This window comes from Sapajus apella, unplaced genomic scaffold, assembly GCF_009761245.1.
Source record: "Sapajus apella isolate SASKATOON/1434 unplaced genomic scaffold, GSC_monkey_1.0 scaffold47, whole genome shotgun sequence".
Classification (NCBI taxonomy): Eukaryota; Metazoa; Chordata; class Mammalia; order Primates; family Cebidae; genus Sapajus; species Sapajus apella.
In genome coordinates, this window is record NW_022436987.1 from 14148571 (window position 1) to 14220659 (window position 72089).

Consider the following 72089-nt stretch of genomic DNA (forward strand, 5'->3'; position numbering starts at 1 on the left):
AAGCAAGCATCAAGTGGATAATTAAAAAAATGTCTACTTAGGTCCCACAATCTGGCAGATGGAATATACTCAAGAAGATGGAGTTTTTGTCAATGGAAAACAGGAAGCATAATGATGAGGCGGAAAAAACTGTGACAACTGGAGCAATCTGGGTTTCAATCCCGGCCTCAGAAAGTCCTGGCTTGTTAGTCTTGGGAAAATTTTGTGACTTCAATAAACTGGTTTAGATACTATAAAATGAGGATAGCAATAGTTTCTACCTTGTAGGGTTATATTAGGTTAGATAACATGAGTAAAGTACTTAGCACAACACCTGGTGTATTTCATTGGTGCTGACTGAAAGTGAGCTCTTTTTTGTCTCTCAGCTTCTGCTAAGCATTTTGTCATTGAGGTTTTAGTGGGTCTACTTTGGGACTACCATTTCTTGTTCATAGAAATCTGAGAAAAGTCATACTTTAGAGTAGACTTGGATTCCAATTCCAGCCTGTCACTCCTTGAGTGACAGGCATGACTGGGTGTCACATCTTATCCTTGGGCCTCAGTTTGCTCTTAGGCTGGTGTGAGATTCATCGACTTCTTGGACTATCTAGCCTTTTGCAGACATTCGGTATCTAGGTTAATTTTGGGGATGAGGGGATCCTTCTGCATGGAAGGTAGGGGAAAGGTCCAGGCTCTAAAGTGTCTTCCTCCCCGGATGCCATCCATAGTCCTGAGGTCATCACATGAAGCCCAGGGAGCCAGCTTCCTCTTCCAACTGAGAGAGAGCAAGGCAGCTTGAAAACAGAGCGTGAGATGCGTACGCTCTCTTTTCTTGTAGCCATCAATCACTGGCAGGGCCTGCCATAGGACAGCAAAGAGAGAAATGGCAAATAAGCAGTTTGCATTAGTAGAACAACATGAAGCCCTTTGCCTACGGTAATTGAAAAAAATCTAATTTCTGCTTGTGTCCCTGGAGTATCTTCCCATTTGGATTCCTATAGAGTCTCCAAATCTTGTCAACACAACTGGGGTGGTGGAAGGAATTTGCCTGCTGGAGCTGGGTTGAGAGGAGAATTCCTAGGCTCCCATAACGATGCCCAAATATCATAGATCTCAACTAGATTGGGGGATAAGGTAGAGGGGATGGAGAGGAGGTGAGGACAGTGGCTCTGGATGGCAGGGGATGAGTTGGAGGGGGAGATGGACTAGCAAATGCTAAGGCTCTGTGATGCAGGTGCAGGTATACACTGTCACTTTAACCTCGCTTGAACAGCACACACAAGTGAGTGCTATTGTTCCCACTTTACAGATAGGAAAGTAAAGGCTCAGAGAAGTTAGGTAACTTTCTCACTAGTCTAACAGCTAGAAGTAGTAGACCAAGTCTTAAGCCAGCTCTGTGTAACTCAAAAGCCTGTGCCCTTTTCTATCACATAACCTTATTAGACATCAATATTCCACTGATCTAATTTCTACCATATTATTACCACCTTATGTGTCTTTAAATTGACTTTTTAAATTGAGCTTTGTCACAAGGATATTATCAATGAGACCCTGGGTCTTGATGAGCAACTTCTTTTTCTTCTTTTTAGGCGGAGTCTCACTCTGTCGCCAGGCTGGAGTGCAGTGGCAATATCTTGGCTCACTGCAACCTTCGCCTCTGGGGTTCAAGCAATTATCTGGCCTCAGCTTCCTGAGTAGCTGGGATTACAGGCATGTGCCATCATGCCCAGCTAATTTATATATTTTTAGTAGAGATGGGGTTTCATCATGTTGGCCAGGATGGTCTTGATCTCCTGACCTCGTGATCTACCTGCCTCGGCCTCCCAAAGTATTAGGATTACAGGTGTGAGCCACCACACCCAGCAGAGCTACTTATTTTTTTAATGCCCATTGAAATAAAACCATGGTCATTAAATTTTTTAAGAGTTCATCAATGTACCACCTGAAATAATGTTGTATGCCACGAGGGGTACATAGATCTGTTTGGAAAACACTTCCCTGTATCATAAATAATAATATAATAGCAATATATAACATCTTTAATTATTGGTCATTTGCCATCTGCCAAGTACCATGCAAAGCATCATAGCGAGAAGAACACAGGTTCTGTAAATACCTGGGTTTGCAATTCAAATCTACCATTTCTTGGACATGTGACTCTGAGAAACTTAGTTATCTTCTCTGTGCCTTAGTTTCTTCATCTATAACATAGGATAATAGTATTATTATCATTTAGAGCCATTTTGAGAATCAAACATGTTAATAACACTTAGAAACATGCCTGGCACCTACTAAGTGCTATGTCAGTACTAGCTATTATTTGTTTTTTTTTTTTCATTTGTTTATTTTATTGCATTTTAGGTTTTGGGGTACATGTGAAGAACATGCAAGATTGTTGCATAGGTACACACATGGCAGTGTGATTTGCTGCCCTCCTCCCTATCACCTACATCTGGCATCTCTCCCCTTACTCTCTCTCCCCAACTCCCCACCCCCTACCGTCCCTCCCCTATTTCCCCCCAACTGACCCCAGTGTGTAGTGCTCCCCTCCCTGTGTCCATGTGTTATCATTGTTCAACACCCGCCTATGAGTGAGAACATGCGGTGTTTGATCTTCTGCTCTTCTGTCAGTTTGCTGAGAATGATGGTTTCCAGGTTCATCCATGTCCCTACAAAGGACACAAACTCATCGTTTTTTATTTGTTTATCAATTCATTCATTTGATCATCCAGTCATTCAACAATTAGTTGTTTGAACATATTTTGTATATCAGACACTGTTCTATTATCTTTGAAACAATCTGATGATGAAAGTATTATTATTATCATCCTCATTTTACAGGTGAGAAAACTTAGGTTGCATAATTTTCCCCAACATCTCCCAGCTAATACATGATGAAACTAAAATTCAAACCCAGGTATGTCTGAAGCTCTGCTACTGTGATTTGTTTCTAGCCCAGAATACTTCTGATACCAAATGTGGGTTGTTCTTCTCCTACACCAACCAATTCTCTGACTGTGTGTCCTACAATTCAATTCAATTCAATTCTGACACTATGTAGCCGGAATTAGCATCAGATCCCACAGGTTAAGGGCTCAGTCCCACAAGACTGCCCCAACTTCAGATGCCAATTGCAAGTCTAGGCCACCTGTACCTTTCACTGACTAACTATAAATCAGAAAGTTCCCAAGACCTTCACTTCAGGTTTGTTGATTTGCTAGAATAGCTCACAGAACTCAGGAAAATGGTTTGTTTATTATTACCAGCATATAAAGGATACAACTCGGAAAATGGCAACTAAAGAGATGCATAGGGCAAGGCGTGTGGGAAGGGGCACTGAGCTTCCAGGTCTCCCCAGGGTCTCCGCCCTCCCAGCACTTCCCTGTGTTCTTCAACCTGGAGTTATCTGAATCTCATGGTTTATGATTTTTATGCAGTTTCGCAATACTGGCATGATTAACTCAATCTTCAGCCCCTCTCCCCTCCCTGGAGGGTGGGGCTGAAAGTTCCAACCCTAATCATATGGTTCCTCTGGCAGTCAGCCCCCAACCTGAACCTTTCCAGAAGCCCACCAAGGAGTTATCTCCTTAACATAAACTCAGGTATGCTTGAAAAGTGCTTGTTATGAATAACAAAAGGTGCTCCTTTCACTCCTATCACTCAGGAAATTCCAAGGCTTTCAGAAGCTGTGTGCCAGGAATCAGTGATGAGGACGACACATACATTTCTTATTATATTGCAATATCACAGAAGCCATAGCTGGTTCTCTTATCTGCTCTGCCATTGCTAACCACCCCAGGAAAGGAAGCTCTCCTTTCTGACAGACAGATGCTTGCTTATTTATTTCCCAGACATGTGGCCAGACTTCCTCTTGAACCAACTGATCCTTGCCTGGTGTTCTGAAAGCAACCAGTGTCACCCCATCTGTCTCTGTCTTCCAATTTTGATCCTAGTCATATGTCAATGGGTCTTCAGCTCCCACTAGCCTGTTCTGGAATCTTTTTGTCTGCTGAAATGTCTACCCAGAGCCCCTGCACATAGTGGGTCATCACCGTGTGTTGCAGCACAGGACTGCATGAGCGATACAGTGACCTGGGGCAGACAGATGCCAGGGTAACAGTACAACAGCCGCATTCACACACGAACATCTAGTTCTGCAAATCTAAGGAGTGAAGGGTCTCTTTTCCACTGTATAAAATAGGGATTTGCTTTACAGAATATGTCATCATGGAATTCTTTTAGTTAGAGAACTTTACAAAAAACTGTCACCTCCTGTTACTTTTCACAGATTTGTTTACTATGCAAAGCCAGGTTTACTCACACATCAATATTTTGGTTTTTGTTTGTTCACCTTCTATAGGAAGATCTCTTGGAAAAATTTTATTAAGGGCACCCGAGCTTCCTTTTGAGGGCAAGAAATTCACCTCCCTCTTTTGGAAAGAATGAGCTAGAAATGATCCTCTACAAAGCTCTTTTCCATATATGCATACAGCCCAAGTTTCACAGATACAGATGATAGGGTCCAGAGAAGACAATGGCTTGTGTCTGGACAAATCTCAGTAAGACTGGCTTTCCTAGTGGAAACAGAGATGAAATCTGTCCACCTTCACCTGATTCTTTCCAGTTTTCTCCACCTGTCTACCCCTAGTCACGATTCAACATTCATCTCACCTCTCTATCCATTTGAAACCTTCTCTCTATCACTTTTCTCTTATTCTTTCTTTTCTCATTCCTTTCAGCTCTTTCTCTGTTTTCCCACCTAATACATCATTTCACTGAATCACCTGTGGGTTAAGAGCATGCACTGTAGTCAAAATGATGAAAGTTCTGGTTCAGTGGCCTTCAGAAAGTCACTTCACCTCTGTGTGCCTCAGCTTCCTTCTTTGTTAAATGGGGAAATCAACAGCTGTTATAACCTGGGCTTGGCATGAAGATCAAATGAGAATATACAAGCACTTAGCAAGGATCCACTAGACAGTGAATATTTGGTAAAAGCTGACCAGAAGCAGGGTTGGTGCTAATTACAATACTTTTGTTTCCAATCAGACTCTAAGATGCTAGAGGGCAGAGATTGAATCTCAGACTGGTTTTCCACCCTTCAGAGTCATAGCATAAATACTCAATGTATTTAAAGACACTTTATTATGTTTTCCCTTCTGTCTGCTTTATTAGAATTGAATTTAAATACACTTGGTGTTTTTCTGATATTAAGATCCATTTTATAGAGTGCATATGTCAGTGATTAAATAGTTTGTGGATAAGTATTTATCTTCCTAGAGAAATAAGCATCCAGACAATGCCTTGTGCTTTTAAGACTCCTGCTCTTGGCCAACTCGCTGAATGAGTGAAAGCCCAAAGGGAGGGCCACCTTTGCTCATTTAGTAAGAGGTGAAAGCAGGCCTGATTCTTGAAGGAGCCAGGGAGGAGGAATTAGAAATAGCTCAGAGAATGGGGAAGTCTTGTGCGAGATGTCAGTAACCCAAATTATCTCTCATTTCAGCAGCCACTAAAAAGAGCCCCACCTGGCCCCTTCCCCTGGAGGGGTGACCTCTCCCCTGAGCCAGCATGATGGGCCCAGCTGGGGTGAGGAGTGAGCAGTCATTAGGGGTCAGGTTACCAGTGAGCATGACGTCAGGGTGGCTCCTGGCTCCTAAGAGCCCCATGCTGGTCAGAGAGAAGAGGCAGCGGCTGTACCCAAAGACTGTGCCCCTCTGTGGAGCCCTGCTAGGCCTGGAGCTCTGGGTGGATGGCAGGAGAGTATAGATGGCTTCTTCTCACCTATAGGAGAGCCAGGGCTGCTATTCCTGCTTGGTTCTTCTAGCTGCGTTGTCATTCTGTAGCTTTCTTTGGCAGGCCATTTTGCAGAGGAGGGGTACCAGGAGCCCCTGGGCGAGCAAGAATGTGGGTGGATGAGTTGAGGAAAGGCTTTAGATCCTTCGATGGATCTGCCAGAGCTGTAAGTGGTAGATGGGATGCGAGAGGAATTCTGGGAAGAGCTGGATCTGGAATTAAACAGACCCCAGATAAAATCCTAGATCCAACCCTTACAGTGGAACCATATGTAAATCACCTCTCTCTGAGCCTCAGCTTTCTCATCTGTAAAGTGAGGAGAACAGCACTTTTCAGGGATGTTTTTTCTGTTTAGGAGAGAACACCAAGGCTGTCTGAGAGACACTGCGAGAACACTGAGAATGTGCATAGTGAGAGCTGGACACACGGCAGCCACTTGCTGTCCCCTCCCTGGCCTCCCACTCCCAAGTATTAAGGGAGATAGCTAGCCTAGAATATACTGGCTGCAGTTTAAGAGCTGCTAGGGTGTTCTAATCAGCGTCATCTCTTCACCTTTTGTTTAGTGACTGTTGAGAGCAGTTTTTTTTTTTTTTCTTCTGAGATGGAGTCTTGCTCTGTTGCCCAGGCTTGAGTGCAGTGGTGTGATCTAGGCTCACTGCAACCTCCGCCTCCCGGGTTCAAGCGATTCTCCTGGCTTAGCTTCCTGAGAGGGTGGGATTACAAGTGCCTGCCACCACACCCAGCTAATTTTTGTAATTTTAGTAGAGATGGGGTTTCATCATGTTGGCCAGGCTGGTCTCAAACTCCTGGCCTCATGATCCGCTTGCCTCAGCCTCCCAAAGTGCTGATATTACAGGCATGAGTCATGGTGCCTGGCCGAAAGCAGCTTTCGTATCTGATGAATTCTCTTTGGTATTTGGGTCATTAATCCAGAGTCATAATTATGCAGACAAGGACACTGAGGCCCAGAATCATTATGACGAGGGTGGGAGAACCAGCACCAGGTTCTTGATCCAGGTCATACAGTGCCATTTGTAATGTCATGGCCTCTCAATGTTCTCACAGCCTCTGAGCATTTTGACTCATGGCTTGTATTTCTCATTCTGCCAAGAACAACCATTGTACTGATTATGCTGACCTATTTGTCCACCTTGGAAGATCCAGATTGGAGTTGCCTCTTCTGAGAAGCCTTCTCTGCCTCCTGCCTCCCCACTGGGCTGGGAGCCTTGCCTTTAACTACCTAGGCCCCTCAGGCTGACTTCTGTAGTGGCGCTTCTCACATTGTATTGAGGAAAACTGTTTCCCTCTCAGTTTTCCCTACTTGACAATGAGCTTTTCAAGGATTCAAGCCAAGTCTTACTCATTTTCATATTTCCAGTTTTATGTCTGGCACACTGTAGGTACTCCAAGGAGTATTCATCCAAACAATGAATAAGTGAATGAGCAAATACCAAGAGTATATGGTGGTGAGTTTTCTAGAGAGCTTCCACAGGCTCTCTAGATCCCCCCACCCATCTGTTCTCAGAGTCATCTCTGCCTTCCATGGGGACGATCTCCTTGCCAGTGGCCCAGAGTTCAGCTATTCCTTGCCTAAGCTGTATATCCATTTTTGTAGGCCCTAAGGACTAGAAAGCCTCCTAAGTGAGGTCCAGAGAAGCCCAATATTCGGAGTCTATATTTAAGACAGCTCTTGCAGCTTTCTCATGGCTCTGTCCGTGGCTGACATCCTCACAAGGACTGAGTTCCCAGAAGATGCATTAATGGAGACCTCATTATATTACACCCCAGAGCTAGTATAAATAACTCTTATGTGCATTCATTCATTCACTCACATATTCATTCAATGTGTTCCTCCTTCCATTAGGACACATAATCACAAAGTGACTGTCTACAGCTTTATCACTCACATGGCTCCTGTGTCATTCAGCACAGCAAATTAGATTTTCCCAAAGGCCAGATTTGGGGGTCAGAAGGGCAGGCTCATGGAGCATTGACAAGTACTCTGATGTTAGCTTTCAAATATGTAGTAGAATCCTGAAATAATGTGTCTCTCCCACTCCTTCTGCCTCATATATATGCACCCTTAATGTCCAGTAACAGGTTCAGAAACACAACTGCTGTTTTTTCCTCTCCCCAGTCAAGGCCAGTCAGCCAGACCAAGAGGCCCTGCAGGATTGAAGTCCTTTGAATAGTGGCTACATTGTTTGCTTTTGGGTAGAAACAAACAAGCAAGCTTCCCCCTGGCTTCCCTATTAGTCTCTAGGTGATGTGAAGAAAACTGATAGGATGTTAAAGAGGCCAAGCTTTCTCCCATCTACTGCAGCAGGACTGTATAATAAGAAACCGGACCTGAGGTGTGTGTGGCCTTGGAAGAGCCATTTCACTACTGCTAACCTCAGTTTTCTCATCTGTATGGTGAAGCTAGTAATCTCAGCCCTTTACCCCTTATAAGGTTGTTGTGAGGATTACATGAGGTCATATTTGTGAAAGAAAAAAAAAAAACAACTAACAGTGAATATTCGTTGGTACTTATTATATATCAGGAACTGTTACAGTTTATATTTTCTAACTAAAGGACCTGAGGCTAAGGGAAGTATAAAAGTCTAAGTCACACAGCAAATAAGTGATAGAGCTTATACTTGTTGTCTGTTTGATTCCAAAGCCTAAGTAAGCTTTTAATCATGATACCATATGTTTCCAGATTTTAGTTGTGCAACTTTGGACAAGCTACCTCCCTCTCAGGTCTTCAGTGGTGCCATCTGAAAATGAGAGATGGCTCAGATTAACATTCAAGTCCCTTTTAACTCCAAATTCCTGGTTATATGTTAACAAAGTATACAGACACATACCATAACTCTTTCTTCCTCCAAGTCTGGTCTTCTTTGAGCATGAGATGACTTGACTATTTGCAGGCTCTAGCTGAGAAAGTGTGCTGGAGAAGCAAGCAGATTGTAACGCACATCTAAATAGCAGAGCTGAGCTTCCTAAGTGGGAAATGGATGTTGTAATACAAAGGCAGTTAGCAGGGTCCTTGGAGGTTTCAGCAGGATGTAATTATGGTTCTTTAAAAAGAGGCTTGCATATGTTTTTGAGCAAACTTAACAGATGCCCGGATGTCATGTCTATATTCTTTAGGGAGTCTAAGATGACTAATTTTCTATAGCAACTTTGCATAGCACATTGAAACAACCCATTGCAAATCAATTCCTAGGGTGCAACTTAATGAAAGCTTTTATTGATGATTCAGATTAATAATATAAAAACCTTTATAAAATGACCACAACTTCATTTCTGCCTGGTCTGTTCCATGTGTGATAAACAAGATAGATAGCTCTCTCCATAGTTATCACTTAATGTGATTTCTTTTAAAAAGAAATCCTTAAAAAAAATTAAAAAAAATAAAAAGAAATCCTTAACCAGGCCTGTTCATGAGGGTTTTAATGTTGTGTGGTTCATTTCTGGTGCAATATCCTTTGCAAACTTTTGTGACTTCCTTAGAGATTTTCTTTGAGCTAGGTGCCCTAGGGAATCTTCTAGATGGTTCACTAACATTTTATTGTAGAATTAAATGCACATTGATTCCACAGAATCAATGCTCAGTTAAGGCAATCTGGGGGCCATTTCCTTACCCCAGCATACTCTATCTGAAAAAGCCTCTTGGAAACCCATGTCCCCCTGAGATCGTTGAGAATATTGAGCAGGTGCATCAGGAAACCAAAAAATAACAAGTCTAGCTTCCTTTGGTAGGCAACTTGACATCTCTTTTCTTGCTAGAGCTTTAACCAGTCTGATAAATTTCCAATCAAATCTTTTGAATTAAGTGGCTCTAACACCTGGTACAGGCTTCTGGGTTCACTTCTCTGTATCAGCTGCCTTGGAGCTAAGAACTTTTCCTCTTAATAATAAACAGTTGAAGATGGTTGAACACAGAAGTCTTGCATGTGTCTGGTTTGGGCAGAATATCAGCCTTTCAGTTGCCTCCAACTATTCATAACCCTCCATAATTTCATAGCCATCGATTTCCCCTTCTCCCTGACACACTCTTTCATTGGCCTGTTGCCCACATCCTGTAATTGTGCCAGTCACCCCTGTGACTTTTCTTTTGCTGAGCTCAATTAATAATGTACTCAACACATTTCCCTGTTGCATCAAATTCCAATTTGGCCTGAATGGGTGAAAGAATGGCTAATGAGGAAATGGTTACATCTTTCTTGTTGGACAAGGCTTTACATTGAGCTGATCTTGGGAGATGGGGAGAGAGGAAGCTGCATTGTAGTATTTGCTCAGCAAGTTTTTCTCCAATTCCACAGCACAGCCTGGTTCTAATTACCTAGGTCCATCTATTGTGCAGGTGAGAGGGGGTCATCTGATATAGAGGACTCCGTACATCAACTGTGCAGGTGAGGAGTGTGTCATCTGATATAGAAGACTCCGAGCATCAAAGGCCTCATATGACACAGTTTTTGGCACGTTTGCGCACTCCTCAAATGTTTCTGCTAAGTATTTTAGACCATGTGGAGAACAATTGCAACATGGAATGGAATGTTTATTTAGGAAAGAAGGAAGCAAGGAGAATGAACTGTCCTCCCTTTCCTCTGATACTTTCTTTGTGTCCTAAAATGGCCTAGGAATGTGCTCAGTCAGGGAAGGACTGGCCGAGCCTGGATTGTGTAACCGTAGAGGATAGCATGGTGCCTGCGCTTGCAGACTCCCCACCGTGCACAGATATATCATTTGCAGTTGCTTTGAAGGCCAGCTTTGTTGACAGCTAATGCTAAGGGGACATGCACCAGGAGATATGGCTTCCAAGCTTGTGTAACAGCAGCTGGCTGGGCTCTCCAATTCTGAATTTTGGGAGGATTCCATGGCTCCATGGGAAGAGGGTGTTTTCTTGATCATTTGCTCCTGAGCTGCCTGTGGCCTCATATTTGGAATGTCAGAGGTGGAGGTTCTTTTAAGACCTTCCAGTCCAACTCCTATTTTTCAGACAGAGAAGCTAGGGTCTCTAATGTCATGCAGCAAGTTAGCCTCTGTAATCATTGCTTTTGCTGGAAAAGGATTGCAGAAAAGTGAAACAGCCAAAATAACCAAGCTTTATTGAGAATTTACTCTGTGCCACACCCAATGTTAAGAATTTTACATGTGTTATTTCATTTAATCTTCAGGAAAATTCTGGAAGATAGATACTGTTTATTATCTTGATTTTCTCTGCGGGGGAATGCCATTTGGAGAGAATAAGTGTGGAGGAGCCTGCACTCGAATCTTTACCGTTGGGGGTCAGAGTCTGCATTCTGAATCACCAGGTTCTTCCTGTCCTCAGGTGATTCTAGTTTAATCCTCCCTCTTTTACAGGTTTTTAACTCTAACCCAAAAAAGGGAAGCAACTTGCCTGAGACCCTTCAAATAGTGGAAAATATTGTTACGGTTATTGAAAGTTGCTAACATTTATTGAGTACTTAGCGCTTACCAGGGATTGTGCTGTGTGCTTCTCATTCATTTGTTTGTTACCACAGCTCTAGAAGAATGTAGGTAGTGCTAGGTGAAGTAAGTGAGGGCTAGGGAGCTGAAAAATAACGTATGCCATATTTTACAGTTACTAAGTCAGGATTCAAGTCCAAAATTTGACTTCCCTAATTCTGCTCTGCCAGGCCACCATCTTGGAATCAACTATACTTACCTTTTTCTGCATCACATTTTTTCTTTTTTTGAGATGGAGTCTTGCTGTGTCACCCAGGCTGGAGTGCAATGGCATGATCTCGGTTCACTGCAACCTCCGCCTCCCAGTTTCAAGCAAATTCTCCTGCCTCAGCCTCCCGAGTAGCTGGGATTACAGGTGGCCACCACCATGCCCGACTTATTTTTGTATTTTTTAGTAGAGACAGGGTTTCACCATGTTGGCCAGGCTGGTCTTGAACTCCCATCTCAGGTGATCCACTCACCTCGGCCTCCCAAAGTGCTGGGATTACAGGTGTGAGCCACATGCACCCGGCCTATTTTTCTGTATCACATTTAATCCTCATACTAACCCTGTTGGTAAGGAATTGGAAAACCTGGATATAATTCTAGTTTTGCTATTAAAGGCATCATGTTTCTCTTGAGGCAAATCACTTCCTCCCTGAATGCCTCAGTTTCCGCATTTGTAGAAGTGGGGTATCATCCTTTTACACCACAGCATCTTGTGAGACAGTGAATGTGCACTTGATTCCCTAGCTGAAAAGTGCTGAATAGGGATTCTTCTGACTCCTTCAATCAGGTTCCTTTATCCTTTGAAACCTGGGAGCTTTCTCCGCTACCCCATCCACTGGGCTCACGCCTGGAGGGTCTGCATTTGTTGTGAGTTAGATGACAGCTGGGCTTGCTTTTTCTTCAGATGGAGCTTAGCCTGGGTATTAAAAGGCTGTCAGTAAGACTGCTTTTCTAACTGGCGTGGAGTAACAACAGAGCTGGGCTGGCAGTCCTTCCTCTAGATGTCTTGGGGTGCTTGCAGAGGGGAGCAGTGGGGTCTCCAACACTGAGTCCCCATCCCTTTGTGCTTGAAGGATAGCACATAGAAAAAATTGGACCCAAACAGACAGGCTGACCCCTGCACCACAATCCTACCTTACTTCATGTGACTGTGGAGGGAGCAATCCTGAGAGGCTTTGGTAATAAGTAAAGCTGAGAAACAGCTGCGGAAACCAGGTTTCGGGACCCCCTGGCCCCATCAGCACTGCACTCTAATTATCTCATAGCATTTTGCCACTTGGGCTGTTGGAGTTTCTAGGAAAAATTCATTTTAATCTTAACCGGTATTACTGTATTTCTTTTTATCCAGATGGGAGAATATTGTTTCTTTCTTCAGTCTTTACTGATTTCTCATTTTTAAATCCTGCAGAGCTTTATTCTCCTAGAAACCTATGGGAGGCAACTAACATTTTTGGGAGTCGACTCGTGGACACTTTTACAGGCATCATCCCATACCATTCCCACAGAAGCAGTTCATCTTTCCATGTGATGCTCACACTCTCTTGCTTTTTCTCCCAGGTTAATGAGGTCTCCTCTGCTGGCTCCTCCTCCAAATGTTAAGTGCCCTGGGCTCAGAACTTAGTCCTTTCTTCTGTTCTCTGGGATTTTGTAGATGATCTGATTTAGGCTTTTGGCCTTACCTTCCACCTCTAGACTGATAACTCCCCAATTTATGACTCCAGATCCAACTATTCACCTGTGCTCCAGACTCATGTCCCCGTCCCCCCTGCCCCCCACCTGGAAGTCTGAGAGGCACTCCAAGGTCTGGCCTTTGCCTGCCTCTCCCCTACCCTCTCTTCTCTTTCATTCTCCCTTTGGCCACAATGGCCTTCTTGCTGCTCCTTGAATCTACCAACAATTCCCACCTCAAGGTCTTTGCACCAGTTTTTCTCTCTGGCTGGAAAACAGTTCCCCTAATATTCTTGTGGCTATATCACTCTTCATTCGGGCCACCTCCTCAGAAAGACCTCCTCTGATCACATCATCCAAACTAGTCCCTCCTGCAGGACCCCATCCCCCACTCACTAGCCTCTTATCCTCCCTGTTTTTTTTTTTTTTTTCATAGCACTTGTCCTACCTAAAATGATATTCCATGCTTATTATGTACCTGTTCACTGATTGTCTGTCTCCTTAGACATAAAATTCACAAGGCAAAAGCATTATCTTCCTGATTGCTGCTATAGCCCTGAACCTAGAATGTGGCTGCATGTGGCTTGGGGTCAATGAATATTTGTTACATGTTGAATGAAAGAAAATATGACAGGTAGGTATCACCTCCCCAGTTTTATACATGAGTCAGTGGAGGCTGAAAGACATAATATACCCCACATCACCTGCTTTCCCCCCCTCAGAAAAGGTGTAATAGTTTTAGTCAAAATAACCTGTATGAAAACAAGGCATTGAGTTATTTTTGTTTTTTATTTTTTGAGATAGAGTCTTGCTCTGTCGCCCAGGCTGGAGTGCAGTGGCACGATCTTGGCTAACTGCAACCTCTGCCTCCCGGTTCAAGCGATTCTCTTGCCTCAGCCTCCCAAGTAGCTGGGACTACAAGCATGTGCCACCACACCCAGCTTGTAGTATTTTTTGTACTTTTAGTAGAGACAGGATTTCACTGTGTTAGCCAGGATGGTGTCGATCTCTTCACCTAGTGATCTGCTCTCCTTGGCCTATCAAAGTTCTGGGATTACAGGAGTGAGCCATTGCGCCCAGCTGAGTTACTTTTATAATAATTTATAACTTAAAAATAACAGTAGATCTTTCTTAATTGTCCAAATAGCAAAACTCAGTATTTTATAGCAATTATATCAATGTTATCATGACCATAATTTACCACATGTGTCACCAGCCTGGTTTTCTTTTTCCTCAAAACACATGCTTTTCTGACTTCACACATAACCTTGCTTTCTTATTGTTCATTATATATAAATAAACTTGGTACCCATACTTCTTTGTCAGCCCTAGCAGATCATTTATCGAGGAATCTGAATGCCTGACATACGCAAAGAGAATTTTTCCAAAAAGGTTTTTTAAAAAATCAGCTATTAAAGGAGTCCCCATGTAACTGTCCTCACTGAAGGATGATTTGTCATAGTGCCAGGCACTTGGTCGTAGGGTGAGCTAACAGTTAGTTGACTGGATGGTCACATGGCACCATGGTGTATTCTCTGGTAACACATATGACACATAGTTGAGAGGTCCTCAATCACACATAATTGAGAGGTCCCCAATTTTTAGCAGAAACCAATTGTTTTGATCCTTCGTGTTTCAATTATGCAAGTATATTTTACATATCCTTTAAAAAATCTGCACAACAGGTAGAAACACCAAGATAACTCAACCATGATTTGATGAGCTAGATCAACTCTTCTTTTTTGTTGTGTTAAGAAACCATCTGTCCTTTTGATTTTAGGAAGCCTTAACTGGAAATATCATGAATTCAGGACAGTTCAGCATGTGAACATTCAGCGTATATAACCTTCTCCCACATTGTTCTCCAACTGTTTGGCCCACCTGGCAATTTGACTCCCATTGTATTACTCAATGCCTCTCCTAGGCTTTTCCTTCTCTTTGGATTGGAGACGGTCTCTGTCTTTCCCTATCAAGACCTTGCCCTACCCCCTTTCTGATTCTCAATGTTTTAGGTACACAGAAACGGATTTTGATTGTGGCTGTCCCTTCTGATTGGATGCTGCCTCTGACAAGATGTTCCCACTTGGCTAGCCCAGCTTCCCAGACAAGACATGGACTCTGATGTCCTTCTCTCTAGCCACACTGGAAGCTCCTTCTGGACAAGAATGATCTTATAATTCAGTGTTCTTTTCAAATTCTAGCCCAAGACTAATTACAATTAGTAAATACTTATTTGTCCAACTTCTTGGCTTGTGGCAGTCAATTGTTCTTTCGAGGATCCCCTTAGCTTTGACTAAATTTGACTTATTTTTCACTCTCATAAATCTGGGTAAAAATCCTTTCTTCCATGAGGTTATGGTGGATGACCTCTGCAGAAGCACTGTTTCCCTGCTGCAGTCACTCAGAAGCAGGTGTGTTTAAATTTATTCCAGAAGAGAGCTGGGCACAGACCAGGAAACAAGAGACGAGTCAGTGAGAGCAGGCACCGTGTTGGTGCTCCCTTGTCCTCCATTCTACCAATATTCTTTGGGGGCCTATTCTTTTCCTAGTGCTTGAATTTCAATATCTACCTCCTCCCCTATGAACCCAGCTCTTACTCTACGTCAGTCTAAATTTACTGGTCTCCTAGCCGCTCCTTCCTATTAAATTAGATATTAGAGAGATCCATCAAGCCAGTGCTGCTCGAGGGTACAGTTTACAGTTCCTGTGCCTAAACTGCTAGATGCTGTGGCTTGGATAGACCTAAATTTATCTACAGAATTACATGAAACCCTCTTGTTTTCACTTGTGCAGGTGCTCAGGTCCTGTCACACTACCTAATAAAACACTAAACTTCCCTGGAAGGTCTCAGCGAAATAATCCCATGTTATTATCACTTGGCATTCCTACAGCTCTGTATTTTTTATATTTTTGTGGTGATGGTGGGGGTGTGTTTACGATCATTTTATTAGCCTTTCCTCACAAGATTTGTTTTTTATTAAAAACACAAATATCATTATAAATATCTTGGTAGAGAGGTTGAAAAGGGATTTTGAAAGAGACTAGGCAAAACGATTAAATATCTATAGGCTTAAACTGTTGCTTAAATAAACTCTCACAATATGGCCATGAACTTTTTTCTTAAAGGTAGCCTTCGTTAATTATCTTTCCAATGGGAAGCTACAGCCAAGTCCTTAAAAGCCAGATATGTTGCAAGGAAAAGACAAATTTATGGAGGTGATATTAAGAAAAAGCTTGTGTTTAAAAAGTCTTGTTTTCTGTAGTTATTTGGGGCTCAACATTTTTCTTATTTGTGCATTTCTGGTTATCTGGATCTTGTTAAGGCAACATTAAAGTAGATTAAAAAAAAAAAAACTTGCTGGTGGAGCATCCTAATTGGCAAATACAGATAATATGTGCATGACATTTGGGAGTTCACAAAGCACCATTATAATTATAATCACATTTAAATCTCATGACAACTTTGAGACAGGTACACTTTGAAATCCCTACCACAGCCAGGCACAGTGGCTGACGCCTGTAATCCCAGGACTTTGGGAGGCAGAGGTGGGTGAATCACGAGGTCAGGAGTTCAAGACCAGCCTGGCGAATATGGTGAAAACCTGTCTTTACTAAAAATACAAAAATTAGCCAGGTGTGTAGTATCAGCTACTCGGGAGGCTGAGGCAGGAGAATCACTTCAACCCGGGAGGTGGAGGTTTCAGTGAGCCAAGATCATGCCACTACACCCCAGCCTGGGCGACAGAGTGAAACTCCATCTCAAAAAAAAAAAAAAAAAAAAAGAAACCCCTACCACACAGGAGAAGACAAGGGCTCAGGGGGTATGAGGGACTCACCTGCTGTTATACTGCTAGTGAATATTGATTGGAGCCTAGACTTGAACCCAGGCTCTCTTACTATAATCACACACTATTTCCCAAAGAAACAGGCTTGTTCATTCATTCAATCAACTGTCTGTCTATATCCATCCAACTAAAACTGTTTACGGAAGATCTGCTATATACCAGATACTGTCTAGAACTCTCAGCTTGGTAGGGAAGACAGCAAGTGAAAGGATAATAATAGTAAGCTGTGACAAGTACTTAGACATTAGCATTGGGACTCTGGAAAAGCAAAGAAGGGACACTTAGCCTAAGGCTGAGGGAAAGCTCAAGGTCAGGAAAGGCTTCCTGGAGGAAGCAGTGCTGAAGCCAAGTCTTGATGTATATGGTATTTAACAAGTGTGTTTTTCCCCGGGTTATACAAGTTTCCTAGGCACCACTTCTCGGCCAAGATTATGTCACTCTTAGTTGAGCTCAGTTGTCAAGAAAGTAGTGGGGCAGAGCTAGCTAAAGAGGGAAAGGCATTGCCAGTGAAGGAACTTGAAGTGGTAAGGTGGCCCAGAGAAGACTATAAAACATGGTATGGGGAAAGTGCCCCGGACAAGCCTCAGGAGACCTGGTTCTGGACCTAGCAATCTCTGTCCTTTTTCTCGGCCTTGTTTTCTCATCAGCAATATGAAAGGGTTAGATCTTTAAAAAGTTAAAAGGGTAGATTGCATTGCCCCAAGGAAGCAGCAAGAATAGGGCAAATAGGAATGTTGTCAGGGAGCAGGAAGGGGTGCTGTCTATGTCTTCTTGAAGCTTCACACCTGAGCACTTGCTATGGGGGCTGCCCATGCCTTCTCGTAGCCTCTGCACTAGCTCTTTCTTCTGCCTGGAAAGCCTTTGATCATCTTGTCCATCTGCTAGCCTCTATCTCGTACCCTGCTCTGTTCCTGTTCCCAGGCAGATTCAGGGGGCCTTCTCAGCTCCTGCAGAGCCCCAGGGCTACAGCATGTTTATATGGATAAATATGCTGTAGTTTGGATATTTGCATGCCTCTCTCTCCAATTGGCCATGGGCTCCTTGGGGGAGGGACTGCAACTTCTTATTTCCAGGTTCCCAGCATGCAGCACTGTGCTGAGCATGACACATATGTGAATATATGAGGGAGGATTGTGGACTTGGCTTGATCATAGGTCTTAGAGTTGGAGGAGATTTCCAAAAGATGACTTGGGTATTCAGAATAAAATATGTTCGTGACCATTTTACAGACAAGACTCTCAAGGCCCTGGGAGGTTAGAATATGTACTGGGAAGGATAAGCCAGGTCTCCTGCTTCCCAGGGAAATGGTTCTGCCATTCCATGAAAATTCCCAGGAATCTGATTTCATTTCATTCCTTTAGGAAAACAGAGGGGTCTTTTTGTTGGAGTAAGCTACAGGAGAGGAGAGTGGGGTGTAGCGGCTCAATTCGACTCTGGGAGCGATATGAAGTGTGAGAAAGTTCATTTGGGTTACAGCCTTTTGAATAGATTAAGGAGGTGAGGCTGGGAGGAGGCAGGTGGAAGATCAGAAGAGACAGCATTTGACAAGGCGGAGCTGTCCGGGGTCTGAACAAACAGCTCCTCTCCGGAGAGACAGGAGCAGGGCTTCTCCGAGGCATGTATGAGACAAGCTCCATGTGCAGTGAAGTGATGCGTACCGCAAACACATTTCTCCCATCAGCTTCGGCTGTCACAGCCCCGGCCCCCCTGCACTTGTCATTTGTCTTCTGGCTTCCAAGTTGCAGTGGACTCTTTCAGGCAAGCGGAAAACAAGGACTGGGCTTTTGAGGGGTGCCCGCTTCATTCTCACGTCCAATTTTCATCACCGTGGGGTATTGCTTTGGTTTTCTTTATTACCCCCTTCCCCTGTGTTTATTCCTTGGCGACATGCCCCTGGCTCGGTGGGGCCTATGATGCATCCTCCTGATGAGAGTCACCTTATCGGCTGCCTGGCAGACGTGGGGAGGTGGCACAGGGTGCACGCACTGAATCGCTGATAGACGCCACTCGCGGAATCAGCGCGCACCTTTAATAAAGAGCGGCGCCTGACTATTTGTGGTGATAGGGCCGGTCGTGATAAAAGCATCTCCTTCAGATTGGCTTTTGAAATGGCAGATGGAGGGCTGGGTGGGGGTGGGGTAGGGAGTTGCTCATGGAGGAGATGCTCCCTGTCGTGAAACTGACTTTGTGTCTGCCAGCGCTCTAGGTGTCAAATCGAGGACAGGCTTGGTGCCATCTTTGATTGTCTCCTCTGAAAGAATAGTTGATCAGCACACACATCCCAGTGCGGCTGAGGGGGTGCAGCAGCTTCTGAGGTGCCATCGTCCACAAGCAGGTCATGCACTGGCACCCCACCTCTGAGGCCAGGGGCTTTGTTGTTTTCTTCTGTCCCACCCAGACTCAGGGCTGGGCATGTGGAGAAATTAAATGTGTCTGGAGGCCCGAGGCCTGAGTTTAAGCCCTGGCTTCATCCCTCATTCCCTGTGTGGTTTTGGGCAAATTACTCAACCTCTCTTGAATCTCTTCCCCACTGTGTGCAGGGGCAGGGCAGAGAAAAAGTTTCCTGGAAAGGCTGCTGCCAAAGCTGAGTCTTGAAGGAGGAGGAGGAGGAGGACTGTCCGGGCTGGTGGTGAGGTGAGGAGGTCGGAAACTTGCAGTGTGGATCAGGGTCAGACAGACTGGATGGGGCTCGAGCAGGGAGCACAGACACCGAGGCCCTGGTGACTAGGTGTGGGGCCACTGAGGAAATTAATAAGGTGGAAAAGCCGAAGAGGTCAGAGAGAGAACTATTAATATTTAGAGAATAAGAGCAAGCCTGTTGGGAGCAAAGGGGTGGTTGAGAGGGATCCTGTGAAACAATGACAGTGGTAGGGACAATTTCAAGTGAAATTCAGAAGATATTTACATCCGTACATCACACTTGCTTCACTGGAAAATGTCCATCTTCTTTTCATTTCCTAGTTATGCTCTGAAGCAGACTCCTGAGTGGCTGCTATGGAGGAAGGGGCAGAGAAATGGGAGGAGGAGAGAAAGTGACAGCCTCCTTAGATGACTGATACGTGCTGGGCTTGGCCACATCGATGCCCTGACTCTTCCCTCCTCCGGCATCTTCTGGTCCTGTTATGTCTCTAGTGAGCTGACCAGAGCTTCATGTGGGCTTCTTCCAGGTCTGCCTCTGTTTCATGTCAGACTGCTTGCTTTCCTTGGCATTCCTCTGAGACTTCCTCACATTCTCCTTTTTACTGCTTTGCTGTCTTCAGGCAGAACCCAGCCATGCAATTCTCTGCTCACCTGCCAACAGTGTCTTTCCAGGAAGCATTTCTACTCCCGCCAGCACCAGTAATCTGATGACCTCTTCCAAATCACCAAAAAACATTCCAAAAAAAAAAAAAAGATTTAATTAACATCTTGGTTAGCTTTAGTGTCTATAGTTATAGACATATATAGTAAAGTTATATAATTAATATCATTTACTACTATAGTTGCAAAAGGGATAAATGCTGCCATGGTGGTTTTGACCTTCCAGACTCCTGCACAGCACATCCCTTTCATCTAATCCTCTTCATCCCCTTGTTGTTGCCATGTTATTTGCAATTAACCATGTAAGTGGAATCTTTTTATGCAAAGAAATAAAACTAACAGCATATATCTTCTCTCCACTCTGGCAACAGTCTTGTCAGCCTTAATGAGATCTGAATACAACACAGTGATGTTGATACCTGTGGCAAGTAGAAAAGTTTCTTTTTAAAGTTTCCTTTCTTGTTAAAGAATAAGTTTGCTAATAACTCATTGTTAAGCCCTATCCTGTGTAGCTGTTAAACATGCCGTGCATACAGGCACGTATGGTAGTACATTCTACTAGTGGTTCTAAATGGGTTGTAATGGTAGTACATTCTATGTCCTTGTACTTTAATCAAGATCTGTGCTGGATGTGCTCACAGGCATGTCACAGCTCTCCATTGCTTTTACCTGTTTAGAAAGTTTTAAGTTGTTAGCCAATCAGGTTTTAGTTAAGATTGTGAAGTCTGGCTCCAGCCAACGGAGATCAGACACAGTAGTAAGGATGACTCCAAATGCGTAAGGGATAAATTTGTGTGTTTTCCTTTGTTCATTGTACTCTTGTGGCAAGATGGCTAGCAAGAGTAGTACCCTTTCTACAGTCCAGGAAGTAAAAATTGCATTGCTGAAAGATCCTTTGTCTCAATGCTAATTTCTCTTTGTGGCACTGAGCATCTATTTCCAACACTCTCCATCAAGCTTGCTACAGTGGAATTCTCACCATATTGAATTTCCTTAGGTCTAATGCTGTTCCTTCGCAGTAGATATTTCATCCCTATGGTTCTGAAAGTCTGGAAGACACTAGCTAGAAATTGTGCTGATCTGGGAAAATCATGGCATGCTTGAACTATCTCTGGAATTTTCATGTCCTGTGATCTAATGGGCTGCTCAGGAAGTGGAGTGCTTCTGAGTAGGTTACCATGAGGTGTGTGGGTGTGCAGAAGGAAAGAGCTCCCATCTCTGGGGATCTTCCATGACATCCTCTATGACAGCAGGCCAATGGGAAGTGGCAGAACCTTTAATTTCATGAAAAAACATTGGAGGTCAATGTGCTCTGAGGCATTATGAATCATCCCATGGTGTGATGTGGAGGAGGATACACCCCCTGTCTGGATGGCGGAATCAGTGGAGTAGATTTTCTGCATAAATTATAAATACAAATCCAATCATGCTGCTTCACTGCTATGGTCTTTCACTAACTCTTTGCCACCTTTGCAACATGCCCAAGCTCTTTAGCAGAACAAAGAACCACTTGTGTAGAGTGGCCAACTGTCCTGCTTTGCTTGGGATTTAGGGGTTTCCTGGGACATGGGACTCTCAGTGCTAAAACCAGGGAAGTCTGGACAAACTGGTGTGAGTCGTCCACCCTATAACCATGACCTAGGTCCTCAACCACCCCACTGCAGCCCCACCTCCTTCCCCACTCTGAACAACAAACACTAGTGGTTCTAAATGGGTTGTTATGGTTTCCTCTGTTTCTTGCCTCTTTGCCTATACCTGTGCTCTCTCTACTGATTCTCCTCATCCTTGATGTTCAGCGGGGCTCATCCAGGAAAACTTCACTCACCACCCCCACTCCCGCCCCGAGTTGGAGGAGTTTCTCTCCTCTGGTCCCCTACTATCACAGCTATCACTCTCCACCTTCACTGTCAATTCCTTGTCTCTCAACCCACTGGACTTGGAGCTTTGTGAAGGCAGGACTATGATTTATTAGACTTGGTATTTCTGAACCCTAGCACAGTAACTGGACATAGATGTTCATTAAACATTTAATTTAAGGATTTATTTAATTTCATACATATTTAAGTGAATGAAGTTGTAGATTGTAAAATATAGTCCAGGTGCTGGTTGCTGGTGAACTTTCAAAACATGGGTGCCTGTGTTCTATCTGCAAGCATGTGGAGCAGTTTATGAAACGTGGGGAAACCCTGACTCTTTCCAGAGATGGGACAGGAGGTGTGTCAGCTCAGGACCACCAAGATTGCTGCCCAGGGAGGAGGGCATGGACAGTGAGGAGGGTTATTTGATGAAGGTTGTGACAAGCTAGGGCTCTGAAACAAGCTGGTGTCCTGGGAGCTGGGATGGGGAGAGAAACAGGTCAACACTGGGTATAAGTGAACCAAATAGAAATAATATCAGGGCAAATGTGGTCATTTGGTTTTTTGGTGCCAAAGAGATATTCTTAACCAAGATGCCTTCACAAATGGAGGCTGGAGCCAGAGAAAGAGAGGTGGGAGATACACGAAAGCAACCAGGACCCAGAACTAATGAGGTTCCTTTTAGAGGGGTCCTTCCTGGGTTTCTGAGGGCAAGAGGGCCTGTGAAAGCACCAGACAGGACCTGGGAAAAATCAAGGCAGCTCTGGACAGTGTGTCCTATGCCATCCTGCTGGGTGGTGGCCAGAGCTATTCTGCAGGCTGCTCAATGGGGCCATCACCACCTGGCCCCCAGGTGGGCATGCTGCTGGAAAGAGAAGTCCCCTGGGCTTCCAGGGGCTGCCTTGTGTGCTGGAATCTCTGTCTGCAGGATGAATATTTCAGGAAGGCAGCTGGGAAAGGCAGTGCCTTTTTAATCTAAGCTGAATGGCGCCTGAGGGGGAAGGGCGCAGTGTCCTCGGGAGTGGAATAATGTGCTACAATACCATGTTCCCTGTGTACAATGGGACAGGAGGTAAGCGTGGGAGACAGCTTTGGCTATAGAATTCTTTTTCTCTCGGCCCATGCTGAATGAGAGCCCAGAATTCTTGCCAGTGACCTTCGACAGCAGCACAGGGTGAGGCAATTGTGCCGACTGGCAAACCTTGATGAATTGGAACTTGTCAGGGAGTCAAGCCGCGTCTGCCGTTCATGGAGCAGCTCGCTCCAGCCAGATGCTCCGGCAGCCCACTTACAGGCTGTGCTTTCCACACGCGACTTTGCTTCGTGGCAACAACGGCTCTGTGGGAAGTAATTATCTCCCCCACTTTGTAGAGGAGGAAACTGCTGCCCAAAGTCTAATGACTTAAAAGCACTTAGCACAGTACCTGGCACATCATCCCAACACTAGTAGCTGAAACTTAGATAAGGTTTGCTCTGTGTCAGACATTGTTCCAAGTGCTTTTACAGGTAGAGCCCATTTCATCCTTGTAACCACCTAATATAGTTCCATTATTCACCCCATTTTATAGGTAAAGATGCTGAGGTACAGAGATTAAGTGGCTTGCCCAAGATCGCATAGCTAGTACATGGCAGAGATAGAATTTGAACCTAGGTAATCTGACTCCAAAGTTTGAGAGCTTGATCATTTACTATGCACTTTGTATATAGACAGTACTCAATAACTGCTAGCTGCTGTTACTTGTATTACCTCCAAAGGCATATAGCTTGTGAGGCCAGAGCTGGGATTGGATACAGGATGTCTGACTCCAGGGTATCTGCATTGAATTTCTACATTAGGCTGATCGAGGGATTTGTGGATTTTTCTTGTTAACTGAGGCTTAGGAAGAAATCCCATTTGCCTTCAGCCCTGTGACAGACACTGCTACAGTGCACCGGCGTCTGTATTCTCTCTGTCCTGGCTCACAGCCCCACCACATGTCCCTGCTTTCTTTGTAGTTAACTGTGGCCATGCCAATGAATTCTAGCCAACAAAATATGAACAGAAGAGATGTCCACCACTTCCAGGCTTGCCCCCTCCTCCCAAATAACCTCATGATCACAGAGGACTTAAAAGAGAGACATAAGGTGGAAGAAGACTGAGTACTTGAATAGCTACATGGAGCAAAGCCCCTCAATTTTTCCCCAGCATTAAACTATGATGCAAGCAAAAGATCATTTTTATTGGATTAAGGCAGTAAGTTATTTATATTGTTATAGCAGTCAGTTTCTCCCACCCCTGCTCCCAACAATATAGACCCTTTTTAAAAAGCCCTTGAGAAATGCCTTAGTCTGCATCTCTACCACAGTAAACAGAAGCTGAGAGAATCAAGTTTTGAAACAGCACAGACTTTGGCATCACACACAATGGAGTCCTGGTCCCAGGTTACAATTTCATAGCTGTGTGCCTCAAACCCTCTGAACTCCATGGGCCGCCTATGTGAAATAAGGGTAATACTACCCTTGCCAAGTTATTGCAAGGGATCAGAAGTAATTTAGCCAAAGCCCCTAGCACAGTGCCTGCTGTATACTTGCTCAATAAGTGTTCAAGCTTTTTCCTTTCAATGAAAGAGTAGTTGGAAAATACGCATCAAAACCTAAATGTTTTTGCATTCCTCTTAACCCAGCAATTCTACTTCCAGAAATTTAGTCTAAGAAAATAATCTAGGATGCTCAAAGATTTAGCTATTAAAATGTTTATCCTCATGTTGTACTTAAGTGAAAAGTTGGAAACAAGGTAAATTTTCGGCAATAGGAGATTAGTTAAAGAAACCATAGTGCATCTATTCAATTGAGAAATGTTCAGCCATTAAATATTATGTAACAGAAGACTGTGCAACAGCATGAAAAAAATATTCCGAGTTGAATATCAAAGTAGAAGAAGCAGATTACATAACAATGTATATTTCATGAACCCATTTTTTAAAAAAGAGACAAAAACATATATATATGCAGAAAGAAGAGACTAAAATGAGACATCTTAAAATATAAAATGTTTATCTCTAGGGAGTGGTGTTTGTGTATTTTTCTTCTTTGCTTATTGGTAGTTCCACATTTTCTATAGTAAACAGATATTACTTGGAGAAAGAGAATAAAATGAGTAATAAAAAGTTGTTTCTTGGCCTTGCCTGCATTAGCTGTGACCTTGAAGATCCTTTATCGTCTTTATCATTGTGCAGATGTTGACTTGGACAGCGTGAGAGGCAAAGACAAATATGCGTTGACTCAGGGTATCTGTGGAACTACCTAGGATAGGGTGGGATTGCTGTCATTTGTGGCTTAATTGGGTGCTGGTTGTTGGATTTTTAGTATTATGGCTATTATTTGCGTGGACTCATGTGCACATAGATCTTTCTACTCCTCGCCTTCCTTGCAAAAGTGCTGCTTCAAGAGTGAATCCTGTCCTGGATAGAACCATGTATCCTGCGACACTCTCCAGGTGCCCAGTGAATATGAGCTTCTCCGGACAGACCGAGGACCACAAGATGAAAACTGGAAACTCTTAGCCTTCAAACAACAGGGCGTCTGGTATGGAAGTGTTCAGTGCAGCCTTCTCTGGCTGATACGGTTGCCATGGACCTCCTTATCCCTGAACTGGGACCCTAATGGAGGTGTATGAGCTTGTCTCTAAGCTTGTCAAAGATGTGCTTTTGCAAGAATGAATGAATCACAGACTGAAAGAATACGTTTACAATGCATGCATCTGACAAAGGATTCACATCCAGAATATATAAAGATTTCCTGGAAATGCACAATAAAAAGAACTCAAAAAATGGCAAAAGTCTTGGACAAGCACTTCACTAAAAATATGAGAATGACCATTAAACACACAAAAAGGAGTTTCACATCATTGGTAATATGGAAAATGCAATTTCAAACCACTATAAGATGCCATTTTATACTCATTAGAATGGGTAAACTAAAAGAGTTCAACAATTCCTATAATTGGTAAGGATTTGGAGCAAATGGGATCTCAGTTCAGTGCTATTGTAAAATCATTTTAAATTCCTGTTTATGTTAAACTCTGTTCAAAATGATATAATGTGATTAAATAGTTTTGGATAAATATTTTTATTCATTCATGCACTTATCCAACAGTTATATATTTAGAGTTCATGATAAGTAAAGCAAAGTTAATGCCTTCAAGAACCATAAACACAGTTTACAAAATGAAGCCTTCTGAAGTGAGCAGCCATATAGCTAGTGCTATTTATCATATTTTCTTGATTCTCAGACATATGTATTATCTTACAAAAAATTTCAAAATATACCTGACAACTGGAAAAAATGTTTTTGCATCAAGGATTGAAGTCTTGAGGCGCCTGTCTGTCATTTTTTTTCACAACTTAGACCTGGCTTCATCAAGAAAGAGATTATTTTTAACCTCTTGCCTTTGCCTCTGCATTTAAGTTCTTTGAAAGGAAGTGCATATTAATGCACATGGTAATAATGATCTCATTCTGTCTATAAACTGTTTTTTTCTCTCAACTGTTTTTTCAATATAGTTCCATTTTGACCCCTAATGTAAAAACAATTTTCTTAAATTAATGCAGTCTTAAATTGTATGTTGACATGACTTTGTTTACTTGCCCAAAAGTATGAATGCAAAGTAAAGATAAATGCATTTAACAAATATTTTTTTTGTGCCCAGCAGAACCAGACACAGAAGGAATAGCTCTGATGTGAAAAACTGATATCATTTTGTAATAGAGGGGTTCTGGGTTTGAAGTCAGAGAACTGGATTGTGCTGTTGCTCTGTGATATCTTATGTGATCTTGGGCACATCCCTTTAATTTTCTAAGACTCTGTTTTTTCCTTGGTGGAATAGGTATGATACCACCTAGCTCATATGGTTGATTTAAATGGATCAGGTATAAACATCCTGGCATGTAATAGGTGCTCAGTGAATGCCTGTTGAATCGGAATCTCAATGGAGATATACAGTGCACTCCAACAGATTCTCAGAGACACCAAGAGACAGTGGGGAGCCTGCATTATCAAGTTCAAGTTTGGACAGGTACAGCTTTCTTTTTTTTTTTTTTTTTTTTTTTTGAGACAGAGTTTCACTCCTGTTGCTCAAGCTGGAGTGCAGTGGCATGATCTCAGCTCACAGCAACCTCTACCTCCAGGTTTCAAGTGATTCTCCTGCCTCAGCCTCCTGAGTAGCTGGGATTACAGGCATGCACCACCACGCCTGGCTAATTTTGTATCTTTAGTAGAGACGGGGTTTCTCCATGTTGGTCAGGCTGATCTTGAACTCCCAACCTCAGGTGATCCTCTCGCCTCGGCCTCCCAAAGTGCTGGGATTACAGGTGTGAGCCACTGAGCCCGGCCTGGACAGAAACAGCTTTTAGCGTAACTTCTACCCAAGGATTTTTCAGTTTTCACTGAGCCATAGAATAATATCAGGAAATGTGTCAATAACTTTGACCTTGGTTTGGTAGAGAGAAAATGTGAGTTGACAAAACTAAGGTGAGCTTTTGAAGCAAGCCCCAAAACAGGCCCCTTATCTCCATGACTCAAAAAGACAACAGTTAAAGGCTTAAAAATAGTGGGAGCACAGACATGATGTTCAGAAACCATTTCCTGGAAAAGAATCAGGCATGGGAGGGGCTCAGGGTAAAAATAGGGGGAGGTGACACCCACTTAGTGGTAGGATAGTGGGGTCTTTCTTTGGGGTAAAGTACAGGCAAAGGCATGGGATGGCTGCTGGGAGCTGCTTATTAAAGCTACACAGGTGGTTACTGCTGTATCCAGGACAAGAGCTCATATTTCATCCTCCTCCAAGTATCCTTTTTTGTTCCATTTCAAAATTTTCTTTGATAATGTTATTTTCTTGGTCTCTCGTTTACTAAGTGTGCTCTCACACACACACACTCACACTCACACACACTCTCTATATACACATACACAAGACAGTTGTGTCACATTAATCATTTAAAATTTTCTGTATCCTGCTGGGTAGGTTTTAAGCACCTGTGATCCCAGTCAGGTGCTCAGGGAGCATGGTGGTGGGAGGAGGAGAAGTGGTGGAAGGACATCGCAGAGCTTTCTCTCTCTGAGGTTAGAGGATAACAGCTCTAAAGAAAAAGAGGTGGTTAGGGTGGAACAGCATTTCGAGGAGAAAGGGCTGCATAAGGACTGAAAACATGGAAGTTTCAGACACTGCCTGTGGTTCAGGCTGCTGGAGCATGGGCTGGAAGGTGGGTGGTGCAGGAGAGAGGCTGCTGAGTCTCACCACCCATTTCCTCCAGGGCACATTTTCTTTTCCTTCCCAGTTTTGCCAACCAGGTGGAACGGAAAAGTATTTTCTTCCTCAAGCAAACAGACAGGAAGTGATTGAGTAGCTGGTGGGTATTGAGTGAGGCTGCCGGGTTGTGGGCAGCACTGGAGACTTGACCCAAGGAGTCCCAGAGACTGGAAATAGAGAACTGGAGCCATTTTAATGCCAGTGAAGATGGTTAAAACTGGTTCAAGGGAACAACTCTGGAGTCATTTGTTTTCTTTAAGTCTTCCTCTTTGCTGTAATTTGATTTCAATAGAGTTCTTTGATTTTCAGCCTAATTTAAAAGTAGCATTTACAGAAAAGAAAAGCTTAGTGAGGAGAAAAACATTGCAAATGTGTGGTTCCCTTCTGTAAATCTTTGACATGATGCACCCACTTGTTATCTCATGCATCTCCACTCTCAGTGAGCTGACCTCCAGCCATGGCATTACCTGTGAGCATGTTAGAAATGGGAGTCCCAGGATCCTCCCCACGACCTCCAGAATTAGAATGTGCATAATTAACAAGATGCTCAGGTGATTTGAATGCACATGCTACGACAATCATAGAAAGTGTAACTAATTTCCTAGGAGGCGAAATCTTGAAAACTCCAAGAAAGAAACGTGAGACTTTGGGATGGAAGGAACAGGGTTAAGGGGTTTAAGAAACAATGTGCAAATCTTCATATGTTTTAGAATACTTGATGAAACAGTGGATTATACAATGCATATTGAAGTTTCTCATGATAATGGACATTTGTGATTCTCCTTGCAAACCCATCGCTCATCTCTGAAAAAACTTTGCAAGAGCCGGCCTGTCCCAGCTGTTCCCAGTCCCAGAAAGAGACTCAGATGTCTTGGGTCCTGTTTCCTCACAGTGTAGCCTCATTGGAGATGTTTAAAATTTGCCTGCTGATTCTCTTTCTTATTCTAAAGATTTTAATTGCTAGGAATTAAAAACACCCATGTAATACATATTCCATCTGAGAATCTGTTTTTCTAAACTTCCTGTACTGTAATCTTCACAGAAAGATTGAACTAGAAGAAGAATGGGGATTTGGGCTGGGAGGAAGTCTGAGAAGAAGTGTTATGGTGGTAGATTTTGGTGGATTTGGAGAAGGTGCTAGACTGCTGAATGCTGCTTTCCTAGAGATTTGCGAAATAAATGTTAGCAGTGTAGATGCACTGGACAAGATAATATCTGTGAAATCTTATCATTCTGTTGCAGGTATCACCCCTACAATTCACAGTAGCCATAGCTTATTGAATACCTACTGTAGCCATAGTTTATTGACACAGTAGCCATAGTTTATTGTAATTGGATTATTATCTATAATCTCTGCAACAACCCCATCAGGCAGATGGAGTTCTCCCCATTTACAGATGAGTAAGCTGAGGTTCAAAAAGGTTAAGTACCTATCCAAGGCCACAGCACTAGCTGTGAAGCCAGAATTTAAATCTAGACTCTTTTAACTTCAGAGTTAATGATCTCCCTACTGTGTCCTCAATAGTCCACTATAATAAGCCAGGCTCATTTTTGGCATAACATTCTGGGTTTTTTGTGTGTGTGTGTCTGTGTTTTTTTTTTTTTTTTTTTTTTTTTTTTATCCAGCCTCCTCTCTCCGGCTATGCTTTGTGATCCAGCTCACAGCTGTCCCCATATCAATACTCCTTTCCCTGATGCTACCACTGATGGAAACAAAACTCATAAACTTGTCTCTCTGTGAACCACTGGAGGGTGAGCAGTGACTGGCTTGCTGTCCATCCTGTCTGCCAGCAGTCAATCTGCCAACACTGGATAAATAGCTACTATGCACAAGGCAGGGCTCTAGGGTACAGGGAGGTAGAAGCCTTTGAGATAGGGACTTTAGTCTTATGAAGCCAAGCAAATAAATACATGTACCGCTTACCTATGCATGCTAAGTTGCATATTGGAAGCACAGTGCACTTTCCCAATGTATCTTATATTTCAGAGGCTGCTGTAATATACCAGAAAGAGCACAGAATGTGAACTCAAAATGCCTGCCTTATTCTCCGACCCACCAGATTTGTGATGCTGAGCAGATCTTTTTTCTTCTTTGAGTCTCAGGATCCTTATCTGATCCTGAGATCAGATGATAGGATGTTATCCCATCCATGGAAGGGATAACACTATCCCTTCCATGAAGGTCAAGGACGGTCATCACACAACAACTCACAAGGGTTAAATGCCATAATTTGTATGAATGGCCAGTGCAATGTATGGCACACAGTAGGTGCTTTAAAAATGTTTGTAGAACTGTGAGTCTTTGGTGCTTTACTATTTTAAATCTTGCTTTTCCCAGACATCTCATCTGTGTTCCTGTGGCTGGCCTAGGCCTCTTAAATTTCCCTGAAATTGTACCGTACAGCCCATATTGCTCAGCTCTGCACAGTGAAGGACTGGCCAGGTTCCTGCATCACTTCTCAGCTGTTAGCTGGTCAGGCCAGGAAAACTGTGGCCTCAGTTTGGAGGCAGAATCCCTCTGCCCTCTATTCGGTGGCCCAGACTGCTCTGTGACCTTAGCTATGTGATATTTTTGTTCTTTGGCTAGAGTTTTGCAATCTGCCCCATTTGTGCAAACATTCCAGGAAGCAATTGTTTGTATAGGCTCATAAATTTGTGGATGGTTTACATATGAAGCCCGATTGCATGATAATCTTCAGGGCTTAGTGTCCATTCCAGGGTCTTCGCCATGGTCATTGCTTTATTTTGGGCCCAGCTGTGTGGGAGCTGGTGGACTGATGGTGTCATGATTCTGTTCTGGTCTTCTTGGACTTGTTTTCCATGCCCTGTCTGTGGCCTTTCATGACGGATGGTCCTGGGCCCACAGTTTTCTATTTCTCAAGTCTTTTCAAGCACAGATCCTCATACCCTTGCCTCAGCTTTTGAATCCAAGTGGATGACTCCCAGATCTGCCCTGGAAGCCTAGTCCTGCTTCCTTGCCAGAAAAATAATAATAAATATGAATTTGTTTATTTTTCAAACATTCATTGAGCTCCTACTATGTGCTAGCCCTGGGGATTCAGGGAAATTCAGGCTGAACAAGATAGACAAAAACCCTGGAAAGGAGCAATAAATCATAAAATTTCAGTTGGGGTGAATGAAACACCAAACCAAATGGTCAGGGAATAGGACGATTGGGCTAATGGATTGTCTCATAATAGGACTAATGAGAAACCCCTCTGGTTTTCCTGCTATGAGGAAAGTAAAGTAGGGTAAGTGCTGAAGGGGAGGGAAGGGAAATGGTCAAGGAAGGCTTCTCTTGGGACATGACCTCTCAGCAGACCCTATATACTGAGAAAGAGCTGGATCAGTGGAAGAGGGAGCCAAATGTACCCAGAGGCCCTGAGATGGGAGTGGGCTTGATGAGTGTTAGGAATGGCTACTACTTATTACTCAATAACTACATGCCAGGCACTGTGCCTAGTTCTTCAATGCAATATCTAATTCATCCTATGAGGTCAGTGATAACACTATCCCTTCCAATTACTCAAGAGGTAGGAGCTACTCTAATTCATTCCTATCTTAAGAATGAAGAAGCAGAGAGGCAGAAAGGATAAAAAATTTGCCCACAGGTATCCCAGGCCAAGTAAATGATGGGCCCAGCATTTCTTGGGAGTCACCGTACCCCAAGGCTTTTATTCTCTGGTGATCATTGCTCACACTGCTTCCTGCTGCCCTGGTCTCTCAGTTTGACTAAACGTCACCCCTGGTCTTCACTATCACTCACCTCCAAGGAGGCACCCCTTCCCCATCAGAGGCCCTCTGAGCTGCCTCTGGCCTGTCGCCTTGCTTCACCCTTAGCTTCCAGTCAGTTCTTTCTTAGTGTGTCACCTCTGTTTCTTCCCAGCTGCTGTTTCACCTGTTCCCAAAGCCCACAGCCTGGTTTCTACAATCTGCCCATACACCTTTGCCGGAAGAATTGTCCTCTTATATAACTTCCTCATTGCCCTTGAGTTAAATCCCCAGTGGGTTTTGATGTTCTGAATTTCAAAGGAGATCAAGTATTTTAAACCTTATCAATGACACTGAGAATAATGTCCCCTTACATTGGGGGAGGATCCTGGAGTGCTCAAGACATTTACTGTTAATATGTCCCTGTAAGTAGCAGGAACAGTGGGGTATGATTTTAAATTTGGATGTTGCTAACGGTACTGGTGTAAGAAAGCAATAGGTCTTTTAATGCCTTTCAGTCTGGTATGGGGCAGTAGGGGAGAAACAGGAACTGGGAGAAATGAGTTTTATACTGTGTGTTGTAACAAACACTGGAGTTAAAGCTCAACTGGCTGTGACTTTTCTTTTTGAGTTTATTCTTCTGCAGTGTGTCCAGAATAGGGACTGACAAATACTTAGGACAATGCCATGCACATAGAAGATTCTCATGTTCATTTCCTCCCTGCATCTCCACTCAGCAGCTCAACCCGCAGTGATTAACCAGCTCTCCTGAATGTCTTTATTTTAATGTGACCATCCCTGAGAAAATTATACTTAAGTGACGGTAAAAAATAAATAATGATTACAAATCATAGTAAAGGAGAGAATACATCAAGCTCCTGGCTAGAAGGCCTAGAGAATGGAGATTTTGGATTAGTGGTTTCTAGGAGGTGAGGATTGATCAGACTCTCGTTTTACTTTGATGTTGGAGAGTCAGACTTGGAAAGCAGTATGGAATAGTGGGTATGGGCATACACTTTGCCAGCTGTGTTCAAGTCCTGACTGTGCTCATTGCAAGCTGTGTGAGGCAAGTGACTTAATCCAAGTCTCGATTTTCTCCTCTGTAAAATGGATAGAATAACAGTTTGTTCCAGGCATTTATTGCTCTATAATTGCTCTATAACAAACTACTCCAACACAATGACTTAACACAGTGACATTTATTTTGCTCAGGAATCTACAATTTGAGCAGGGCTCAGGAGGGTAGTTTTTTTTTTTTTTTTTCCTGCTTTTTGCCCCATTTAACATCAAATGGGGTGACTTGAAGCTGGAATTATCTGAAGGTTCTCTTACACTCATACCTGATGGTTGATCTGGTGGTCAGGTGGGTAGATGTGGCCTGTCTGCGTGGCCTGCTTTCTTTGCAATGTGTTTGCTGGATCCAAGAGAGCATCTTGAGAGCACGAGCAAGCCAGGCAGAAAATGTACTGCCTTTTGTGACCTAGCCTCAGAAGTCACTCATCACTTCTCCAGCATTCTGTTCATTGGAAGAGAATCTGGAAGGCTGGCCCACACAAATGGGAGTGTTATTAGACCCTTGATGGGAAGGGTGGTAAATAATTTGCAGCCATGCTTAAAACTACCACACAATTTCTACCTGGTCAGGGCTGTAGTGAGGGTCAAGTGTGACCTTGCAACAAATCCAGGCACAGTGCTGGACACACAGTTACAAGAACAGCCTTAGGAAGTATGTTATCTTTCTCATTTAGAAGTGAGGTGACTGAGGCTCTAAGGTGATATGTGACTTGCTCAGATTCTCAGTGAGTGCCGGAGCGAGGATTTGAACTTGTTTATGGGCCTCCCTACGGCTCTTCTAGAGGCTAGCAAGCAGTACGTCACTCAGCGTTGCTGGTGCGTTGTTCCCTGGTGGAATATGCTGTGCCACTGGTCACAGGCAGAGATCTGTGAATTGGGTGATCTAACCTCTGCAGCCTAAAGTCATACTGTCCATCCCTCTTTTCTCTCTGAAAGCGGGCTTGTGGGTTGATTACCTGGGAACTGTAATATTTTGCTTTGCACTGCCCACCCTGCCATGGGAATGACACAGTAAGGCCATCAGTTTCATTCTTCTCGTGTTGTTGGCAAGAAGGCCTCTGATAAGGTGCCAGACAGGCCTGTATGCCATTGTGCCCAGTGCCTCCCGCACCTTGGGAGGCTTCTAAAATCTGCTGTCTTGCTCTGGAAGCATCTGACCTCTACTTCAGCAGTTAAGTAAATTGGGCTAATCTGTAGCTTTAAAACACTTCCATCCCATTCCACTTGCTGCATTCCACTGATTTAGAGGGGAAGCTGTGGATCCCTTTGTCTGTTTACAAGGCTTATAAAATAGGAGCTTTATCTGTACTTTGAAATTATATGTGACAATAAAATATATATATATATTTGGAAACAAACAAACCTTGACAAAGCATGTTTTAATTTTGCAACAGAAATCGTATCAGCTGTCAAATTAAAATTTATTCCTCCTCCTTGAATGAAAAGTAACCTTTGTAGACTAAAGTCTCGGGAAGAAGACAATGTAATTGGACATATGTCTAGGCTTTTTAATTTGGATTTTCTTCTTTTTTCTCTCTCCTCTGTGCCTGGTTATTTTTCTTTCCCAGTAGTAATTTGCTTGCCTTAAATTTGAAATGTACTGACTGCAGAGCCTTTTGGTTCCATATTATTACTTCTGTTCTAAAAAGATTTTTTATAATTTAATTTTTTTTTTTTTTTTTTTTTTAAGGTCAAATCTCACTTCTAAAAGTGTGAAACTCATGTAGACTGTTGTATCAGAAAATTCTCTTTCCATTTGGAAACTGTGAACCTGGAGCATTTTTAGAGACAGCAGTGTTGAAGACCTGCCTTACTTGGGGGAGGGAATGAAGTGAAAAGTCAAAGGAAACATCATAGGTCTCTTCTGGAAACTCAGCTCTGAACCATTCAGCACAGTTTCATTCCCATGGATCACATCATAGCCAGGAAAGTCACTGAGTCTCCATAGCATCCTGGGTACTTTGCCCAATGGTGCCTCATGATTTTACTGTTTGGGGATAACTTTGGGTCCTGGGAAAGAGGGTATTTCCCAGTTTCTTTCTATTTCTCTTTAAGGTATAGATAGTACTTTCATAATAGGAAAAAAAAACCCTTTGATTTAAAAAGGAAAAGCACAACTCCAAAAGAGTTTCTAGGGTTGTTGGGCATTTATTCACTCATTTGTTTCTTTAGTCAATATTTTCTGGACACTTACTATATTCCAGGCATATCCATGCTAGACTCTCGGGTGCATAGTGGTCAATGTAAGGAGCCAAGACTCTGGGTGCACTGTGGTCAGTGTAAGGAGCCATGGCTCCTGTCTTCTTAAAGCTTAGAGTCTTGTTGGAGTGACAGTAGTGATAGGGCCTCACAGACATGGAACATCCAAAAAGGGACATGGTGACATGTCCAGTGGGGAAGGAAAATCCTAGGCAGGAAGGTGAGATAAAGCTTCCCTGAGCTGAAATCTGCAGGCAGAGTAGGAGTTGATGACTGAAACAGGAGGGAAGAGCATCTCAGGCAGAGGAAACAGTGTGGGCAAAAGCCCAGTGAGGTGGGGAGTGGTGGCATGAGGGCCTGAAAGAGGCTCAAATGTGGTTGGGATTGAGGCCTCATCATACCACACAGGGCTGTAGTGCATGTTTAGGAAGGATGTCCTTATCAGAATGAACCAAGGAAGGGCTGAATGCAACCTGCAGTGTGTGTGGTTGACCAGTACGTAATCTCATAAAGCCCAAAATGCAAGAAGCCTCTGAGCTGCTAAGCCTTGCTCACCAGAGGCAGGCCTTTTTCAATCTGTGCAATGGGAACATGAGCAGTTCTAATGACCTTCCATGTGTGGACAGCTTTTGGTTCACACAGTATCTTGAAATCTTCTGGTGCTGCACTTTGGGACCAATGTGGAAGGGTGAGGCCGTGTTCCTGTGGACTTACCTGTGAGCATGTGCCCATATGTGCATGCCTGTGCATGTGTGAGTCCAGGGCTACCCCTGGGTGAGTGCATGCATGCTGTGCGTGGGAGTGTGCATTCACATTCCTGTTCATTGGCATGAAGACATTTGTGGCAGGGAGAGAATACCCCTCAGTTGGGCGCACACATCTGCTACCCTGGATAGCTCTTGTCCCTCTGTACCCCTCTGTTTGTTCAGTGCACATTTTGAAGTCCTCTTCTGTGCAGAGTGCTTGGGATGTAGAGACGACTCTTGTTTCTGACAATACTGCCCCAGCCAAAGCCTAGTCTGTGGAGAATGCCCAGACAGGATTGAGGCCACAACTCTGCACGGCAGTGCCTGTAGCTTGTCTTTGTTCAGAAGCAGGTGCATCTGCCCAGGTCCTGATCAAGGAGACATCACCTCTTCAGAAGTCTGAGCCATGCAGGCGGATGTCAGACCTTCCCACCACTGTCCTCAGGGTAGAGGAAGTCCTTGGAGTGGACAGCAGCCAAGCCACTGAACTTGCTACTGGTTTCTCAGTGTCATTTGGGAGCAGACCAACCACACTGATCGCTGTGGGATTTATTTCAGCCACTGACCCTCTTCCCGCTTCTTTTCCTCATGGTCTCTGTTCCTTTTCCCCTTCTCCTCTGCCCTTTTACCCACTGAGTCCCTTTACTAGGGCTATGGGTAGATATTTTCTTTCAATTATGAGAGGTTCTCTCTGATTACCAGAGCTATCTAAAAATGGACAGGATGCTATTCCTATAGCAGAACAGAGTCTCTGTCCCAGCCTTGCACTTCCTTACAGTGTATGATCTAGGAGAGTTTTGAGTGACCTCAGGCACGACTTGGGGATTTGCTCATCTATACGTGGGTGATATGCCTACCTCCTGGGATCTTGTGAACATTCAGTGGGATAATGCATGTGAAGTACCTGGAGCCCTGCCCAATATGTCCCAATAAATCCCTAATAAATGATGATGGTTATTGTGAATAAGCAGTCTCAGCAGCTAAGAAAATACAGAGGAGAGAGAGTGTCTTCAAATCAGCAGAACAACTGGCATTTAGTAAGCACCTGCTACTACTGCTGCTGCTGCTGCTGCTGCTACTACTACTACTACTGTTACTACTGCTACTACTACTACTACTACTGTTACTACTGTTACTACTACTACTACTACTACTGCCACTACTACTACTACTACTACTGTTACTATTACACTGGCTAGCATTTGAGCACTTTGTAGCCAGCAGCCATCTATACTATTATCTGAGATCGCATGGCAAGGAAGTACGGAGGCAGGATTCAAACCCAAGCAGGGGCCCAATGTGGAATGTGAGACCAGGACTCAGCCAGTGGCATCTGTCTTAGGTTGGTGTTTAAAGTGTTACTAACATGCAACCCCTGAGGGTGTCTACACAGTGTGCATTTTCTGTGAAGAGGTACCACATTATTCAGAATGCGCTGTCTGTGTCCTTCTGCTCTTGCCTGGGGCTTTCCTGTGGCCACACTGTGAGATCCATGAAGTCAGTTGCACCTCTGGAATGACGCATGTGTTCTTTCTGTGTCCTGGTACCTCACCAGGTGGGGAGGTCTCCATGTTATGCTGGTTCTCGGGCTCTGCTCTCTGCCAGTGCATCTCTTCTCAGGTGTTCACTGATGAAGGGAACTTGGTGGATATTGTAGGAGTGGCCTGTGGGCCTCCAGTTCGTGTTTAGAGTGGGATCCAGATATTTGTGTGGCAGTAGATACTGTGGAATTTGATGTTTATTTAAACTCTATCAGAGCTCTCTAGTAATGTAGAATTTTCAGTTTCCAAAAGAATCCAAAAATACATGCTACCAGGCAAGCCATCCTTCATGACTGTTGCATTTGGACGTAGATATGGTGGATTCCCTTAAAGTGAGGCTCATGTGTATTCACTGGAAGCCACTTCCTGTTTTATGGGGACCACTGAGGAGTGAGGGTATAGTGGATGTATCTCTCCCTTGCAGTTCCCTGCGGCTCCAGCCCTGGAGGAAGCTTGTAAGGGACAGGTGACCCTGACCCTGTTCTTCAGGCACCATTGATAGAACCAGGGGTGGTTGGCATGGCCAGAAGAAAACCCAGAGAGCTATGGGCACTATTCTTAGATGATTGGAGGTCCCTATAAAAAGAGAGAACTGAGAGTTTAGGGCTGTCAAAAGGGTTAAACTAGGGCTATGGGTAGACATTTTCCTTCAATTATGAGTTTGTCTCTGATCACTAGAACTATCAAACAGTGGACAAGATGCTACTAGAGGTAATCTCTCTCAGTTTTGGAGGGACATGAATCAGGACTGAGTGACCACTTAGCAGAGCTACTGTACTGGATTCTCTGGGGAGTGTGTGTGTGTGTGTGTGTGTGTGTGTGTGTGTGTGTGTGTAGGGTGTACTGTCCTCATGTCTGCCTCCTGAAAGGGAGCTGTAAATACCTCCTGTAGCTTATCCTGTGGTTACCTCTGATATATGTGTTTATGGATAATCTGGGTAAGGGAGGGGATACATCATCTTTACATTTTATTATTTTTTGCATGTATATTTAATTTGAATTTGTCACAACAATGAAGTATTGGTTTTATAATAAAAAAATAGATTAAAACTGCTCCTTGAATAAAAATGGCCCTCTAAATTATGTCACAGAGAAAAGATCAGTGCTTAAGAGACATGGAGTCAAACTTCAGCTTAGCTGCTCTCTTGCCACATGGCTGGGTGAGGTACATCTCCACTCGGGGCCTGAGTTTTCCCGTCTGTGAACCGGGAGGACTGAACTGTATGTGCTAAGCATGAACCCATTCAGCCCTGAGACTGGCTGTGCTGCAGTGGGGGAGGGGAAAGGAGAAAAGGAGAAAGGGCAGCAGCAGTGCCTCTATGTGATGGGGATAGGGATGATAGCTGGGATCACTGTACTCCAGAAGCCGTGATGCCAAGAGAGCTGGCTTTTGGAGAAACAGGCCTGGGAGATGGCACTGCTGGCTTCCCCTGTGTATTAGGCCATTCTTGCATTACTATGAAGAGATGCCTGAGACAGTAATGTGTAAGAAAAGAGGTTTAATCGACTCACGATACTGCAGGCTGTATAGCAAGCATAACTGGCATCGGCTTCTGGGGAGGCCTCTGGAAGCTGACAATCATGGCGGAAGCCAGAGTGAGAGCTTGAATGTTACATGGCAAAAGCAGGAGCAAGAGAGAGAGAGAGCAAGGCGCCACACAGTTTTAAACCCTCAGATCTTGGAGAACGTACTCACTATTGCTAGGAGAGCAACCAGGGGATGGTGTGAATGCATTCGTGAGCAATCAACCTCCTTGACCCAATCACCTCCCACCAGGTCCTACCTCCAATACTGGGGATTACATTTCAACATGAGATTTGGGCAGGGACACAGATCTGCGTGACATCGCCTGGCATCAGCCAGTCTCTGTCCCTTCAAACATAGCTGGCTTTCCCACATACCATGCTTCTGCCACTACAGAGAACCTATAACATCAGCCCCACTTACACTCTGCCTTGTTGGTCCACCAAGTCCCTGCTGTGTTCCGCTCACCCCCTTTGCTCTTATGAACTACTGATCCCTGCCTTCCTTCTCCAACCTTCTGGGTGTCCTTCCCTAATTTCCTGAATCTCAGTTTCCCTTCTGACTCTCAGTTCTTGCTCAGCCTCTTAATTATGACTTGACCCATCATTTGGGATTAAGAAGCATTTCTGTGAGTCTCCTGCTCCCAAGCAGCAGCCTGCCCTGCTGGGGATCCAGGCCCCTCCATCCCCCTACAGACGCACTCACAGCTGGTGGGTGCACAGCATTTTTGGACGCAGCCTCAGCTCCTGGCAAACACCTTTCCTGAACTCAGGGTCACTGTTGCTTAAGTCGCAGCTGGAGGCTGGCTTCAGAGCACATTGATTTTTCCCAGGGCTTTAATAACCCTGAGCTTCAGTTTGCCTATTGGCTCTTTTGTAATGCATCAGCCTCATAAAATGGTCACTTTCGGTTAAAAGATCTTATTACTGCAAAAAGAGATGTTGAATCACACTTTCAAGGTCACTGGTGAAATGCGATCTTTGAGACTTGTTGGCCCTGTTCCAGGGCACGAGAAAGTGGATATTAAGAAGATAAATTAGAAGTCAAAACACAGTCCTGTTTTCCCCTGTGTCTTAGGCTGAGTGTCTATGATGAATTTTGCAAGAAAAAAATCAGAACTCCCTCTCCTCACACTGCACTCCCTGCCACCTTCAGAATTCAGATTCTAACCTGGAGAGTCAGCAGCTCTTTATTTCAGCTCTGACACTACTAGTATGCTAATCTCCCTGGGCAGTAATGCAGTCGGCTTCCTTCTCTCCTACAAGTCTGAGATTAGATTTGCCCCTTAGCCCTCATATTTCGCAATTCTGTGCAGCTCAGCAAATCTTTACTGATCAGTTTGCTCGGTACAGGCCCAGTGTAGGCGGACGGGGGACACTGAGAAACAGGACAAGGTTCCTGCCATCAGAGCCCACAAAGCTACAGTGTTGGGGTGTTGGGTAGAGGGGTCAGAGCCCCCTCATGCCCTCAGTACTGCAGGGTTAAGATGGCAAGCCCTGTGCTAAGCACTTTATGTTCATTATCTCATTGATACTCAACTGTAGTTGCTATGATCAACTTCATTTATCGTGAGAAAACTGAGGCTTCGAGAGGTTAAAATGCCCAGGGCCAGTGGTGAGGCTGAGACTGAAACCAGTTCTGCCTGACTCTGAAGTCAGCCAGCCCTTTACCACGTATAGGGTGCTGCCTGTCCTGGCACCCAGGTTGTTGGTGGGTTCTCTGATGGATGGCTTTAGGAGTGCTGAAGAGAAGCCCCTTACCCCGCCTGGGGTCAAATGGGCTTCAGGAATAGATTGGAAGTGATGATGCTTCAGCTAGGTCTGAAAGACTGAGCAGGAGTCATTCACAGTTAAAGACAGGTGGGAGGAGACTATGAGAATATGGGAAAGAATGCAGAGGTAACAGCAGTTACTGTAAAGAGCAGAGTACATTTGGGAAACTATAAGTCTTTTGGGGAGTTTTGGGGAGTGGGAGTGTGTAGGAAAGTATGTCTGAGAGGTAGGCAGGGAAAAGACTGAACCCTTCTTTATAGTAGAGACAAACCTTACAAGCTAGCGTTCAATTCAGTAAGAGCTTTGGAAAATCTGATGGGCTGTGAGACATAAGGAGTCACAAGAAAGAGGGAGATATGTTCTCTTTACTGGTGGATTGGGGTTCCATCTCCCTGCTATGTTCAGGTAGAGCTTCTGGTGGTGGGTTTTGCCAGCTCTCAAGTTCCTAACTGGGTGATAAGGAGGCACTGCCCTGGCTTTCCCATCTGCTCCAGCTGGTACCTTTCTTCATTCCTTCAATCACCTGGAGTCACATCACTCCCTCTTAGCAGCTGGCTTGTGTGCTGTCCAGCATAGCGCAGGGGAAACAACACAGGAACTGAAGCCAGGTGGACTGAGTTTGGGTCTCAGCATCAACCTTGGCTAATTGTGTAGCAGTAGGTAGGTCACTCACCTGCCTAAATCTGCTTCCTCAAATGTAGAATGGGGATAATGACTCTTAACTCGCATGTCATTAGAGAGTCAGAATGAGAATTAGAAAAAAGGTACCCTTCTTTGAGACATGACTTTCATCTTCCAGCCTGTGATGTGAACAGTGACCCTATGGCCATCTAGGATGCACATTATTTGTTGCATAAATGCTAGCTGCTGCTATTATAATCATTATCATCATCTTGATGGAAAACGGCTCCAACCTGACCTTTTGGTGGGTTAGCTGGACCAGCCCGATGTCTGATTAATTCAGACTTCATCACAGAACGGCAGTTCTAATCTGACCAGCTAGTATGTAATTGTGGCAACTGGTGGGGGTGAGCCAGGAGTCTTGTCTTCTTATTGGAGCTTCTTTAGCATTTGGTGTCAAAAGCTGAAGGTCATCAAAACATTGGCTCCCTCTAAATTATTGTGCTGCCAAAATAACTCCTACCACAGAGCAGACTGTCTCCAGCCATTGGAGATGAAAATAGAGCCTAATGGATTTAGGAAACAATCAATGCTATCAGTGCTTCTAGAGACGTTTGTGGGTTGTAGCCCATAAAATATTAATTCTTTCTGTTTGTCTTTAAGAATATATTTTATATGTTAATGCATTATTGAAAGATACTTATAATGTTAAGTGGCTCAAGACAAAAGCATTGAATGACCAAATTTCTTTTTCTTTGGGATATCCAAGTAAAATATAAAGACAAAACCAAATACCACTGACTGTGCTGGCAGCCATGAGTTATCAGCAATGGAATCCAACTGTAGCCCTGTAAAATGTAGTTGTCTTATTGGTGTTATGATGGGCAAATAAATAACTTATGGATGGCATTTCCCACCTAATAAAATGTTTCACTGTTGGATTTACTGGACACATTTATGAAATCACAACTGTGCAGCCAAGCTTTATTTGGCCTTAGACATTAGAGCCAGGGAGGGATATGTCTGGATCTTCAATATACAGAACGATGCAATTGAAGGAGGAATGGTCACAAATCGAAGGAAGAACGGGTAATCCAGAAGATGAAGGGAAAACTGCTTAAGATTGGCTCAGGATTCACCCACTCTGCAGGGAGCACTATGTATACATTTGCATTCTTCTGAGGGTGAGCATGGCATATTCCATACAAAAGTACACAAGGTATGCTTCTTGATATAGTTCATGTAACGCTAAATTCTAGAAGGAATAATTTACTGCATTCCTTTGGGGCCACAGACTACTCTGAAAATTTAATTTAAATGGCAGTGCCACACTTAAGAAACATGTCACATTCACATGCACACAAATTTCTTCACATGATTTCTAAGCGTCCCTGATTCCCTACATAAGACATTGGACTCTGATCTAGTCCAGTAGTCTTATTTTTAACTCAATAATGCTGATGTCCAAAGGGGTAGTGGCCCACTCAGGGTCACATAGCTCCTGATATATCGTCCTAAGGCCACCTCTCCAGATGGTAGGAGAAGGTGTTCTCTTAGCAACATGCTGAGGAGCATGGACTCTGGAGCAAGACCACCTGGTTCAAATCTAGGTTTGCTACTTACTAGCGGTTTGACCTTGAACAAGTTACTTATCTTTCTCTGTCTAAATTTCCTTATGTGTAAAATGAAAATAACAATAGCACCCACTATATAGAGTCATGGTGATTATAAATGGGCTGATAGATGCAGAGTCCAGTGCTTTGAAGCAGTGAGCCCTTTGTAAGTATTAGCTTCTGTCATTGTATGTCTACAGCAAGGTCCCCTGCTATATGCTTTTGTAGCTCTTTGTACATTTCCTTCACCGTCTGGATTTTTACCCCTTCATTACACTTACAGTGCAATTTATATAACTTTTGAAATTTTTCAATTTATTTGTTTACTTGTTTTTGTTTACTTGTCTGAGTGTAAATAGATTCTGCTTTATCCCCAGTACCTGGAATGACCCCTGGCACATAGTAGGCAATCAATAGACATTTACTGAATAACAGAATGCTTGAAGAAATGAATAGTCATTATTATAATCTGTCCATGTATACTCTGTGATTAAGTAGCATCTGTCTCCACGTGAGCACTGCTCACTGTCATTACCTCTGTCTCTCAACACAGAGCTTGGCACATGGTGGGTTCTCAACAAATATTTGTGAATTGAATGTATGAGTAAGGAGCAGGAGAGAGTAAGAATAACAGAAGGAACACAGAGAGAAGAGGGAAAGGAGGAGAATAAAGAATATTATATAAGGCTCAACATTTATCCCTCATCCATTCATTACTAATGCAATAGGGAGTGGTGGTTAAGAGCCCAGACTCTAGGGCTGGGTGCAAACTCCAGCTCAGGTGGCCACTTCTGTTGTGTGAATTTGGGGCAACTTATTTAACCTCTCTGTGATTCTGTTTCCACATCTGAAATATGGGCTGTTAAAGGTGGTGAATTAATCTCTGCCAAGTGCTTAGAACAGTGACAAGGAATAATAAGTGTCCAATAGATGTCAGCTATAATGATCATTTATTCGTTAAAGCAGCAGCCATTTATAAAGTATCTGCTATGTGCCATTTATGAAGTATCTACTTTCTGGGTGCTTCAGATACTTAGGAAAACCAATACACTCTTCTGGAGTGGAGGTCACCATGCCCCAGGGGAGATAGCAAAGCACACCAACAATGATACTCTAGTGCAATAGCAGGAGCTGGCAAGGGACATAGAAACAGCACTCTCACCAGGTCTGGGTCCAAAGTAAGAAGACACCTGGAATTTCCCAGAGAAGGGGGCATTCAACAAAAGCTGCAGGTTAGCCTAGCAAGAGGAATGGAAGGAAGAGCATTCCATGTAAAAGGAACAACATGTTCAAAGACAAGGAGGCATGTAGCAGCACACAATGTGGGGATCAGCAAACAGAATGGGATGCCATTTGTTCATTTAATTCATTCTATCGATGTTCATTGAGAGGCATCAATGTGTATGGTAGCACTGTTCTGTGCACAGAAGTAGTGCAGAGAACAAAACGGGCAAAGTCCTTGGTGTCATGGAGCCTCTGTTCTAGTGTGGGAAGACAATCAGTGAACAGGCATGGATGTCATGTGCCAGGTGGCTGCAAGTATGTGCTATGGGTAAAAATAAAACAGTAGGAGGGATATTGAGTGTGTGGTTAAGGGAAGGGGTGTTATTTTAGATGGGGCAGCCAGGGAAGGCCTCTCTGGTAAGTGACATTTGTGCAGAGCCTGAGGGAAGTGAAGACTCCCTTGCATATGTGACTCTTTAAGGGGACCCTGGTCCAGGTAGAGAAACAGTTGTGTGCAAAGGCCATGAGGTAGGGACAGGCCAGAAAATGGTGAAGAGGCGAGTCTGAGGAGTGAGTGAGGGATGGTGGGAGAGGGTCATGCAAAGGTGGGGGCAGATTCTGTTGACCTTTTGTAGATAACGTGGAGGCCTTGAGTACAGGGAAGGAGACAGAGAGGTTAGGGGAATAAATTGCTCAGGGCCCTGGCATAATCTTTGCCAAGGGAGTGGGCTTTATTCATGAAGGGGGAGATCATGGAAGGATTTTAATTGTGAACAATGTGATCACATTGTATTTGAGGTTGAGAGTTTCTTGGAAGACATAGGAGTCAAGTGAGAAGCTCCCAGGTCGCTCAGGTGAAAGCAGAGGAAGGGAGCGGAGCTGAATGCACATTAGGCTCCTTGACTACTGGTGAGCCCTCCTCTCTCCAGCACCTCAGCAGTGCCTCACTGTGAATAAGCATCTCCTCCTGAATTGAGTTGTGGGTGGGAAGGACCAGAATTCATTGGCCCATGAGGCCAATAGTGAGAAATCAACCGTCAGCTTTCTGTGGATGCTTTAATAGATACCATTTCTTCAGCTTTAACCCTAGGTTTTGAAACAGTTTTTTTTTTAATATGGTATACTGCATTGCAAATCAGATGTCCTTTTTTTTAAAATTAATGACATCTGTCATTTCAAAAAATTGTAAACAGTCTCTGTCTCTGCTCTTGGAAAACACTAACTCTTAATTTTTATGCTAAATCAAATGATCACAACCCAAGAGCTCAGCAATTTTGCACTTTAAACATTTACTCCCTGATTTATTTCCTTCAGTGAATTCATGATTAAATTTTAAACTCACACTCCTATTCTGCAGGGAATCATAGAACAGAGGGTAAAACAACTTTTTTTTTTCTTTTTTTAAGTTTGAATCTGGAAGTGCTGTCTGTCTGGTCTTCAAAGCCCCACTGCCAAGCGGCTGGCTGTCCTCCCTCCTCCCTCTGTGCTCTCTGTCTGGAGTTCCAGTTGTACAAGGCAATGGACAAGGACTGTGGACAAAGGACAGAAGCAAAAGGCAGCTAACTTTCCTAAATATTTTGTCCCGGGTCCATGGAAGACAGGAATTAGTATTAACTGTCCTAGAAAAGCCCAGAATCCTGATGCCTCTGAGTGTTCATGAATAAGAAAAGGAAAAGTCGTTCACAAGTACATGATGTCTGCTGATATTAAGTGACCAGGCGTATCCTCTGCCAAGTGAATGGGTTCTCTTCATGGATGGGGAGATCATGGAAGGGAACAAGATCATTATTTCCCCAAACAAATAGGGAAGCAGATGTTTGGGAGGTGCCTGCCAGATATTGATTGTTTTTCACCCAAATTCTGACATTGGACTGGCTCCCTCCCCTTCTCCTTTCCCACCTGGGTCTCTCGTCCTTCCTTCCATGATAAATGATCCCCTCCTTTCTGTAGCAGGGGCTTCTGTTCTCCTTTGAGTTCTTCCTGCCGTCAGGGCTATATTTATCTCAATATGACAGAGTAACACGAGGCTGCTCAAAGATGTGTGTCCTGAGAATCCTTCCTTCTGTATACTGTTAGAAAACTGTCTGTCTCCCCTGCATACTCAAGAGGTGCTTGAAAACACCACTCTGTTGAAAGAGAGCTTGATACAGTGAGATTCAGACAAGCCTAGATTGAAAGTGGCATTTTCTTTTCCTGACTTGTACGTTGGATTGAGTTATTAAATCTTTCCAGGTCTCAGTCCCCTCATCTGTAAAATGGGATTGACAGTACTTGTTTTGTAATATCTGTGCATGTGCCCAGTGCAGAGTGGGCTCAGGGAACATGACTGTTCTCATTTTCTCTACTCTTATTACGCCTTTGGGTAAAAGCATTGGGTCTCCAAAAAGAGCCCTGTAAAAATGCCGAACTGTTATCTAGGAGGGATGCCATAGTCAACACCCATAATTATCTTGATTTGGATTGCTAATTAGATAAACAAGACAGAGTCACTGGGAAGAGTAGAAGCATGGCCTGCATGGGTGGGGAGGGAAGGGATATGTAATTTGATGCTGGGTACAAAGAAATAAATACCAAGAAAAAGCTACGAGGTGCTTGTAGGTAGGGAGAGGTGGAATGCATTGTCGACTTCTGTGCTCAGCCCAAGCGGCTTGGCTTTTGTATTCTCCCCCAGGTCCCAGCTGGCAGGAAACTTGTGCCACCTGGTAGCCTGTTGGGCTTGAGGGAGCACACACTGTGGACTCATCCTGAGTTTAAGGCTGAGCATGGCCACCTACTAGCTAGGTGAGCTTGGACAGGTGGCTCAATTTTTCTGAATCACAGTTTCCTCATCTGCTAAATGAGGGTCCTATCTAATAGGATGTGGGGAGATTAAATGATACGAATGGGGAAGCATCCTGCAGAATGGCAAGATGCCAAGCAAACTTCAGAGGAGCGTGTTTTCCAGAAGAGGAAATTGGAAGATAGAAACAGCAGGTGACTTGATCTAAAGTTATGGGGTAGACAGAACCGAGGCCATGGGTTTCTCTGCTCCAGGCTGGGCTGCTTAGAGGCTAGCTGGTACTTCTCTGGTTCCCTCCCGCCTCCAGCAAAGTTATCCATTCCCTTGAGTTGGGCTCATGTACCTGGGAGGCTCTTTCTCTTTCTCCTCATCCAGACTCCTTTTTTTCTCAATTAACTAAGCTTATTCTTCTCTTGGAATCTCTGTCGTGACCACTGGCTTGTAGAGGACCTAGGCCTCCCTGCCTCATCTCCCTATAGCTAATAGGGTCTGCCTTGTTTCTGGTCCTTGAAACTAACCCATGAACACGGCAGCATATATTCATGATTGTTTAAGGACACTCCTTAACATCACTTCTTCTCCCACCTGCTCCTGATTCTCTCTCATCTCTCGGACTCCAAACTTTAGGCCACACACCAAATTCCATGCTCACTTCTATTCCCCCATTTTGGGGTCACTTCCAAACTCCCTTTCAGGGATTGTGTTTGGGACCTGTATGGCTTTTGACTTTGTTAATTCATTTAATCTCTCCCTCCTGGTGCCAGATGGAGGCTTATTTGGATAGAGGCAGGGAGGAGATGGAGGTCCTGACCCTACTTGGCAGGATGTGTGTGTGGCCCACTTAGGACTGCTGCCTCCTGCCAGAGCAAAGATTTTTTCTCTGTGTATTTACTCATTCATTTCACAAATAGTTTTGAGCATCTACTCTGCTTCAGGCATTGTGCAGGGTGCTGGAAAGGCCACAAACAAGGCAGCCCCTATCTCTGTGGAGTTATGAGTCTAGAGGCAGGGACCAAGGCATCCGCAACACAGCTAAACAGGGCCAGGCTGAGAGAGGCTGACAAGGAGCACCAAATTCCAACTTAATGGTGGTCAGGGAAGACTTCCTGGAGGAAGCCAATCTCAGCTGAGACAAAGAATGACAGAGCTAGAGGATGGCATGTGCAAAGGCCTGCAGGTACAGCCGAGGGTGGAATAGGGGTGGGAGCAGAGTTAGGTGGTGTAAGCAGGTGCTAGAACATGGAAGGGTTTGTAAGTATGTGGAGGAGTTTGATGTTCACCAGTGGACAATGAGATTTAATTTGGAGAGATCTCTGTGGCTGCCGTGTGGAGGCTGGAGCCAGCCACTGAGGCTCTGTGGTCACAGGTAACTTCAGCCTTTGGAACTGTGTTCTTTAGAGAATTTTCCACCCACCCATAGCCCCTTCATGCCCCCTTCCAACTTGCTACCTTAAAAAGCAATCGCCAGCCTTCTTTCCCTTCCACACTCGGCATTTTGTGTGTCCCGGGTTTGTCCAATCAGCACCGTCTGGCTTAGCACTGCTCTAGTTCTCCGGCTGGGGCATGATAATGTGTGTTGTCCTTTGTTTCATTGTTCAAATATGTGTCTGTGATGTGGTTGAGACTGATAAGTAAAGAAAATTGTGTAGCTTAACAGCAGACATTTCATGACCTCAGGAGCCCCCCAAGATGCGTACTCCCAGCAAATCGTCGGCAAGCCCATTCATCACCGTGCTGACCTGGGACTTTGTGCACATTTCCCTATGAAAACAGTCCAGCGCCATCAGTTCCCATCTGCCCCAATGCCACTGTAATGAAGCGAGCTTTAACTAACCCTGGTACCCACTGAGCGGTCCCATCGCAAATGGCTTTCGAGATGCAGACACCTGCACGTGGGACACATCCTCTTTCTAATGGTGGATTTGTGTGGAAATCCAATACACCATTGAAGCTTTATTTATTTTTGGCTTAGGTAATTGGAGAGCATTAATTATTTATATTCCATGTTGCAAGCAGGCAGGGAAAGGGCAGGAAAGGGGGGCGTTGGGAGGGGAACAGTGGACCCACTGAGATCATGGAAAGCAGCTAAAATATTCTAAACCTTGATTACATCTGGGTAATTGTATGCAGTCACTCCAAATAATTTTTGCTAGAAATATTGTATGCGGTTTCCCATAAACTGTTCTGTGCCTCCATCAAGGCAAAATGAAACTGTGTCATTGTTTGGGAATCCCTTGGTAGTTCAGGTCTTGCTACCCCAAAACTCACCACCATCCATCCTCACAGCTTTAGTGACAAAAGCAAACTGCAAACCTTTGATATGTACTTACTGCATGCCAGGTTCTGGGCTGAGACCAAAACAAATGTTACACTCACTTGAACCTCACCACAACCCTGTAAATTGTCTGTTGAATTATTATCCCTATTTTACAGATGAGGAAACTGAGGCCGAAAGAAATTAAGAATGCTGCCCAAAGTCACTGCTAGTGAATGGCAGAGCCAGAATTCGACCCTGGATCTGGCTGACATAAACTCTACAGCTTCTTTTCTTCTGGAGATGTTAATACTCCAAACTGAAGACAGGTGCCCCCAGAACTTGGGAGTCCCACTGGGGTTTTAGGCCGCATGGTAGGATCAGGATGGGGATCTTTCATACTTGGCTTTCTTTATGAGCTGTGAAGCTAAAGGTTACTCTGTTAATTAAATGAGGGGTGGGGGAAGGGGGCTGTTGGAGGATCAGTGGCAAAGTGACTCCAATTAAGTCCTTAATGAGTATATTAAGCCATGTAAATCACATGCCTTTTTTTCCCCCTTTGGGAATATCAGTCTCCCTTGGTGAGCAAATCACTGGCCCACCCCGTGTCAGCCAAGCCTTTGGGAAACTAGAAAGATGGTGGATTTATCTTGAAAATGCAAAAGTCTAAATGATGCTTGAGGGTTTAGAAAAGAGAAAGTAAGACAGAAAAGAATCCTTTCCTCAATCACTGGTGTTTTATGTCACTTTCAGATTTAACAAAGCATGGAGACTAAGCATTGCTTTTCTGATCTTTCATTAACAGAACTTGATTTCTTTCTGAACCTTCTCATCACTCCCAGTCACACTCTAAGCATTCAGCCTTGCTCTTGGGTGGTGGGTGAAGTCTTGCAGCTCCCCCTTCTCTTCCTATCTCTTGGATTTAGATAGCCCTTGGCTGCTTGGAGGCGCCTTGGCAAAATTAAGAAGGAAAGAAGTGCAGTGCTAGAGTCCTGTCCTTTCTAAGTGAAATGATAGGGGCTGTGAGCAGAAGGACCCAAGACTGTCTAGTGTGAGTGGCGTTTCAGTAGTTCATTCCTTGGCAAATGTCCACAGAGCTCCTGTGATGCTCTAGGCACCCTGCCCCCGGATTCACCTTCACTTTTTAATTTAGTTCTCTCCAAAACTCTTGGAGGTGGACTTATGGCCCTGCCTCCATTCTAAAGATGAAGAAACTGAGACTCAGAGAGGGTGGTTACTCACTTCAGGCCACACGAATTGTCTGTTACAGAGCTGGTATTTGAACCCAAGTCTAGTTGACCCCAAAGTTTGGGATTTTTAATCCATCCAGAGTTGGAGAGAAATGACTGAGTACTCTGGGCTGGGACAGGGGGCTCAGGAGTCGGTGGGAAGGAGCGGGAGCCCTGGTCCCAGACTGGGCGCTAGGAACTTCTCTGGGAAGCTCTCCTGGTCTACTGTAAACAGGAGACAGGGCGCTACTAGGTGGGGCCCTATGGAGTCCACAGCCCCTCCCTGCCAATCCTCTGTGAAGCTGCTTTTCCACCCCACTCATCTCCTGCCCTGCTCTGGGGGTACAGACAGAGGGAGTCCTCCTTGAGTAATGGGGATCTTTCCGAGAGCCATGGAACACACAGGAGCAGCCACAGCTGCGTTATAAAGGTGCCAAACTTTTTGTTTCGCTTCCTCATCTGGGCCCTTTCCTCTCTTTCATCTTCCCTTTCATATGGAATCTCATTCTGACTCTCTGTTGGTTTCCATCTAAGCCCTGCCTGATTGTATATTCAACACACACTTAAATAATGTTAAATGTGCCCTGTGCTATTCTAAGCACTTTACAAATATGAATTCATTTAATCTCTATACCAACTCTACTGAGTAGCAGTTATTATCCCTGTTTTACAAATAAGGAAACTGAGGCATTGAGAGGTTAACTAACTTATCTAGGGTCATGCAGTCATTATCTGGCTAAGCTGGGATTTGAACCCAGAGATTTGGTTCTAGCACCTGCACCCCTGGGCACTACATTGTGCTGATGCTTCTCATGACTCCTGTTATAGGATAGTCTCATTTTTTCTTTGTGTTAAAAAGAAAAGCATGTAAAACATAAATAATGATGGTATAATAGATAGAATGACATGCCATAGGAGGTAGGGACGCTGTGTGTCCCTTCATGAGATTCATCCCTGCAGACAATGTTTCCAGGGGTCATGGGGGAAGAAGAAGGGCAGCAGGTGTAAATACTTATTTACAGTTTTGACCCCTATTCTCAAGACTCAGCTTGAGTCCCGGGATCAATTGTTGGCTTTTTGTTTGTTTGTCAATGAAGGGAATCATGGACATATACACAGAGAACAGCTTGACATCAAATCCTCCCTCAGCTAGTCTGAAATACAGGGAACCCTTGTTGGTGGGGCTAAAGGGATCCTTGTACACCATTGTCACATGGGAAAGGCTCCCCTATCTCTTCTTCTTTTGCTTTCCTCCAGTGCATAGGCATAGCAATTGGCACACATGGGCATGCCTGTCACCTGGAGGGCTTGTTCAAACCCAGGTTGCTTGGCCCCACTGCCAGAGTTTCTGATTCATTACAGCTAGGTGAGGCCTGAGAATCTGCCACAACAAGCTCTCAGGTGATGCTGCTGTGCTGGGCACTACCACTACATTAGCAGCAAGAGGTACTTCAGTCTGGACCACCTTGTCAGCTAATTTGACCTCCTGAAGACATTGAAAGCCACTGGGTTGTAGGGAGTTTAAAGGACCTTCTAAGTATCCAGGCTATGTTCTTTACACCCATGCCACCAATAGCATTTCCTTCCCCTTCTCGTATGTGTTTAGGGTCTTTCTCCATTATTACAAGAACTTGGAGACACAGAGGACCTGGAGTCATTTACTTATTGTGGCTGGAGTATCTTTCTTCCACCCCCTGTAAATCTCTTCTAGGTTTCCTTCATCTGGTTGTGTCCCATTTATTATTTATCAAGAGGCTGTTAGCTCAATTTCAAGGTGCCCTGAGAATGTTCTAAGGGATGAGGACTGGGGAGAGGATATGTGGAGACTGTTCCTTTCCATCTGGGTGAGGAGAAGGCCAGAGATGGGACTTATTCAAGAGCATAGCCATGCTGTTGGACCTACCCTGTTTGGTGCATCTTCATTTTGTGAAGCATCTTCACAATTGGCATCTTGTTTTTTGGTACAGCATCTATGAGGCAGAAAGAGCATGTACTTGCTATGAAGATTGTAAAGATGTAGAAATTGAGGCTCAAAGTAGTGAAGTCATCTGCCCAAGGTCACACAGCTTGTGCTGTAAACTAGAGCTTGGAAAGAAAACCAGGTGTCTTCTGAGCTAGCTGCAGTTTTTTTTTTTCATACCCCAGTGGCGCCCGGAATGCCAGAGAGAGAGAACTGTTCACTCCTCTGGAAAGAGGGCTTAAGCCAGGGAGCCAAGTGGTCTAGCTCAGTGGATCCTACACCCATGGAGCCCAGCAAACTAAGATTCACTGGCTTGAAATTCTTGCTGCCAGCACAGCAGACTGAAGTTGATCTGGGATGCTTGAGCTTGGTGTGGGGAGGGGCGTCCACCATTGCTGAGGTTTGAGTAGGCGGTTTTCCCCTCACAGCCACCAAGAAGTTCGAACTAGGCAGAGCCCACCGCAGTGTGGCAAAGCCACTGTAGCCAGGCTGTCTCTCTAGATTCCTCCTCTCTAGGCAGGGCATCTCTGAAAGAAAGGTAGCAACCCCAGTCAGGGACTTATAGATAAAATTCCCATCTCCCTGGGACAGAGCACCTGGGGGAGGGGGCAGCTATGGCCGCAGTTTCAGCAGACTTAAACGTTGCTGCCTGCTGGCTCTGAAGAGAGCAGTGGATCTCTCAGCACTGCACTCAAGCTCTGCTAAGGGATAGGTTGCTTCCTCAAGTGAATCCCTGACCCTATGCCTCCTGCCTGGGAGACACCTCCCAGAAGGGCTGGACAGATACATCATACAGGAGAGCTCTGGCTGGCATCTGCTGGGTGCCCCTCTGTTTCTTCCAGAGGAAACAGGCAGCAATATTTGCTGTTCTGCAGCATCTGCTGGTGATAACCAGGCAAACTGGTTCTGGAGTGGACCTCCAGCAAACTCCAGCAGAGGGACCTGACTATAAGAAGGAAAATTAATAAACAGAAAGGAATAGCATCAACATCAACGAAAAGTCTGTCCACACAGAAACCCATTTTGAAGGTCACCAACATCAAAGACCAAAGGTAGATAAATCCATGAAGATGAAAAACCAGTGCAAAAAGGGTAAAAATTCCAAAAACCAGAATGTCTCTTCTCTAAAGGATCACAACTCCTTACCAGCAAGGGAACAAAACTGGATAGATAATGAGTTTGACAAACTGACAGAAGTTGGCTTCAGAAGGTGGGCAATAACAAATTCCTCCAAGCTAAAAGAGCATGTTTTAACCCAATGCAAGGAAACTAAGAATCTTGAAAAAAGGTTAGGGGAATTGCTGTCTAGAATAACCGGTTTAGAGAAGAACATAAACTGCCTGATGGAGCTGAAAAACACAGCACGAGAGCTTCATGTAGCATACACAAGTATTAATAGCCAAATCAATTAAGTGGTAAGAAAGGATATCAGAGATTGAAGATCAACTTAATGAAATAAAGCGTGAAGACAAGATTAGAGAAAAAAGAATGAAAAGGAATGAACAAAGCCTCCTAGAAATATAGGACTATGTGAAAAGACCAAGCTTACATTTGATCAGTGTACCTGAAAGTGATGGGAAGAATGGAACCAACTTGGAAAACGCTCTTCAGAATACTATCCAGGAGAACTTCCCCAACCTATCAAGACAGGCCAACATTCAAATTCAGGAAATACGGAGAGCACCACAAAGATACTCCCCGAGAAGAGCAATCCCAAGACACATAATCATCAGATTCACCAACGTTGAAATGACGGAAAAAATGTTAAGGGTAGCAATCTTTGCTGTTCTGCAGACTTTGCTTGTGATACTCAGGTAAACAGGGTCTGGAGTGGGCCTCCAGGAAACTCCAGCAGACCTGCAGCAGAGAGAGAAATGCTGGGTTACTCACAAAGGGAAACCCATCAGACTAACAGCAGATTTCTCTGCAGAAACCCTACAAGCCAGAAGAGAGTGGGGGCCAATATTCAACATTCTTAAAGAATTTTCAACCCAGATGTTTATGTCCAGCCTAACTAAGCTTCATAAGCAAAGGAGAAATAAAATTCTTTACAGACAAGTAAAGGCTGAAAGACTTTGTCACCACCAGGCCTGTCTTACAAGACCTCCTGAAGGAAACACTAAATATGGAAAAGAAAAACCAGTATCAGCCACTGTAAAAATGTATCAAATTATAAAGACCATCAAGACTATGAAGAAACCACATCAACTAATGGGCAAAATAACAAGCTAGCATCATAATGACAGGATCAAAGTCACATATAACAATATTAACCTTAAATGTAAATGGGATAAATGCCCCAATTAAAAGACACAGACTGGCAAATTGGGATAAAGAGTCAACACCCATTGGTAGGCTGTTCAGGAGATCCTATTCAGGAGATCCATCTCATGTGCAAAGACACAGATAGGTTCAAAATAAAGGGATGGAGGAATATTCACCAAGCAAATGGAAAGCAAAAAAAAAAAAAAAAAAAAAAAGGGTTGCAATCCTAGTCGCTGATAAAACGGACTTTAAACCAACAAAGATCAAAAAAGACAAAGGGCATTACATAATGGTAAAGGGATCGATGCAACAAGAGAAGCTAACTATCCTAAAAATATATATGTACTCAATACAGGAGCATCCAGTTTCATAAAGCAAGTTCTTAGAGACCTACAAAGAGACTTCAACTCCCGTACAATAATAGTGGGAGATTTTAACACCCCATTGTCAATATTAGGCAGATCAATGAGACAGAAAATTTACAAGAATATTCAGAACTTGAACTTAGCTCTGGACCAAGTGGAGCTAATAGACATTTATAGAACTCTCCACCCCAAATCAACAAATATACATTCTCAGCACCACATCACACTTATCCTAAAATTGTCCACATAATTGGAAGTAAAACACAAGAATTTGTTTTTACAAGAATATTCAGAAAAATTTTTTTTAAATTTATTTTATTGCATTTTAGGTTTTGGGGTACATGTGAAGGACATGCAAGATTGTTGCATAGGTACACATGTGGCAGCATGATTTGCTGCCTCCCTCCCCATCACCCACATTTGGCATTTCTCCCCCTGCTTTCTCTCCCCAACTCTCTACCCCACACTGTCCCTCCCCTATTTCCCCCCAACAGACCCCAGTGTGTAGTGCTCCCCTCCCTGTGTCCATGTGTTCTCATTGTTCAACACCCGCCTATGAGTGAGAACATGTGGTTTGATCTTCTGCTCTTGTGTCAGTTTGCTGAGAATGATGGTTTCCAGGTTCATCCATGTCCCTACAAAGGACCCAAACACATCGTTTTTGATGGCTGCATAGTATTCCATAGTGTATATGTGCCACATTTTCCCTGTCCAGTCTATCATTGATGGGCATTTGGGTTGGTTCCAAGTCTTTCCTATTGTAAACAGTGCTGCAGTGAATGTTCGTGTGCACGTGTCCTTATAGTAGAACGATTTATAATCCTTTGGATGTATACCCAGTAATGGGATTGCTGGGTCAAATGGAATTTCTATTTCTAGGTCCTTGAGGAATCGCCACACTGTCTTCCACAGTGGTTGAACTAATTTACACTCCCACCAACAATGTAAAAGTGTTCCTATTTCTCCACATCCTCTCCAGCATCTGTTGTCTCTAGATTTTTAAATGTTCGCCATTCTAACTGGCGTGAGATGGTATCTCAATGTAGTTTTGATTTGCATTTCTCTGATGACCAGTGATGATGAGCATTTTTTCATATGTTTGTTGGCCTCATGAATATTCAGAACTTGAACTTAGCTCTGGACCAAGTGGAGCTAATAGACATCTACAGAACTCTCCACCCCAAATCAACAAATATACATTCTCAGCACCACATCATACTTATTCTAAAATTGTCCACATAATTCGAAGTAAAACACTGTTCAAATTGCAAATGCAAGAACGGAAATCATAACAAACAGTCTCTCATACCACAGTGCAATCATATTAGAACCCAGAATTAATAAACTCACCCAAAACTGCACAACTACATGGAAACTGAACAACCTGCTCCTGAATGATTACTGGGTAAATAATAAAATTAAGACAGAAATAAATAAGTTATTTGAAACCAGTGAGAACAAAGACACAACAAACCAGAATCTCTAGAACAGAGCTAACATAGAGTTTAGAGGGAGATTTATAGCACTAAATGCCCACAGGAGAAAGCAAGAAGGATCTAAAATCAACACCCTAATATTCACAATTGAAAGAACCTCCTATCATCACAATTAAAAAAAAAAAAAAGCTAGAGAAGCAAGAGCAAACAAATTCAAAAGCTAGCAGAAGACAAGAAATAACTAAGATCAGAGCAGAACTGAAAGAGATAGAGACACAAAAAAACCCTTCAAAAAATCAATGAATCCAGGAGCTGGTGTTTTGAAAAGATTGACAAAATAGATCACTAGCCAGACTAATAAAGAAGAAACGAGGGAAGAGTCAAATAAACACAATAAAAAATGATAAAGGGGATGTTGCCACTGATCCCACAGAAATACAGACTACCATCAGAGAATACTATAAACACCTCTACTGAAATAAACTAGAAAATCTAGAAGGAATGGATAAATTCCTGTACACATACACTCTCTCAGGACTAAACCAGGAAGAGGTCAAATCCCTGAATAGACCAATAACAAGTTCTGAAACTGAGGGAGTAATTAATCGCCCACTAACTAAAATAAGCCCAGGACCAGATGGAGTCATAGCCGAATTCTACCAGAGGTACAAAGAGGAACTGGTACCATTTTTTCTGAAACTATTCCAAACAATCGAAAAAGAGTGACTCTTCCCTAACTCATTTTATGAGGCCAACATCATCCTGATACCATAGCCTGGCAAAGACACAACAAACAAAGAAAATTTCAAGCCAATATCCCTGATGAACATCGATGTAGATATCCTCAACAAAATACTGGCAAACTGAATCCAGCAGCACATCAAAAAGCTTATCCACCACAATCAACTTGGCTTCATCCCTGGGATGCAAGGCTGGTTCAACATATGCAAATCAATAAATGTAATCCAAACAAACAGAACCAATGACAAAAACCACATGATTATCTCAACAGATGCAGAAGAGGCCATTGATAAAATTCAACACTGCTTCATGCTAAAAACACTCAATGAACTAGATATTGATGGAATGTATCTCAAAATAATAAGCTATTTATGATAAACCCACAGCCAATATCATACTGAATGGGCAAAAGCTGAAAGCATTCCCTTTGAAAACTGGCACAAGACAAGGATGTCCTCTCTCACCACTCCTATTCAACATATTATTGAAAGTTCTGGCCAGGGTAATCAGTCAAGAGAAAGAAATATAGGGTATGCAAATAGAAAGTCAAATTGTCTCTGTTTGCAGATGACATGGTTGTATATTTAGAAAACCACATTGTCTCAGCCCAAGATCTTTTTAAACTGATAAGCAACTTCAGCAGTCTCAGGATACAAAATCAGTGTGCAAAAATCACAAGCATTCCTACACGCCAATAATAGACATACAGAGAGCCAAATCATGAGTGAACTCCCATTTACACTTGCTACAAAGAGAATAAAATACCTAGGAAAACAACTTACAAGGGATGTGAAGGACCTCTTCAAGGAGAGCTACAAACCACTGCTCAAGGAAATAAGAGAAGACACAAACAGATGGGAAAACATTCCATGCTCATGGTTAAGAAGAATCAGTATCATTAAAGTGGCCATACTGCCCAAAGTAATTTATAGATTTAATGCTATCTCCAACAAGCTACCATTGACTTTCTTCACAGAATTGGAAAAAACTACTTTAAATTTCATATGGAACCAAAAAAGAGCCTGTATAGCCAAGACAATCCTAAGCAAAAAGAACAAAGCTGGAGGCATCACACTTCCTGACCTCAAACTATGCTACAAAATTACAGTACCAAAACAGCATGGTACTGGTCCCAAAACAGATATATGGACCAATGAAACAGAACAGAGACCTCAGAAATAATACCACACATCTACAACCATTTGATCTTTCACAAACCTGACAAATAGAAGCAATGGGAAAAAGATTCCCTATTTAATAAATTATGTTGGGAAAACTGGCTAGCCATATGTAGAAAGCTGAAACTGGACCCCCTCTTTCACCTTATACAAAAGTTAACTCAAGATGTATTAAAGACTTAAACATAAGACCTAAAACCATAAAAATCCTAGAAGAAAACCTAGGCAATACCATTCAGGACATAGTCATGGGCAAAGTCTTCATGACTAAAACACCAAAAGCAATAGCAACAAAAGCCAAAGTTGACAAATGGGATCTAATTAAACTCCAGAGCTTCTGTACGGCAAACCCAAATGCCCATCAGTGATAGACTGGATAAAGAAAATGTGGCACGTATACGCTATGGAATACTATGCAGCCATAAAAATGGATGAGTTCATGTCCTTTGCAGTGACATGGATGAAGCTGGAAACCATCATTCTCAGTCAAGTAACACAGGAAAAAAAAAACCAAACACTACATGTTCTCACTCATGAGTGGGAACTGAGCAATGAGAACACATGGACACAGGGAGGGGAACATCACACACTGGGGCCTGCTGGGGGTGGGAGGCTAGGAGAAGGATAGCTTTAGGAGAAATACCTAATATAGATGACTGGTTGACAGGTGCAGCAAACCACCATGGCACATGTATATCTATGCAACAAACATGCACGTTCTGCACATGTATCCCAGAACTTAAAGTATGTTCAAAAGCAAAACAAAACAAAACAAAACAGGTGTCTTCTCTATGACTTTCTTACCCTCTGGGACTGGGATGAGTACTTTCCGTCAAGCAAATGGTCTTTCACTCAATCAACCTCTCAATCCATCAGTGTTCATCGAGAGCCTCCTATTTGACAGGCTGCATGATAGGGGCTGAGAATGAGCTATGAACACGATCCACATTGCATCTGCTTTCAAGAAGGCTACAGTCTAGGAGGGAGGCTAGACACTGAGAGAATGATTACCAAATGGGATGAGGATTTCCAGAGGGGAACGTGCAAGTGGTGTGAGGCTTACAGCCCAGGATGCCCTCTCACTGGATGAGCGTTCACTGAAAACATGTTATCCAAGCTGAAATTCTTATTCAAGGGTGAGCAGAATTTAGGAGATGAAGGACAGGGAAAAGGCATTCCAGATAGAGGGATCAGCATGTGTAATCACACCCTACCAGCATATGATGGTAGGAGTGCACAGGGACACATTTAGGGAACAGAAAGACCTGTGGATCTGAAGCAAAATGAGCCAAAGGGAGAATGGATTGACACAGGGTTGGAAAAAGAGGCAGCAGCAAGATCATGGAAGGTTTGGCAGATGATCAAAAGGGCTTGGGGCATTTTTCTAAGGATCATCCAAAGCCACTGAAGGGCTTGTGGTGGTGGTGTATTGTGATCAGATTTGCATCTACTATGTAGCTGGGTGGCCAGAGTGGAGTCAGAGAGATCAGTTAGGAGGCTATAGTCAGAGAAGAGGTAGGACTGGATGATGGGCTCACCTCTGGTGGTGGCAGTAAGGAGTGATAGCAGGGCATGGATTCCAGAGATAGATGAATTATAGGCTTAGTTAAGGGTGTTTGGGAGTTAAGAGATGAGGCAAGGATAACAGTAGTGAGTGCCATAATAGGGTCTCAAGGAGGGTATACACACCTGAATACATCTGATGAGACGTATGCCTTGAGTCTGGGAGCTGAGCCCTGGAGACTCAAGGGTCAGTGGCACTGGGGGGCTGGCACTGTGCTGGAGTTTGGGTGGCTTCCCCTTATTTCATGTCCCCTGCCTCCAAGTAGCTCACCTTCTATGAACTGTATTTTGTTCATCTTTGTTGTTGTAATGCTGTTTCACAATTATTTGCTTTTTAACAAACATGTAACTTTCTTACTGTCTTTAGAGGAGACACACTGCAGGTGAGCCTAATCAAAAGCACTCACGGAAACCCATCACGAGCCAATTAGCAAACTTAGGAAACATGTCTGATATGGAGGAATCTCATGAATATGATTCTCCTGGGAATGCGGACAGAACTTTGTTCCAGCAGTGTGCATGCCTCAGGAAAGCTGAGGAGGAGGTTGCTGCAGCAATCTACTGCTCCTCCCTTTCTGTGCTCTGCTTGGCATGAGAAAGGAGCCGTAGCAGGTGGGGCTTTGAGACCCACTTCTCAGTCTAAAGTGAAGATGGGGGGAATGATAAAAATGCATATTCCAAATTCCTTTAATGTCCTTTTAGATAGGATTGAGCAAGCATCTTCCATTTGTTTATACACTTAGCGAGTAAACCACCCACACACTTAAAAAGAAATCAGTCCACCATATTGAAACTGGAAGGAACATCCAGTTCCTTCAACAGAGATCCTGCAGTTCAACAGCCACTTCTGAGAAACGTGGAAGAGGTGAATTAAGAGTCAGTATAAACTTGTGAAAGGAAACTGGACTGGAATCGGAAGAAGGTAGGCCTGAAGTTTGCCTTGTGTACCTACTTGGAAAGTGATGTAAGCTCTTGAGAATAATTCCTTCCTTGCCTGCCTTCATCAGTTAGCTATGAGGGTGAGATGAATGAATGAGCAAAACCCTGGGTCAGGGCTATATAAATACCAGTGGCAGCTCCTTCCTGATGGTATCACATCAGTAGCTGGAGAGCAAGCAGTAAGGCAAGGTCTTCTGGGTCAGTCTACTATGCCCATGTCGCTGTCTTTAAAAGTGATGCTAGCCTAGGAACTATTGTGTTTCTCCCATGCCACTGTCTTTAGGAGTGACATTACCCTACGGGCTGTTGTGCAGTTTGGAAAAAAACAAAATATGGGTGATTTAAAAACACACTAGCATGGCTAATTAAAAAGCTTTAAAAATGCCAAGTGTTGGACAGGACGTGGGACAACCAAAAGTTGCACACACTGTTGGTGGGGGTGAAAAGTAGTGCGACCAATCTGAAACCTGTCAGTATCCACTAAACCTGAACGTGTCTGTATACGATGACTGAGCTATTCCATTCCTAGTTACATACCCAGAGGAAATGAAGGCAAATGTAATGTGCTAGAATGTTAATAGCAACGTTATTTAGCTGAAACCTGAGTCCTATTCCTATACCCATTAAAGGTAGCATGAGGTCTGCTTATACAGTGGACTACTACACATCAATGAGAATAAACTAAGCTACATGTAACAGTATGGATGAATCTTGCAGACATAATGTTGAACAAAAGAAGCCAGACACAAGACTCCATATGTATGATTTCACTTCTATAAAGTTCAAAATAGGCAAAGCCAATCTCACGTACTAGGAATTAAGATACTATTTACTCACCGGGCAAGAGAGAGACTATAACAGAATGGAGCATGAGGGGGCTTCTAGGATGAAGCTGACGTTTTGTTTCTTTTTCTGGGTGCTGTTCAGTATTTGAAAATTCATTGAGCTATACACTTGTGAATTATGCATTGTCCCATCTTCTGTCATGCTTCAGTTAAAAGCTAAGCTAACAAGAAAAACAAAACAAAACTCAAGGGTGACCTCCAAAGTGCATGGCAGGGTGCTAGGTGGGCCTGCCCTTCTCCCCCCAGCCTGCCATAACTAGATCCCTGAGGAGGCTGCTGTGCCTGAAGGCAGTGAGCAGCTGCTTTCTCTAGCCTTGTACTGTGGGTTGCCTGGCCTTGGCTTTGATGCTGTGGCTGCTAGTGGAGGGGTCATAGTCAATGGACCCTGCTTTTCCTTTCTCTCCCCCTCTTCATGCTCACCTGCCCCAAGCCCTCCAGCTCTCTTGGCTGCATTCCAGCTGGAAGCCATGCTTTTCTGGGTCCTCAGAACTCAACCCTGCCTCCTTTGCCCACCTGCTGCAGTCCAGGTTCCCATCACACAGCTGGCCCTGTACCAGCCCAGCATCCATCACAGAGGACCAGAGTGCGCAGCTGGGAGATGACCTGGCGCGAAGGTGTGCATGCTCACATGCGTCCACGCAGGGCAGGGGGGGTGGGGGTGGAGGGGAAGGGCTGGGACTCACAGAGCGTTTCCCCATAGAAGGCTCACATGCTCCAAGGTGTCACTTGGATGAACAGTTACTAATTTAATTGTTATCAATTTATTTTGTTTCATGTAAGGAAGAAATATAATCAGTCCACTAAACCCTTGATTTTATGTATATTATTGCTTCGGAGCACGTTAAATTTTTAACATTAGTTGATTTAAATATTATTTAAAGATAAACATTAAGTATTATTATATGTTATATGAGGATATGGCAAAAATCATGGAGGTGGAAATTTGGAAAACTGAAACTGGAAATGGTGGGAGAAACAACATAACGATCCTAATTCCTAACACGGATGACTTGAGAGCCCATGAAGTGCCTTAAGAGAGGGGCTTTCTTAAGAGACAGATTTGTCCCAGCATGAGAAGTTAAGATAATGACCATTAACCCTTATTACAAATAAAGGAGGAGAGCCCCTGAGGGGCAGTGGTGAGAATACAGGGCTTCAAAGCCAGGCCAGCCTGGAATCATATCCCGACTTCTCATTTTCCTGCTGTGTGACAATGTACAAGTCATGTAGTCTCTGAGCAGCAGGTTTCTTATCTATAACGAAAAGCTTTATACCTGTATCATAGGGTTGTTATAAGGCTTAAAAAGATGTTCAAGCCCAAAAGCCAATCAGTCTCCTACCCTAGAGAGAGGAGGGGATTTGCATAAGGTCACATACGAAGGCAGCACCAGGCCTGGAACCCCAGACTTGCTGCTCCCAGCCCATGCTGTTTCTCTGAGGAGCCATCCCTCATGCTGCTCTGTGAGTCCTTGTTCCAGTGACACAGTGCCAGCTTGGAGGGCAGTAGGGTGGAAATCACACCTTGGTGCTTGGTGGTTTATTCTCGTCTCTGCTGGGCTGATCCAGCTTCTGATGGTGAGAGAACTGGTGCTTTTAAGAGGCCTTCATGCATGATCCCATGGAACAGTGAGCTCAGTCTGACCAGGCTTATGGGCTGCCAGCCAGTGGGGAGGCCCCCACTTCCCTGAAGAGCAATCAGGAGCTGATAGAAAGGGAAGGAATGCCCCCGTGATGCCAAACGCAGCAGAGCATGGCCGGTCTGCACAGGCTTGTGGGTTGGGTAGAAGCTGGAGAGCCTGATTCCTGTCCCAACAGGAAACCGTGCATAGGCCCTTCTGGGACTGAGCATACAGGAGAAGCCTTCCTCTCTGTTGTTCTTCTGCACACGGGCCAGAAACTGCTAGTTCTGGAGTCAAGCCTGTTCTGCATGGTGGCAATTACACAGAAGATTACATTGGAACAGTCTGGCCTTGTAGGAATTACCCAGATAGTTACAGTGCCTGTGAAAGTCTTCCCTTTTCATTCCTGTTCTTGCCATCACACTCACCTCCAATGCCTGCTGTTTCTCTTCATCTCTCTCCCCTTCTGCCACTCATTGATCCATTGATTCAAGAGGCATGCGGCACACCAGCCTGAGTGTGAGCTTGTCTTTGCCTTTTAATATCAGGTGGATGAGACTTCCTCTCTGTTGGCCATTGTAAGTCTAAAAGGGTCAAAAACTGTTGTCAAGTTACATAACCCTTCTGAGCCTCAGTTTCCCCATCTGTGATTTCACCTGTTTCACAAGGTTATAATATTAGGATATTTACCTCAGTGCCTGACACACAGTAAATACTCATTTGTGCTTTTTAAAAGATGGTATATAGGCAACTTCATATGGTTTATCTGTTATCTTTGTAGCCTCAGCAAAGCTGCTTTACCAGATCTCTGAGCTTTTGCATCTCTAACCTTCAAACAGTGACTGTATCTAACTTATAGAGCTGTTGTGTAGATTAAATGAGCTAATATGTGTAAAGTGCTAGTGGTAAGCACCCAACCACTGGTAGTTATTTCTGTTCATTCATTCATTCATCCATCCATCCATCCATCCATCCATCCATCCATCCATCCATCCATTCATTCATTCTACAGATGGTCGTGGACTAAGAGCTCTATGCTAGGCTATGTGTGAGGTGCTGGGAGTACAGAGATGGGTGAAACAGCTCTCACTTTCAAGAAGTTACTGTCCTATAGACTTCAGAGGCAAGAGGCTTGAGAATATTTTGATATGGGGAAAGCAATGAAGCTTCCAAACTGCTGGACTGAAACTTAGCATCTTGTTTTAAATGGGGAGAGCATTTATTGAGCATACTATTCTGTACCATATACAACACACATGTTATTTCACTGAACTCTTGACGTTCCTCTAAGGCAAGTATGATGTGAGGGAACAGTGGCTCAGAGATTGAAAGTGGCTTGCCAATGTCTGTCTAACTGTGGTTCATTATCTTTTATTCGACACGGCTACCCCAGGGAGCAGAGAGGTAGGAATCAGCTTGACCTGACTGGCAGGGGCTTTTTTCTCCCCGAGTCACCCATGAATCTGTAGAGATATTTGGGGCCAGGGGAGATTTCTGACAGGTTTAGCCTTCTTGCCTGTGATGGGCCATTTGTGATTGAGAAATAACTAGGAAGTGCTCTAGAAGCTGATCATGAGCTGAGAATCACAGAATAATAGTATGAAATCTCTTTAGATCCTAGCCCACTCCCCAAAGATGACATGTTAATGGAGGATCCCAGAAAGCCCCAGAGTTCCCATTTCCTTTGAAAGGGAGTGAACTGAAATGGAGTTGTATGCTGCACTTTGATAAACTAATGCTCTTAGAATTTTAGCTCTTCTCTATATGAGCTGCTTTGGTAGGGAAATTAGATATGTGGAATTTCGAGCTCTGGCCTTATTCAATTTTTAATTAATTTTTGTGTAATAAGCTGTAAGCACATTAATATCAATGAGATACTTTCTGCACTGTGGCTAATATACAGCTTTAAGGAGCCATGGGTATTGCTTTCCCCTTTATTTATGTTGAATAAAGATTACTAGTTCTCTAAGTATTATTTGCTGGTTCCTGGAGGTGTGGGGAGGCTGTAAGAGAGGAATAAATTTTTCCAGCAGGTTGGGCTGAAATGTTGTCACAGATATTTCTTTGAGGGCCAAGAGAGGAGCACCGTGTGTGACATTCATCAAAGGTTTGACTTTGTCAGAAATTAAAGGTTCCTCCACATTCTAAGAAGTGGTCAGATGAGGGATCCATACCAAATAAGCCATGGAATTGGGAATAGAATTGGTTCAGTGTTTTGTTGTTGTTGTTGTTGTTGTTGTTTAGAGATAGAGTCTTGCTCTGTCTCCTAGGCTGGAATGCAGTGGCATGGCGCGGTCTCGGCTCACTGTAGCTTCTACCTCCTGGGTTCAAGTGATTCTCCTGCCTCAGGCTCCTGAGTAGCTGGGATTACAGGTGCACACCACCAGGTCTGGCTAATTTTTTTGTATTTTTAGTAGAGATGGGGTTTCGCCATGTTGGCCAGCCTGGTTTCTAACTCCTGACCTCAAGTGATCCTCCTGCCTCGGCCTCCCAAAGTGCCAGGATTATAGGCAAGCACCACTGTGTGGGGCCCTAGTTCAGTGTTTTTATAAAAAGATCTAAGCAATAATTTAAAAATAAAAATATTTAAAGTATTTAGGTTAAGTTGGAGTAATTTTGCTATGTTCAGATATTATGAGAACGTATTCATCCATTCAGTCATTTATTCTGTGGTAACTTGGGCATATACTATGCATGAGGCATTCTGCTAAAACATTATCTGGTACTCATTTGTGGAATACAACCTTGTGTCTAGGACACTACAGGCTTCTATGGAATAATAAGGCAAAGTGACAAGGCTCATTATAGAGGTGCAAATTAATGCTGAAATAGTTCAGTGAAGAGATTGTTTATAGAAGAGAAGTTAAGAAAGTGACTTTTGAACTGGACCTTTAAGGATGAATAGCATTTAGTCTCATGCAGAAGAAAAGAAATGCTATTCTTGGATAAGAGAAGAGCCAATCCATATCCAAGAAGAATGCAGATAGGCTCACCAAATCCAAGGAAAATGACCAACATACTTTACCATGGACACTAATCACGCTCTTCTCTTCTTCAAGAATGCCTTTTCCTTCTTCCAATTGGATAGGTACTCTGTGCCCTGCTAGTCTCTCTTTCCTCGCATCTAGAGACAGCCTGCGCTAATTCAACTGGCTTGTCTTACATGCGTGGAACTGAGACTCAGAGAATTGGAGGGACATGTAGCTGGTTGGTTATAGTCTGAACTAGAACAAGATCTTCTGTTTATTTTCCATGGTTCTGCTCCATTATGTCACCGAATAGTGGCCAAGAAACATTATACAATGGAAAGGTGAAGTGCAGCTTCTATTAAGTGCTAAACTTGGGGACAGAGATGATTCTGGATAATGGATGGTTATCCAGAAAACCATTTGGTTTTAACCCTTCTTAGTTCTGAGTTCTTTTTCATATTCGAGTAGGTAGAATATAAGACTCATATCAAATCCCTTTTTGATGATTGAGGATATTAAAGGACCCAGGCCTGTAATTCTGAACCTCAGTTCCCAAGGCTCTTTATTGTTGATGTCAAGCCCAATATATCTGCTAAAACTTGTCATCCAAAGCCCTGAGGTGAGATTGTTTTCTTATCTTTTGCCTTTTTGTTTCAATGACAGAGAGAAAGAGGGAAGTAGGTAGTATCTGAGTTACTGTGAGTTCTGATTTAGCAAGGTTTGATTCACTGAAGTTGCACTGTTTCAGAGAAATGCACCGTTTGGACAACTGTAGCTCAGTGATTCTGAGTTGTGGTGAAAGGAGACACGAGTTTGGGATTGGAGAGGTTCTAGGAATGCGAGTCTCAGCAAAATTTGACAGCTTCCTGCCTGGCCTCTCCAGTGCTCGTAGCGTCCCATGAAACTAGCTTGCCTCACAGCTCTAGATGTAAAGAGTTGTTCTTCCCCCAAAGAAGGGGTCAGATGGGTCACAGGGAGTTTCCAGGATGGGGAAGAGCAGCTGGCAGTCTCCAGAGGAACTCAGCTTCCCCAGGGCATGTAATGGCTTTTTCCCCCATCGCTCTTCTCTGGGAATTTCTGCCATCACAACCTGATACTCCTTGAAGGACTTCATGAAGAAATAAACCAGGGATGCTCCTTGGTTACAGAAAAAATATTTGCCTATTTACTCTAATCCCTGATTTACAAAGATATTCCCTTGCCAAGCACAACAACATCTACCCACAAGTGGTTCTGCTAACAAGGAGGGACTGGTCAGCAGGAATCCTGGTGTCTCTCATAGGAAACTTGCCAAGAGAGGAATATGCTTTGGGGTGTGGGAAGAGGGAAACCAAATAGGCCGTAGCCAGTGAGAACCTCTTTGCAGGCTTAGAGTAAACAGTCCTATCATTTTTTTGGGAGGTGAGGGGGTGTTCTCATTAATTTATTGACTCCTCTCTCAGCTGCTCTATTGGCAGGAAATTTATGTCTCTCTGGAGGACCTGTCTGACTCTCAGCCCTACCACACTGCCCAGGGACCTAATGATTTATGCAGTGTGAAGAATCTTCATACTTTCTCCTCTCATCAGAGGGAGCAATGGCATTTGATGAGTTCACTGCTGCTATTTGCTTCACACAGAGCAGCCATTTAAGACTGGTCTTGGCACCTCTCTCACTGGAGGAGGATTAAAGAAAAACACAGATTAAATCCCTGGCATGGCACCCTGCTACAGTGTGACTGAGACTTCTTAGCAGCTGACCAGGACACCCTTTGCTTCCAGATTTCCTTTGACTCATTCAATGAAAAACAACTCATATCAAAATAAGCTTCTCCTCCAAGGGAACCCAAGCTGTGGCTCCTTTGTTCAGATCCCCCCTGCACACATCTGTCAAAGAAATCAAGTCATGTGGCTACTCTGAGTCTTTTTCCTCCCCTGCAGAAAGAGGATGGCAGTGCTCTCGGGCTTGACATGGGCTATAAATGAGATAATGCATATAAAGCTCTGTGCAGCTCCTGGCGCACAGCAGGATTGCAATTGTGCTGGTCCTTCTCCTTCCTGCTGCTTCTCCCTTTCTTTCTTTCTTTTAGTAAGAAATAGAAGAGCACATGCAGCTAGGATTACTGAGGAAACACCTTTTATTTTTAACCTGAACCTTTGCCTAGTTATAGAGGGCAGCATGTTAAGTGTCAAATAGAACCCAGAAAAAATTCTCATTTCCACCTTCAGAATCCAGGTAGGAAACTCCCAAGGGGATCCAGCCTTTGGGACACATGATTCAAGGTCAAATAGCATCCTGTCTGTGGCATAAATAGTTGTTGTTGTTGTTGTTTTTAATTTCTGGGATGGGGGTCAAGGAGGGGAATGGATTGCAATCTTACACAGCCATGCCAACAGTGTATTATCAAGATTTTGGGTATTTACCATTCCAACATGTGAAAAAATGGTGCTTTGAGGAAATTTAACTTTTAATTTTTTAAATTATGAGTGAAGCCAAACATCTTCTGAAAGCCACTTGTATTTCACTGTCTGTGATCTGTCAGTTCATTGTACGCAGTTATTTCTTATTGGGTTGTTGACCATGTATATGTTGATTTCTTAAACTTTTTATATATTGGAGAGCTTATCCCTTTCTGATATGAGTTTCAATCTGCACCCACCCCCCCACCACCAGTTTGTTTTTTGTGTTTTTAACTGTGTTTGAGGTATTTTTTTTTTTATGTAGCCAAATCAATAATTTTCTTTAGAACTTCTGGATTCTGGGTCAAAATTAGAAATATCTTCTTTACCCTGAGGTTATTAAAGGATTTGCCAATGATTTCTTCTGCTATTATAATGGATTTAAAAAATATTTAAATCTTTGAGATCTTTCGCATTTTTAAGAAAACCCAGAAGTCGGGGTTTTTCTTTTTGTTGTTGCTAAATATCCCAATTTTTAATATTGCCAACTAATTTAAACACACACACATACATACCATTTCCCAACTTATTTAAAAGCCTCTGCCCTTTGTCTGTCAGCGTCTATGGCTTAGAAGGGGCGGTATAGTGGCCAATCTCAGTGCTGGGCTTTGAGAGACACTGGAAATTTTGCCAGCTGCAAATGGGGGCTGAACGAAGCAATGTGGGCCTCACTGAGAATTAGCTCCTTGACTCATTCAACCCAGTATACCGCCTTGGCTGCATTTAATTGGTTTTGCACCCAAAGTGGTAAGTGCTTATTCCTGCTATTACTTACACTGAATTCAGATTTGGATTACCTGAGTTAAAGAAATGCAGCTTGTGTTTTTCCTTGTAAGTATTTTGAGATCACTGGTCAATAGCAATATTTGAATTATATTTTTAAATTATATTTAAAACCTTGAGCAGGAACTAAACCTTGAGCTCTATTTGCCCTCTTTGGGGAAGAACCTTTGCAGTCATCTTTCCTCTATGCCACCTAGTCATCTTCCTGTTCTAAAAATTTCTAGGCAGAGAATCAGGGTGGGAAGAGAAGGGCTGATCAGTAAGACTGTTAACTTGTGAAATGATCAGACCTGTGCACACTGATTTTGGAGAACTTCTTTTCCATGTGATACTTTCTTCCTCTAAATCAGGAAAGCTGTTGCCTAAGAGCATTGATTTGTATGCATTATAATAATGTGCTTGGAGGCAAAGGTAAGGTTAGAGAGGACTTCCTGCTAGTCTGACTACACAGCCAAGGAATTCAAAACTGGATACCCCCAAAACAGAGAGGTCACCTGGGGAGAAGGGGAAAGGGAAGACCCTAAATGGACCTCCATTGTTTTCTACCCAATTGCACAAGCTCATTAAGCCCTCTGTGAAGCCTTTCTAGAATCCCCAGCTTCACTCAGAGTCTTCTACCTCTCTTGCTGAATTGGGAGCTCAATGGTTCCAGAGGTGGTGGTTTCCAGGTTTGTATCTAGCCCTACTCATAGTTCCTGGAGCAGGGCTGGTGCTCTGTGAATTGAAAACTTGCGCCAATGCATTTATTTATTGGGCAACTCTTGGCACTGCCAAGGGGACCAAGCCCAAGTCTAAAGGTCCCCAGTCACTTTTCAGTTAACCAATCAATAAAGCCTCACTGGGCTATTATGGGAGTGTCCATGCACTTGGTAGAAAAAAAAAAAAAGACTGACTTGGGGGTCAGGAGATTTTGGTCTCAATGTTGATTCTGCCAGGTACCCAGTGGGTGACTTTAGCAGCAGAACTCCAACCTCTCTGAGCCTCAGTTTCATCTTCTCTAATAGGAGGAGGTTAGACCACAGCTCTCCACAGTCTCTTTATCTCTGCTTTTCTTCAATTTTGTTGGTTTAAGGTTGCAGCGAGGGGCCCCTGCTCCATGATGGCAAACAGAGGCAGAAAGGAGCACTGTTGGCTGGACACTCCCAAGGGGCAGACACTTTAAACATTGACATAACATTTTCATTTTAGTTCTCAAAACACTTCTAGGAGGTGAGCATTGCTCACTTTCTTTGACAGATGACGAGGAATCTAAGGTTTGGGAAGATTAAGTCCTGAGACCGTGCAACCAGTTTCTTGAGTGGCCTGAAGTCAGCAGGATTTCCTCAGGAAAGCATGTTGTCTTTTCGCACCAGGGCTTTCAAACTCACTTCCCTGTCACTTGGTGAAACATATCATTTCCAGCCCCTTTCAGCTATTAGAAAAAAAGTGGCAGCAGCCTCATCTTGAGTAATTATAAAGTCTAGCCCAACATAAATGGAAACTTCAATTTCACATTCAGTTTACAAACTTTATCTGTCCCATCAGCCCAAACCTGCTCTAGCACTCAGGGAGCAAAGGTGGGCACGAGGGGCCCTGGCTGACCTTCCACTCTTCGGTTGCACCTCTTACCCACATTTCCCCATACCCCCGCCCCTCTCAGCTCTAGCTCCCTAGGGCCGAGCAAGGGTAAAAAGGAATGGGGCAGAGGCCTCTTTACGCTCTTTACATTTCTCGCTTGGCCATCCAATCACCTTTGCTGGGGCAGTTTCCTAGAGTGAGCTCTTCCATGGAGTATCTGGCAGGCTATCTGAGAGCCTCTGATGTGGTCTCTGCCTCCCAAAGTTGACCCCTTTGGTGTCTTCTCTCCTTCTTCAGTCCCTTCTCGCATAGCCTTCTCAGGCTGGCCCTTTTGAGACAGTTCAAGCCCAGAGACCCTCTCCAGCATTCCCTGTCCCATGGGTACAGTCACCCTTGCCCTGCCAGGAGGGGAGTAAGTAGCTAGCCCCACAGCTGCTGACGCCGTCCCCTCACCTGCCATCACAGAGCTTCAGCTCATGGGCAGCAACGTTTATTTTATACACACTTTCAAACACCTGGAGACAGATCAAGTTCTCAAGAACTTTCTTACTTTATTAACACCAGGGCTTGTTTTTGCAAGTTTCTGGAGCTCTGCACACATCCAGTTAAGAAGATAAGATGCCAGTCATCCCTGCTGTGTGGATCAGTTGACAGTTGAGGATAGAGAGCATCACCTTTCTATCCAATTCATCTACAGCAGTCCTTGGAAATATCTGCTCCTCAGAGAAACTTCAGCCTCCTCTGACACAGCCTCTTACCCAGGGAGGGCGTTTCCAGACTAGCTTTGCCATCTGGCAAAGTGTTGCAAGTGTGTCAACCAGCCGTCTAGAACATGGGGAACTTGCCACCCATTACCTTTAGCCTGAGGCTTTAGCCAAGATTCAGACACAATAGAAAAAACTCCTTTCATGGCCTACTAAACCTTTACAATGTAAATCTACCTTATTTTAACT